General features: G+C 30.2%; 7 protein-coding genes and 1 non-coding gene across 8 annotated transcripts; all 8 read left to right on the top strand.

Moving 5' to 3' along the window:
* Nucleotides 1-3,785: 3,785 nt before the first annotated feature.
* Nucleotides 3,786-6,609, top strand: LOC112805217 (uncharacterized). The gene is made up of 3 exons (XM_025847645.1): nucleotides 3,786-3,930; nucleotides 4,687-5,679; nucleotides 5,780-6,609. The coding sequence occupies exons 1-3, from the start codon at nucleotides 3,786-3,788 to the stop codon at nucleotides 6,607-6,609; spliced, it is 1,968 nt and encodes a 655-aa protein (XP_025703430.1).
* Nucleotides 6,610-21,081: 14,472 nt separating this feature from the next.
* LOC112805096 (uncharacterized) lies at nucleotides 21,082-22,002 on the top strand. Its single transcript, XM_025847587.1, has one exon. It carries the CDS (start codon nucleotides 21,082-21,084, stop codon nucleotides 22,000-22,002), a length of 921 nt encoding a protein of 306 aa, XP_025703372.1.
* A 2,638-nt stretch (nucleotides 22,003-24,640) lies between these two features.
* On the top strand, nucleotides 24,641-24,721 carry TRNAL-AAG (transfer RNA leucine (anticodon AAG)). The gene has a single exon. It is a non-coding gene; the product is annotated as a tRNA-Leu (tRNA).
* Nucleotides 24,722-26,259: 1,538 nt separating this feature from the next.
* LOC112728133 (uncharacterized) lies at nucleotides 26,260-27,258 on the top strand. The gene has a single exon (XM_025778491.3). It carries the CDS (start codon nucleotides 26,314-26,316, stop codon nucleotides 27,205-27,207), a length of 894 nt encoding a protein of 297 aa, XP_025634276.1. The 5' UTR covers nucleotides 26,260-26,313; the 3' UTR covers nucleotides 27,208-27,258.
* Nucleotides 27,259-31,062: 3,804 nt separating this feature from the next.
* LOC112797018 (uncharacterized) lies at nucleotides 31,063-32,330 on the top strand. The gene has a single exon (XM_025839748.3). It carries the CDS (start codon nucleotides 31,204-31,206, stop codon nucleotides 32,149-32,151), a length of 948 nt encoding a protein of 315 aa, XP_025695533.1. The 5' UTR covers nucleotides 31,063-31,203; the 3' UTR covers nucleotides 32,152-32,330.
* A 2,567-nt stretch (nucleotides 32,331-34,897) lies between these two features.
* LOC112797010 (uncharacterized) lies at nucleotides 34,898-37,376 on the top strand. Its single transcript, XM_025839737.3, has 6 exons — nucleotides 34,898-35,362; nucleotides 35,738-35,841; nucleotides 35,940-36,111; nucleotides 36,211-36,351; nucleotides 36,446-36,537; nucleotides 36,633-37,376. Exons 1-6 carry the CDS (start codon nucleotides 35,132-35,134, stop codon nucleotides 37,183-37,185), a joined length of 1,293 nt encoding a protein of 430 aa, XP_025695522.1. The 5' UTR covers nucleotides 34,898-35,131; the 3' UTR covers nucleotides 37,186-37,376.
* Nucleotides 37,377-40,561: 3,185 nt separating this feature from the next.
* Nucleotides 40,562-41,719, top strand: LOC112804937 (GDSL esterase/lipase At5g37690-like). Its single transcript, XM_029297149.1, has 2 exons — nucleotides 40,562-40,841; nucleotides 41,541-41,719. The coding sequence occupies exons 1-2, from the start codon at nucleotides 40,562-40,564 to the stop codon at nucleotides 41,717-41,719; spliced, it is 459 nt and encodes a 152-aa protein (XP_029152982.1).
* A 10,928-nt stretch (nucleotides 41,720-52,647) lies between these two features.
* LOC140179662 (uncharacterized) lies at nucleotides 52,648-53,683 on the top strand. The gene is made up of 2 exons (XM_072219144.1): nucleotides 52,648-52,849; nucleotides 53,346-53,683. The coding sequence occupies exons 1-2, from the start codon at nucleotides 52,648-52,650 to the stop codon at nucleotides 53,681-53,683; spliced, it is 540 nt and encodes a 179-aa protein (XP_072075245.1).
* The last annotated feature ends 2,003 nt before the right edge of the window (nucleotides 53,684-55,686 follow it).

Genomic DNA, 55,686 nt, shown 5'->3' with positions numbered 1-55,686 from the left:
TTATTTTTCCTAATTTGCGTTGTTCTTGGAAACCTACTTTCTTCTTCATGTTCTTTCTCTATTTATATGTTCTTTTTTTTCAGGTATTCTTTTCTTTTTATAGAATTTTTTATTGGGTTGGATAATTCATTCCTTCTTATCATTCTTACTTCAATATCATTTTAACATTGTATTATATTATTTAATTTGTAATAAAATAATGACAAAAATAATTAGTCTTAAAATTTTTGAAAGATAAATATTATCAAAAGTAAAATTGATCTTTTAAAATACTAAAAAATAATTTATAAGTTGTAATTGATTTTATATAATTTAAAAAAAATCAGTTTTTTGAAAAGAAAAATTAATTTTTAGATAAAAAAATTTGGTTTTCTAAATAAAAATAAATTTTTATGTGCAAAAGCTATTTTTTAATGTAAAAATGAATTCTTTTTTAAAATTGATTTTTTATTTAAAATTAATTTAACTTATTAACCTAAACGAAATTTTTTATTAATCGAACTCATATTTATTTTTTTGTTAATCTTACCTATATGTATTCCTACATATTAATAATAATTTAAAAATAAAATAATTATATTTATAAATTTATTTTAATATATTATTATATAATTTTTTATTAAAATTTTTTGCTCCTTCAAATATTTTTTCTTCAAGTTTTACTCTTATTTTCTATTAAATTAATTTGTACTTAATACAGAAAATTTAGAATCACATGACTATTTTAGTCATTTCATATAATATTTTAATTTTGTTCATGTATATCCAAACATAACACATTACATTAATGTTTTGTACATCGTATCCAAACATAATACATAAATAATAATTTTTAATGTCTTCATCTTATTATCTGTATCTCAGTGTCATGTTCTATTCTATCTTTAAAAATAAACGCTACTAAAGACTTGAATCATTCTACATTCTGTCCTTAATAAAATAAAATAAAAAGAAAAAAAAGGTTGTTGGAAAAATTGGAAAAAGCAACACATCTTCGTCCATTCCTAGTCTTTCGCCCCAGTTACCACTAAATTAGTGGAAACAATTTTATCGCAAGTATGTAGTGAAGTGAAGTCAACTGTGATAAATATCTCGTATATTCCACAAAGAAAAGATGGTGCATTTACTTTGAAAGCAATTGGTCATCAGCGTTAGTGGCTTGGAATTGTTGAAGCTCCACAAATATATATAATATATCAAAACAAAAAAGTACAAAACTTACCTTTTAATGGATATATTTATTTAGTAGTAAAAACTTATCAAGCCTATTTAAATTTTACCCCACTTTATGTGTATAGTGAATATAGCGGTTACGAAAATATAGTAGTTAAAATTAAGGACAAATTATCAAAATAAATCATTTGTATTTTAATTTTATTGAAATACAATATTTAAAAATTACATATGCAAATTCAATTTTCATATTATTATTATAGAAATCGCGATAAGAAATTAGCGGATTAGGAATACACATAAACCGCTAAAAGGTCCAACGATTTACATTCAAACACAATTAAAAAAAAATTGCAACACCCCTCCAGCGATTTAGGTATAGCAGTATGCTTGATTATAATTTTAGCTCTCCATCTTGTTAGTTGTAAACCTGTTCATTCCGAGAAACTTTTGCATTAACCTTTAGCAATTTGTTCATGCATACAGGCTATCTGGTTAGAATGCATGCAAGAAGCAAGTGAAATTATATTTGTTCTCAGTGAATGTACTCTCAAGTTCATAGTTTGATATGCCGTAACTTCTTATGTTTATCGATGTTATACACTTATACCTTCTTGTTTTTGAAATTGTTTCCTACAATTCGTTGAAAGTTGGAATTTTTTATGGACCAAATAAAGTAATGCTTCCGTTGGGATCATTTATCTCACATTGTTTATTCTCGTGTGTGAAAAAGATGTTGATTCCATTAGATGATAGAGGTTGTGATATAGCTAGCTAGCTTCTGAAAGATGAAGTTTTGATGCATATTCAAGGATCAATATGATTTCTTTTTAGCTTTTTTTTTTCAGTTTTTTCAATTTTCAAAGTTTGTGACGAAGAAAAATGCAATCTTGCTGCTAACACAGGTATTAATGGCATCGCATAATCAGTTATCATTCAAAGATTGATTTATTTCATTGAAAAAGAAATTTTTAATAATTCAATTACGGAAAAAGGGACACATATTTTATGATTAATAGTAGTGGTGTTGTTATTATTATTTGAAACACGGATGAACTTTTATGACTTCTTTGCTTTGTTATATAAATAGAAGACATGGAAATATCACTCAAATTTCATCAACAATAGCTTATCATTTATTGATGAATCTTGGATCCATAAGAAAGGTTGCATCAGAGATAGACATGTTCTAAAAGTATAAATCGTTATATCCCTCAGACGATTTATGCATTGTTAGACTTCGTGAAGAAACTGCTGTAGCCGCGGTTTTTTTTTATTGTGTTTGAACGTAAACCGTTATGCTTTTTTAGTGGTTTACATGTATTTCTTATCCGTTGATCTTCTGTCGTAATTTCTATAATAATGTAAAAGTTGCATTTTGTAATCTTTAAAAGTTGTAATTCGGTATAATTAAAATGTAAATGATTTATTTTGATAATTTGCCCTAAAATTAAGATACAATTTTTTTTATTTAGTAATACCTTTTAATTCAATCACATTTTCTATTTTGTTTTGAAGTTAAAAAATATTGTCAAATAGAAAAAAAAATCTAATTTTAGCTACAATCTTTAAATATTGTGAAAGTTATATATTTACTATAATGATCTCAAATAGGTACCATAGAATTCAAGTCGTATAAATGTCTTATTACAATTAATTATTAAACATAATTATAAGATTTTTTTAGATAGTTCAATATAAATTCGATCCAAACAGAGAAAAATAAATCAAAATGAAAAGATATTCTGTCAGATTATTTTCGCACGGTATTATCATCGGCTGAGTTTTTTAAATATTGGGAAAAGGTGTGTGTTTCTCTTTAATATTTTTTTTGGGTGAGTTTAACATTGCTATGGGAGAGAAATGGTTTTTTGTCAGAAGATACAAAACGTTGGAGACGTTTTGTATATGATTTAAATTTTTGTAATAAATAAAATCAAAACGGCACTACCGTTTTGTTAGAATAAATAATTTAAAAAATAAGCATAGCTGAAAACGGCATTGCCGTTTTGTGTAGGAGGCAAAAATTTTTTAATTTAAAAATAGAAAACGGCGGTGCCGTTTTGTATAGAAGCAAATTTTACCGTTAGAAATGATCAAAACGGTGGTGACGTTTAGTACAAGTATGAATAAAAAAATTTAAAATTAGCTATATAAGGCATGCTAGTGTTGTGCGGAAAACATCTTGAATAGAGTAGAAAGTGAATAAAACAAAGTTATTTGTCTTCAAATTTCCAGAAAACTTAGAGTTCTTTCTTCTTTAGCAGTTGAATTTGTTCTTACTTCTTTAGCTGTTCTTCATTCTTTAGCAGTTAAAGTTGTTCTGCATGTTGAGTGAAATAAGTTGTGGGTAAATGTAATAAGTGTATAAAATGGAGAGTTATGTTAGTTTAAAAATATATTTCAATGGTCAGATTTTGTATGATACACATGAAGGTGTGAGTTTTTTGTGTGAGAATCCATGAGTTATTATTGTTCCTTTTTCAATAACATATGAAGGACTTAAGAGTGTACTCTGTCAGAGTGTAGGTCAGCAAGGCCGGAAGAGAGTGACCAATATTTTATATAGGCAGCCTGTGTTAGTATTTGGTGGTTTCGTTCAATTTCAAGTAATGCACGTGGCGGATGAAGCTAGTATACAAGGAATGTTTTTGACCTACCATCAAACTAGAGCACGAGCCTCACTCATCGAGTTATATGTTGAGTTTGAAGAAATTGAAGATATTGATTTTCCGGAACCTAATATAGACTGGATGGGTTAAAATACCGAAAGTGATGAAGAGTTTGAAGGTAATTATGAAGTTGTTGGTCCAACTGAAGATGTGGAAGAAGATGATATATCAGTTGAGGGAAATGTAGCAGATGTTGCTAATGCACTAGTGGATCAACATCTATCAGGAGAGCCATCGTTTATGCATATTTTGAATCTTGATGCCATGCATGTTCCAGAATTTCCTGAAAATATGTCAATAGAGGTAAATTTATTATTATTATTATTATTATTATTGTTGTTGTTGTTGTTGTTGTTGTTGTTGTTGTTAGGAATATTTGAATTATTATTAGTATTGTTACGTTGTTATTATTATTATTATTACTAATTATTATTAGTTTTTTTATGAAACTGAAGTTACTATTATTATTATTATTATTGTTGTTGTTGTTAGGAATATTTGAATTATTATTAGTATTGTTACGTTGTTATTATTATTATTATTACTAATTATTATTAGTCTTTTTATGAAACTGAAGTTATTATTATTATTATTATTATTATTATTATTATTATTATTATTATTATTATGCAACGGTAATTATATAAATTATTTTTATTATTATTAGTATTATTGTTATTATTGTTATTATGCGTTAGAAGAATTATTTGAGTTATTATTAGTATTGGTACGTTATTGTTATTATAATTAACACTAATTATTATAAATATTATTATTAGTATTATTATCTAACGGAAGTTATAGAAATTATTATTCTTATTTTGTTTTATCATTCGTGCAGTTCCTACTGTTGTTGTAGATGGTGAATTCGTCGTTGGAATGGAGTTTAACTCTAGAGAAGCTGTGATTGCAGCAGTTAAAGAGTATACCATTCAGAGGGGCGTCGATTATAGGGTGTATGAATCTGAACCGACAACATTTTATGCTAAATGCGTACATTACGGAACAAGTTGTGATTGGCTTATCAGAGTTAGTCTTATAAAAAGACAGTATTGTTGGGTGATAAGGAGGTATAACGGTAGTCACACGTGCATCAGATCTACTATCTCTCAAGATCATGCCAAACTGGACTCTGGTACAATTGCAGAAGCGATAAAATCATTGGTTGAAGCCGACCCATCTCTAAAGGTGAAATCTGTAATTGCTGAAGTGCAGTCGAAGTTCAACTATACAATAAGTTATCGCAAAGCATGGTTGGCCAAACAAAAAGCAGTTGAGAAAATATTGGGTGGGTGGGAAGCTTCTTATGAAGCTTTGCCGACATGGTTTGAAGCAATGGTTGCAAAAGAACCATCAGCAGCTGTTGAGTACGAAACTGCATATGCTTACCGAGGGGATGAGTTGGTTGAGGATCTCAAGATTTTGACGCGAGTCTTTTGGGCTTTCTATCCTTGTATTAAAGCATTTAGAAGCTGCAAGCCACTGGTACAGGTAGACGGCACACACTTGTATGGAAAATATAAAGGGGCTCTTTTGGTTGCAGTATCACAAGATGGAAATGGGAATATCGTGCCTCTTGCATTTGCCATAGTCGAGGGTGAGACCGCCGATGTTTGGCACTTTTTTCTTAACCATCTACGAACGCATGTAGTAAATCGAGATGGTGTTGGTCTTATCTCTGATCGACACGAGTCCATTATCTCAGCTGTAGGTCGTAGTGATGGAGCATGGCAATATCCGAGGGCTATTCACATGTTTTGCATCAGGCACATCGCTTCTAACTTCTTGAGAAGGTTCAAAGTGCCAGGAATGCAGAAGCTGATTGTCAACATAGGTAAATAAATTATTTACATTTTATGCAGTTTGTGGCCGACGGTGAAAAGTTAACAATAAACTTATGGTATTATCTGGATTCCGTTGTTCTCTTATGGCAGGCTATTCTAGAACAGTCCGTGAATTCAACATGCGTTACGAGAGATATTGTGAGAGGGGTGTGGCTTACAAGCAGTGGCTCGACAATATTCCTCGATCACAATATGCCTTGGCATATGATGAGGGACATCGCTGGGGACACATGACCACTAACCTAGTGGAGTGCATTAACAGAGTTTTGAAAGGAGCACGTAATCTTCCTGTGACAGCCCTTGTCAAGGCAACTTTTTACAGACTTAATGCCTTGTTCACAAGGAAGAGGGCCGAGGCTGAGGCTTGTATAAGTGCAGGTCATTTATTCTCTGAGTATGCAACTGAGAAAATCCAGTCTAATCAAACGGCATCAGGAAATATCCAAGTTAATTTATTTGACAGGCAAAATGAAGTTTTTGAAGTACGAGAGATGCCCAGTGGTTTAGAGTTTGCAGTAAATCTGCGTCTAAGACATTGCGATTGTGGTGAGTTTCAGGTCGATCGAATTCCTTGTCGCCATGTATTTGCCTGTTGTGCAAACCAGCACCTAGATTGGAAGCAGTATGTGCATGAGGTATATACAATGGCAGAGATCCGAAAGGTGTATAGAACCCGATTCAGGCCACTAGGAAATCCAACAACATGGCCTGTGTATCAAGGACCACGACTAGTACCAAATCCTCACCTTAGGCGAGTGGCCAAAGGTCGTCCTAAAAAAACACGCTTCTTGAATGAGATGGATGTGCGTGATTTACGTGGTCCTAGGCGTTGTAGACTTTGTGGTGGTGAGGGTCACAGCCGAAGTAGATGCCCGCATCGTGGAGCAGCTAGTGCTAGTGGTTCGGCCCCGAATGAGTAGTTGTCAAGTTAGCTAATTTTTTATTGTCCCATTTATGTTATTTACTCTTGTATTCAGTTGTATCCGTGTAACTCAGTTGATCTTATCTTTAGTTGTATCCATGTAATTGATTTAATCTCTTTTTTAGTGTTGTCCATTTAACTTGTTTAGGTGATATTCAGTTGAAGTTTGGTTCTTTCAAGTCACATTTCACACAATTCAATAGTTAAAGTCTTACATTTTTAAGAAAATTCGGACATAACCTCTTCTAAAAATGAACTTAACCACCCTTTAGGGTTCTTTCAATCTCAACAATTCATCAACTATGTTCACAACTCTCTAAACCCTAGTGTACACTATTATTAAACACTAGTCTCTCTATATATGCATAATAAATATTAGTACAATGGTTCATTTAGAGAAAATTTTCTTCATGTTTCTTGCCATTTTGGAACATCCTTTCTTCACCCTCTTTTTAATGGTTGACGGAGACCATCTAGAGGCACTTTTACGAGCTGGGTCAATCCTAAGGTCATATCCCTTATCCTGGGCACCTGAATGATAACAAAAATTAGCACTGGTCAATACTAATGTATCGATAATATGATTACCAACCCTAATCAAGAAACAATGGGGTGAATAGCAAACCTAAATCAACAGCCAAAAATAATTTAACACAATACTATTACTATATCACTAAATAATATCTCATAAACATAAATATCAATCACATTCAATGCATAACAATCAAATTACCTGCACCAGCTTCGTCAACCATTTCATCACTTGTACCGCCCTCATCAACCGCATCAGGAACTAAACCAACCTGATCGACTTCATGCTCCCCTAAACTAGTCTCCTCAACCGCATTGTCAATCTCCTCCTCATCCTCTTCGGGCATAGAAATCCGTGTCGGAGTCTGCCGACATCCAATCCCCCTATGGACACTCCTACCAGAATCAACAGAGCTCCTCGACATAGAGTACTCAGAAAAGGACCGCGGTGGACGGCTCGCATCCAAAGATAATCGACCAGGACCCTCTTGAGGCACCGGCACCTGTACAGGGTCCTGGGTAGAGAATAAATTATCTACCCATTGAGATGACTCAGGACCCTGAACCCAATCAATAATATGCCTATACTGTTCCTCATCATGTGTCGATGTCCCTAGTATTTGTGTCAACGAATAGTGCGGTGTCTGGGATGGTATGTATTCCTCGTGCATCGTAGAGGGCTGTGTGTATGGCTGTATGGTAGGCTGAGTGAAATGTTGTGCATATTCCTGTGAGTATGGTGGATATGATATAACAGGCTGAGTGAAAGGTTGTGAATATGATGGTGCGTATGGTGGGTATGCATATGCTTGTGGATGTGGTAGGTATGGATATGGTGGGTATGTATATGGCTGTGAATAAGGTTGTTGATCTTGCAGTGGTGGGTGTTGTTGCTGAGTTGGTTGCTCTTCTTGATGTGATTGCTCTTGCTGTGGTTGTTGTTCTTCATTGGCATGCTCGAAGAGACGCAGGTGATGACCGAAACTACGAATATACCAGTCCATGTACTGCTCAGAAGGTTGATAATGGTCACCATGTGCACCGGTCAATACGGATGCAGGACTGTTTAACCACTGTGAGATCCATTTTTCGTGTTCTACGCCCCAGTTCTTGTTTCTGGGTCCCGTCAGCACTATGTTGTGGGACGCGCCGAGTTTCGTTGGTTCAACTGGCGGGTCTTGATGAAAGCCAAATTGTCTTCTGACCCTATCAGTGGGATGCCACTCCACAGTCTCAAAGTATATTAAAGGCACAGTCGCACTCCAGAGCTCTGCACCATCGTTGATCTCAAATGGAATAAGATGTGGCGCAATCCGATTGGGACTGTATGCATCCCACACAAACTGTAAAAAACACATTAAATCTCAAAGTTATAAATGAGCAATCAATTTTTAACATCAAATCTAAATGATGAAACACATACCCCGTCCGGAGAAAGATTGTCCAACCTTCTCCTGACATCAGCAGTTGTCCAATTTTTATACTGCTCTACAGCTGATTGATAATCATTCCACCTGGCATATTGCAATAACTCATATTTTTATAAAAATTTGGACATAACCTCCCCTAAAACTGGACTTAACCACCCTTAAGGGTTCCCTCAATTCATAAATCATTTCAACCATCAACCACTCACCACATCAAATTAAATCATAAGTCATTCATAATATCAGTTACTACAGTAAAAATCACTAAATCCATATCTTAGCTAAATTTTACCTGCGAGCAAGTGGAAAGCTAGTATCCATCGGCAGTGGTCCTATTGATGGCATTCGTAACCATGCCCATACAAGGAGCAATGGCATAGGACCATCAATGTCCTTGCAATCATACCTAGATGCCCGACATAAGGATCGATACATGTGTGCAAGGCAAGCTGAACCCCAACTAAACTTGTGAATCTGAGAAAAGTCACGAAGCAACGGCAAATACTTCCAGTGCACACTGATTCCAGACTTGTCACTAAATAAAGTTGTTCCAAATAGACACATTATGTGACATTTTACATAAATTTCTCTACTTACTGCGTCAGTCAAATGTTGGCGCCGCTTTAGGGTGTGGAACCATGCTAGCTTGACTCCGCTTCCTCTATGGTCGTTCGGGCCAGGAGCAATACCAAATTGGGTCATGCACTCATTTTCTAACCCACTTGTGCTGTGGTCAGTTGATCCAGTAACTGGCAAGCCGTGAGTTCGGAGTCCAAAAATCATGGCAACGTCCTCCAACGTAATCGTGCACTCGCCATGTGGAAGATGGAATGTGTGCGTCTCAAGCCGCCACCTTTCAACTAGTGCGTCTATAGTTGGACCGTGAGACATGATCCTTCCAATCTGAGATATACGATAGAATCTGCTCTCTCTGAGTTGTTCTTCCACCCTAGCATCATATGAGTCTATTTGGTGTAAGTGTCTAGTGTGCAAATTTCTTGAACCCTGATAACAAAAATAATAACTAACTATCAATAACCAGAACTAGTCAATATTACTAAACTAATACTCGGTTTAGTAACAAATATAATTAATAATTACTAAAAATTCAAATAATTTATAAATACTAATTGAATTATTCATTATTAAGCATAACAGTACATACAAAAATTACTTACATATATAGGATATTGAAGATATTCTGATATATGCTCGTCAGCACGTGTGATGTCACGTTTTCCCATTTTTGTCTTTAACGCTACACTAAATTAATATAGAAAGAAATTACTTATATACTTTTTTTATTTTTTACCAAAAATAATAATAATAATAACTCTTTATCTATTTACTAAACACATATCCTAAGAATTACTAATTATCCGATCTAAATATGTTTCTATTATTTTTAATATATATTGCAAAAATGTCTAAAATTACTAAACATACTAAAATTTAATAACAATAATTTTGTTTTCCAATAATTAAATAAAATAAAAAAACGTAATGGTATATATATATATATATTAATAATTAATAATAATTCAATTTTATTATTAAAAACTTCACGCGCTACACATATAAATTAACTAAAAATTTAAACTAATAAAAACTAAAACACCTAATATTTTATATAAAAAAATTTAAAAAATAACCCATGCTCATTAGATAATAATTAAGACTATATATTTTAGTTAAATTTTAACCTAAAAACCTAAATCACTAAAAAATTTTATCCGAATTAAATAAATAATTCTGTTTTGAAATCAATTATTTTAAATAAAACTAAAATTATTAATTTTTTTTTGAATAAATTATTTAAAATATAACTGAAATTACTAAAAACCTCTGTTTCTCAAATAAGTAAAAATTAAAACAAAACTAAACAAAAATTCTAAAGCGGCCTTTCCTTTTTTTTCACATAAATTATATAAATTCAAACTAAAATTAATAAAAATTCTGTTTTTTTAAAAAAAATAATTAAACAAAATTAAAATTAAAAAAATCTATACTAACATTCAACGAATAATATATACACTAACGATACGCTAACAATTAATATTATTATTATAATTATAACTATAACAAAGATAATATATTTTTTACAACTCCTAATCAAGAACTAATAATTAATTTATTCATCTACGTAACCAAAAAACTATTTTAAAAATATTATATACTGTTTTTTTTTTTTTTGAGTTCAAAACAATAATACCCTAACTAACTACTAATAATACGTTTAAATTACTAACATTTTTCTATCTTTGACTAATGCCGTTTTTCTTGTTGCGGGAATGTGGGGCTGCTGTTTTTTGTTGTTGTGGGGATGTGGGGTAAATAAATGGTAACTTCCAGCTTCTTCAAACAAAGTGGATAATGGAAGCTATGGCCTGAAGAAGAAAGAATGAAGGAAGAAGAGAGTTGGCGTTTTCATTAATCGTGTGGGAAGAGAGAAGTAATTGCCACGTGTTGATCATGCAAAACAAAACGTCGGTGACGTTTTGATCAAAACGTCAATGACGTTTTCCACATAACGGCGTTGACGTCTTCCTTGCAGTATTTGACGACTCCCATAGCGACGTTAAATTCCCCTGTTTCGTCATTTTGGTGGATAACACCAACTTTGACCCAATATTAAAAAAAAATGTTCTATTATCATCAAGAATAGTATATTCTAATAAGTCTATGATAATCAGAATCTCAAAATAAAACATAAACAAGTATAAAATTTAAATATAGGGTTAACCTCTAAAAATGTCCCTAAATTATTTAAACGCTCACAAAAATACACCCGAATTTTACTATCGACAAAAATGTCTTCAAATAATTTAAAAACACAACAATACTCAACAGTAAATATATATTTTCAAAAAATACCTTAGAGATTGAATTTTGATGCAATTTTTTGCAAGCATAATTATAAAAATAATATATTATTATACATAAAAATTGGTAATTTTTTGTTAGGTATATAATTTTTTTATAATTGTTTTTGTTAATAACCAATAATACTTTTAAAAAATCACAAAATAATATATACTTAACAAAAAATCACCAAATTTTAAGAATAATAATATCTTATTTTTCTAATTATGTTTGCAAAAAATTACATCAAAATTCAATCTCTAATATATTTTTTGATAAATACATATTTAATGTTAGTTTTTTTGCAAGATTATCTAACATTAAATATGTATTTCTCAAAAAATATATTAGAGATTGAATTTTGATACAATTTTTTCCAAGCATGATTAAAAAAATGAGATATTCTTATCCTTAAAATTTGGTAATTTTTCGTTGAGTATATATATTTTTTTGTAATTTTTTTGTTAACAACTAATAATACTTTTAAAAAATCACAAAAAAATATATACTTAGAAAAAAATTATCAAATTTTAAGAATAATAATATCTCATTTTTTTAAATTATTCTTGTAAAAAACCACATCAAAATTCATTCTCTAAGATATTTTTTGAAAATATATATTTATTGTTGGGTATTATTGTTATGTTTTTAAATTATTTAAAGGTATTTTTGTCGATAGTAAAATTTGGATGCATTTCTGTCAGCGTTTGAATAATTCGGAGACGTTTTTGGTGGTTAACCTTTAAAATATATTTGATATATATTTTTGGTGGTTTAGAATTTAAGAAGAGAAACATACAAAAAAAATTATACGCACTAAAGAAAGAGTTAAGTTAGAATTTTTTTTTCCACATCTTACCAAACGATGGTGAGAGTATCTACTTCTTCAACTTAATTTATATATGTCCTAATTACTCCTAACACAATAATAATATTCTCATATGATCAAGCCACCACCACTGGCATTAACAACACAATCTTTAATTTGTTTAACAAGTTGCAATGTTTTTACACATCGAAAGACAAGGTATGAAGACCGTATGAAACATCTCACATGACAATCAAAAAAGGTTCTTCATTATTTCGTCCCCTTGTTGTTGGTATGGTAATTGAGAAGAAGTTATGTCATTTTCACACAAGATTGATTAGAATTGATGCTAATGTTTCAAAGCGACAAGTCTAAAATTAAATGAAGTTGACTAATTAAATTATCCTTAAATTTTTGTTTTACTTACACATGCTCTAATCATTGGAGACAAGTAGACAACAAAAATCATGTCTTATACGAATGTATATTGTATTATTGTACCATTTTACGGAAGCCTACATCACATGGAATGCAAAAAGATTAGGATTATTTAATTTATAGAGTTTAATTCTGATGCACTGACAGTTATGTAATTATATCCGTTCTTTTAGATAATTATTTAAGTGGTTGATGTAAAAAATAATTATTTTTATTGATATAACATTACATAATTAAATATATATACTTTATACTGATATACAATGCATCAAAATTAATTAAATTCTTATTTATAACATGAATGCAATGTACCTACCTACATTATATTATAATAGAGTAATGTATATAATGTTTGTGTATAAAATAGGAAGTAGTAGTAATCATTATTTCTTGTTCTTTTAGTATCTTTATGCACACTCTAACGAGTCTCAACATAATTTAAGCAATCTTATTTATTGGGGAGTTACTTAGATAAAGACATCTAAAACATTTCTTTTAAGATGTTTTTTAGTAATTTAAAATATAAAACATATAATCGATTAAATCGTGTTATTTTTATCAAAATTAGGTTAGACAAATTAATTTGACCAAAATAATAGTGTATCAAATCTTGAACCGACCTAAATTAATATTTTTTTATAAAAAATGACTGCAATACCTTTATTATAGAAAAAGACTAAAATACTCCTGTTATATATATATATATATATATATATATATATATATATATATATATATATATATATATATTATTATTAATTTTGAAAATTCTAAATCCTAACCCTATGATCCCAGAAAAGTAACAGACTAAAATTTAGGATACTCAAAATTAATATATATAATAGAAGTATTTTAGTCATTTTTTATAATAAGAATGTTGTAGTCATTTTTTATAAAAAAATAATATTAATTTAAACCAGTTCAAGATTTAATTCACCATTTTTTCGGTCAAATTAATTTGTCTGGTCAAATTTTGACAAAAATAACACCGTTTAATCGATTATATGTGTTAAATTTTAATTACTAAAAAATATTTTAAAAAAAAAGACGTTTTAGACTCTTTATCTATGTGACTCCCTATTTATTTATATTGCCAAAACACAAAGAATTTTGCTAGGAAATCAAGAGGGGTATAGCCAACAACAAGCCAACAAAGATTTTTGAATTGCATTCCATATTCATTAATTGTCATTAATTAATAATTATTTAAATTTTAATTTTTAAAAGATACAAAATTAATGATTATTAATTATTTCTTCTTACTCTAATTTACTTTTTACTATTTATCACGTAAATTCTAATTTATCTTTCTAAAAAAAACGTCCAAACTCTAAAAAAAATACCAAAATATAAGATAAAGAATCATCTAAATCTTAAGAAAAAAAACATACAAAACATAAGAAAAAAACATCCAAAACTAATAAAAAAGAATCATTCAAATTCTAAGAAAAAAACGTACAAAACATAAGGAAAAAAACATCCAAAATTAATAAAAAGAATCTTCCAAATCCTAATAAGAGTTATAGAAAAACCTCATCATTAGACACTCAAATAACAACAATACCATTACAGAAACATCCAATCAAATAGAAAAAAAATATCTACTTAGTATAGAAAAAAAAGCATTCACACGAGACTAACCAAATACAATTTACTTACATGAAAAAAAAAAACGAAACAAAAGAAGAGTGAATTATTGCACCGTTTTCGGAAAGCACTTGCACCACGATCAATCGCAGCACCGCTAATAACGTTAACGACCGAGAGTAACCGACAAAGGAGCGCTATATATGAGAATGTCTTGGATGAAGAAGGTTGGTGCTTGCTGTTTGGATGAGAGCAAAAGATTTATCGAAGGTTGACGAGAGGGAGAGTGATTGAAGACTAGGAAGGTATATCATGATTCTCGTTGAGAGTTAAGGAACGTATCCTTTTAAACTTGATTTTGGCGTTAAAACTCATTAATAACAAATATTTTAAATTATAAATGAATAAAATTAAATAAAATAATTATAAATAATTGAATATATAGTTTAATTTTTGGATGGTTAGGAGTTGGTTTCATATACTTTTTTAAACAGAAAAATTTTGCTATTTAACAATTAACACTGCTATGGATACATTACAACATGAGCTATTTGTGTATTTCACTTAAATTTTATAAAAATAAAAAAAATATTGTGTATAAGTATAATATCTGAAAGGTACTAGTTCTCAGAGTGAATTCAGAGAAAGGGAAGAAAGAAAAATGGGGCTGAAAGCATGTGTGTATTGATGCTTGAGCGAAAAACTGTCTCAGTACACATGAGTATTGGCATTTATAGACACAGCTGAACTTTCTAGCAACTGACTTGATCTATGATAGCTGGCAACTAACTATAACTAACTGAATAACTAAGCACTGGCCTAGAAGCTTCTGCTGAGTCAGCAGGAGCCCACTAATTCTAACAAAAAAATTGAATCACAGCCTACTAGTCTAACAAACTAACTGAACAATGCTAACAACATCTCTAAACAGTAGAGCAGGCAGCAGAGAAAGCTCTTTGCTCAACCTCTAACATCATCTCTAATTTCCTTCTCTTAGAGCTTCTGTCAACCTCTAACATTATCTCTAATTTCTTTTTCTTACAGCTTCCTTTTGCCTGACAACATCATCTCTGGCTTCCACTTTCTGAGGAACACTTGCAACTTGTTGTTGGTCACTGACATTGAGCTTGCTTCTGAAGTGTAGGAAGGCTTCAGATGAAACAGCCTTTGTGAATACATCAGCTATTTGCATAGCTCCTGGGATATGACTCATCCTGATTTCTTTTCCATTAACATGATCTCTAATAAAATGGAGATCTATTTCAAAAGGTTTAGATTTGGAATGCAAAATAAGATTTGCTGCTAATAACAGCACTTAAATTGTTACAGTACAACATTGGTTCCTCAGGAATAGGGAGTTTTAACTCAACCATCAAGTTCCTTATCCAAATCAACTCTGCTACTATATCTGCCATGCTTCTGTACTCAGCCTCAGTGCTTGATCTGACCACGACTGTCTGTTTCTTCGAAGACCATGAAATCAGGTTAGAGCCAAGAAATATACAGTATCCACTAGTTGATTTTCGATGTTCTGGATCACCAGCCCAGTCAGAGTCACTGTAGGCAGTATTCCTCAGAGCAGTGTCTTTCTTTATATGGAGACCGTGACTTGCAGTTTCACTTAAATATCTCAGCACACGTTTCACCATCTTCCAAAGTGAATCTCGAAGAGATTGAACAAATTGAGCAAGTTTATTGACAGTATAGCAAATTTCAGGCCTGGTAATAGTCAAGTACTGCAGACTACCTATTACAAAGCGGTAAAGGCTTGGGTCATTAAAGCTTGACCCACCAAGAGCTGTGATTTTGGTTGTAGAGGGAAGAGGCGTGTGACACCTTTGCACCCTACCATGCTAGCCTTCTTCATCAATTCTTCAATGTATTTTTGCTGTGTGAATACTAGACCTACAACTTTAGTTTTGGTGACTTGAATTTCAAGAAAGTAATGCAAATCCCCCAAGTCTTTTAGAGCAAACTTCAAATTTAGCTGCTGAATGACTTTCTTGACCAAACTGGCTGACTCACCTATTACAATTATGTCATCTACATACACAAGAACATAAGTTTTTAAATTGTTGCTGTCACGAACAAACACTGCTATGTCTGACTTGGTTGCTGCAAAACGAAGATCTTTTAACCCACATGCCAGCTTATGGTATCACTCCCTAGGAGCCTGCTTAAGTCCGTAGAGAGCTTTAGTTAACTTGCACACTAATGAAGGATCCTCTTGCTCATACTCTTGGGGCTGTCTCATGTACACTTCTTCAATGAAGTCCCCATATAAGAAGGCATTGTTCACGTCTAATTGCCTAATTGTCCAGGATCTTGACAAGGCAATTGAGAGTAGCAGTCTTATGGATGTAGGCTTGACTACTGGCTATAGGTTTCTGTAAAGTCAGAGCCTGGCTTTTGAGCAAAGCCTTGAGCAACCAACCTGGCCTTGTACTTTTGCAAAGAGTCGTCTGCTACTTGATTTGAAAAACCCACTTGCTTCCAACTGCATCTTTATTAGGAGGAAGTTTCACCAGCTTCCATGTATTATTTTTTATCAAAGCCTTATATTCTGTGTCCATTGCTGCCTTCCATTCAGGGACCTTGAGTGCTTGCTGAACATTTCTTGGTTCTACACTTGCCAAGAAGAGCTTAGGCTTAACTATTCTAGCTTTACCTCTGGTTACCATTGGGTGAAGGTTCTGGGTAGGTACTAGTTGTACAGGTTGAGGGTCAGTGATAGGTAGGACAATATCAATGTCATTGATGGGGATAGGAATTAGGGCTGACGAGGATGCTGTAGGGGCTTGTTGAGTGACTTGAGGATTACTTGACTGCAGGGTATTGATATTGTTACTTATTGCAGGCTCTTGTTGGCTATTTGAAGGGTTGGAGCTGGTTTGAGGCTGATTGTTGACAGGGTTAAGATTTGGGAGTTTGCGGAATGTTGGAGTTGAATTTTGAAGTTCTAAGACTGCTGGTTGATTGTTTTTGGAAAATTGTTTGTAAGGAAACTAGTCTTCAAAAAACACTACATTTGGTGAGATAATAACCTTTCCTTGCTGGGTGAGACACTTGTACCCTTTGTGTGAAGTTCCATAGCCAATGAATGTACATGGAGAAGATCTGAACTCCAGTTTGTGCTTATTGTAAGGCCTTTGGTGTGGGAAACACAAGCAACCAAACACTTTGAGATTTTCATACGAGGGTGGCTTTCCAAACAGCTTCTCAGCTGGGGATAAACCATTCAAAACAGGTGTTGGTAGTATATTGATGAGTTTGACGGCAGTAGTGAACGCTTCCCCCCAGAACTTTATAGGCAATGATGCTGCTGCCAGTAGAGTGAGTCCAATTTCTACCACATGCCTATGCTTCCTTTTAGCTGAGTCGTTTTGTTGGTGAACATGAGGACAGGAGAACCTATGCACCACTCCTTTATCCTGCAAACTTTTTGATAGGCTAATATACTCAGCAGCATTATCACTTTGTATTGACTTTAGTTTAGTGTTAAGTTACAATTCAACCATTTGTTGGAAATTATTAAACACTGTTTTTAACTGAGCTCTAGTCTTGATTAGGTACAGCCAGGTAAACTTTGAAAAGGCATCAATAAAATTCACAAAATACCAATTTTTATTTCTATCTGGGAGGGGATCAGGCCTCTAAATATCCGAATACACAAGCTGCAAAGGATGTGTGTACATTATTTGTGAAGAGGGAAAAGGCAATTGGTGTGATTTTTCTATACAACAAGCTGAGTAACTTATCTTTTCGGGTGAGACAGGGATTTTGTAGGCTTTTAATGATTTTGAGAGTACATTATGGTTTGGATGGCCTAATCTAGCATGCCAAAGTAAAGACTCATCCTTATTTCTTACTGTAGAGACATAAGCAGTTGGTGTTTGTGTGTTGTGAAGATTAGCAAACTTATAGAGGCCTCTCTCTACTGTGCCTTGAAGCACAATCTCCTTTGTGTCTTTAGTATTTATACAGCACCTATCATCATGGAATTCAAAAAAGATCTTGTTGTCACAGCAAAATTGGTGGACATTCATCAAGTTCTTAGTAATTTCAGGAACACATAGCAATTTCCTCATATGCAATAACCTAGAGCTTAGATTTGTTTTAAAACAAGAATTTCCAATAAATGAGATTTGCAAACCTATTCCATTGCCGATCACAACTTGCTCTTTGCCACAGTATTCTTCTTTTTCCATCAGATTTGTTCCTTATGAGTCATGTGGTATGTAGCACCCGAATCTGGATACCAGTTTGGGTCCTGGACTGTGCTGGTGTTGATAGCATGTTGCAAAAGTTAGATTCAGGCTAAGCAAGCTTATCTGAGCTGCTGTGACTGTATCCTTCTTTTCTATAACTTTCTTCTTCATATTGGTCCTCACTGTATCTGTACCAACAGGTTCTTGCAGTGTGGCCAAACTTGTTGCACAACTGACATTGTGTTCTGTCATTTTCATATCCTTTAGTACTATATGATCTTCCTCTTCCGCTAAACTGACCTCTTTCATTTGTGAATTATGCCCCATTTGCTGAATCTTGTGATGGCCTTCCTTCACCAGAAAAATTTCTACCTCCTCTAAACATTCTGCCTCCTCTTTCTCTGAATCCACCTCTGAAGCCTCATCTTCTTGCTTGTGGATGCTGGTTATAGTTTCTGAACTCTGCTATATTTGCTTGCATAAACGCTTCAGGCTTTCTGAATTTTGCAAGCATGCTTTCATGAGCTAGTAGCAGTGCTTCCAACTCAGCAACAGTTATGCTTTCTGACCTGGCAAGTACTAAAGTGTAAACTGATGAGTACTCTTCTGTTAAGCCATTCAAGATTGCGCTCACATGATCACTTTCTTTCATCATCTCTCCTACAGAGGCCAGTGCATCAATTGTGCCTTTGATCATTAGTATATACTCAGTTACAGATCCTTCAATTTGGAGAGTGCTGAGTTTGTTCTTCAGCTACATCACCTTAGCTTTGATTTGTGAGGAGAAGTGATCTTCTAACCTTTTCTACACCTGTTGTGTATACGTGCATCCTACCATTCTGATGGTGAAAGGCTTGCTCATAGAGGCTAACAACCATGATTTTAGAAGTGCATCTTGTCGTTTCCACTGCTGATATTATGTATTTGCAGTTGTATTTCTTCCATCTTCTGAAGTCACGAACTGTAGAGGAACTCCTTGTCCTGTAATGTGGCTCAGCATATCGTTTCCTTCTATTGTCGAAATTGCTTGATCCTTTCATTGCAAGAAGTTCTCCTCATCCAGTTTCATTGAAATTGGAGTTGCTGTGAATCCTTGAGCCATGACTGTTCTTGGATCTTGGATCATGATGTGTAAAGATGTGAAGCTGAAGGTTCTGATACCATGAAAGGTACCAGGCCTCAGAGTGAATTCAGAAAAAGGGAAGAAAGAAGAATGGGACTGAAAGCATGTGTGTATTGATGCTTGAGCGAAAAACTGTCTCAATACACATGAGTGTTGGCATTTATAGACACAGCTGAACCTTCTAGCAACTAACTTGATCTATGACAGCTGACAACTAACTGAATAACTGAGCACTGGCCTAGAAGCTTCTGCTGAATCAGCAGAGGGCCACTAATTCTAACAGAAAAATTGAATCATAACCTACTAGTCTAACCAACTAACTGAACAATGCTAACAACATCTCTAAGCAGCAGAGCAGGCAGCAGAGCAAACTCTTTGCTCAACCTCTAACAATATCATCGCTTAATAGAATGTAATTGATCATAATTACTTATTTTAATGCACCTTAATTATCCTATCTAACATTATTCTTTAAAGATAAATTACTAAAAAATATTTTTTATATTTAAAACGAAATTCAAACTCCTAATTTCTTAATTAAGAAATAAATCAGGTGATGATGAATTTTTAGGTCACACCCACATAATTAACATTATTATTTTGTGCATGTTGGAAGCTTGACCGAATATATAACCCATATGTAGCCCTATACACCAAATCAAAAAAACCTAGATTTTGAATCTATTATTCCATGCTAGATTCTGCCTCATTTTGTCTTTTTCTTCATTTTACTTATTCACCTCTCTCTTTCATGTACAATGAACTACTTACAAGATTGATATTAAAAACTAGAGAATCAAGCAATGCCAGCGCTTTTGGATTTCATCAAAATGTACACTGCTAATGATTGTGGAGACAATAAGAAAGCATGCCTATAGTACATGTCTGCACTCTCATATATGCTCTCAATAATTGGTATTTAATTTAAATACACAATACATAGATTTTTATTTTAAAATAGAAGTGGAAGTGGTGAAATGCAGGTTTACCAGGGAATTTATGATTTATTTAATTTAATTATATATATATATAATTAAGAGTTTAATTAAAAACTTAATTTTTTCAATCGATATCAGATCTTGAAATAATATTTTTATCTTAATTAAATTTTAATTTTAAAATTTAAGTTCTAAATCTTAAATCTTAAATTCTCAAAAAAAAAAAAAAAAATAGAGTTCATAAATAGCAATAGAACTATATGTTACTATGTATATGTTGGCAACTATAATGGATTTGAAACTAAAGAAAATATTTAGGTATTGGTAGTTGTTGGCCAGAATGATAGGTACTAATTAATTAATAATATTTTTAAATTAAAAGACATATGCATACAATAAATTAAATCAATTTCTTGGCACATGAAGCACCCATGTGTTGGCCGGTTTCTTCTTCCAAGGTTTTTATATATAAAACGTTGTCCATTCAAACCAAAGTTGTTCATTTCATCATTAATAGAATTCCAGCCACTATACCATAGATTAATAAAATGTGTTCTTATTATTTCGTAGCAACTTCAGATCAAGTTCACTACCATGTTAGATCCATTAGCTTGCCTTCTAGATTACACCCTTTATCCAACGACATCGAAATCGAGCTCAAGAATTTCGAATTATTATTAGCATCTTCATCATCATCAATGGATTATTATTCATCAATCACAATTAGTAGTAGTGTTATGAATGCAGATTTATTAACAAGGCTTGTGCATTTGTACAATTGTGTGAATGAACAAATCATTGGTTCTTCACTCTCCCAAAAGGTTCTTCTTCATGATCAAGATCAAGAAAAGTACTTAGATAAAGTGCTCGATATGTCACTTGTTTTTCTTGATGTTTGTGGATCGGCAAGAGAATTGTTGCAACTCGCGAAAGAACACGCGCAAGATCTTCAATCGGCGTTGCGTCGCGGAAAGGGTCAAGATTGTTCCAGCATTAAGAGCCAGATTTGTGATTACTTTTGTTTCAAGAAAAGGGCAAAGAGGGAAATCTCTAAGATCCTTAAATCATTGAAGAAAATGGAAAATAATCATGGCTTTGTTAATAGTAAGACACATTGTTTATCAAATGTGTCTAAAGTTCTAAGAGAACTAAGCATTGTAACCATTTTGGTGTTGAGAAGAGTACTAATTTTTATGTGTCCACAAGTGTTGAAGAAAAAGAATAATATTGGTGAATGGTTATTATTGTTCTCTAGAAAAAAGAGGGTCATCAATAGTAATGAAATTGATGTGTTTCCATGCACAATAGTTAGGAAAACCAATGGTTTTGTTAAGGATGATTTAGAAATAGTTAAGAGAAGATTAGAGGGAGTAGATGAGTGTGTTAGAGAGTTAGAGGCAGGACTAGGTTGCCTCTTTAGGTGCTTAATTAGACATAGAGTGTCACTCCTTAATCTTCTTACTCCCTAAAAATTTATTAGAAATTTTGTACATTTTTATTAGCATAACTTCATAATGTGATTTATGTAATATTAATATGAATCTACATCCCACCATCATCTTTTCTTAATTTTAATGGTATGAAATTCATTAACGATGGACATATAAAAACATCAAACAAATCTTTTTTTTTTTCTTTCACAATATTGTTGTTATGAATTCTATATTTCACTTTCTGAACTTAACCTATGATTCAAATCAAGTTGCCACTTTATTTATCATCTTAAATAAGTATTAGAATTTAAATTTCGTTTTATGCATGCGACAATCTATTAACTAGTGATAACCTTTTAAAATAAAGCTAAAATTTACTATACACTAATTTTTAACCTGTCAAATTACGAATATTGTAGATGAAAAAAAAAACTTACAAATACGATGACCAATTAAAGATCGACAAGTTTGCTTGGATTTTTTAGTTTATCAAAAGTGTGATATAGTATTGTCTAAATTAGGTTTTGCGGTTGATTTTAAAAACAAAGTATAGTTGGATAAATTGCATCCATTGCAAAAGACATATATAAAATTACTAATTACTCCCATAATCATCTCTATTCCTTTTGGCATTACTATTATAGAGGGGTAGTACGGTTTTCATATATAATCATTTTAAGTTATACACTCTTGCATACAAAATTACAAACGTGTGATCAAGTCTAGCAGGTATTATCATAACAAAAATTTTTGGGAATAATAATTTTTAGTAATTTTGGTTAGTAGTTAGTCAGTATATATGTTAAATTATCTTTAATAAATAATTTTTTTAATTTATATATGTAAATTTTAATAAATATAAAAATAAATTATATTAATTTATGTATATAAATTCTAATAAATATATATATAATATATATTTTTTATATATAAATTTCTATAATTATGAATATAAATTATTATTACTGATTAAATATTGACCTAAAATAATAATATTTACTCGTTACCTAACATTATTGTTATCAAAATATCCTTAAAAAAAAAATTAAAGATCTATATATACACACATGCAATAATATAATATGCAACGATTATATTAGAAGGCCAACTTGCTAAGCCATTCGCTGCCACTTTTTGTCTCTTAACTACTTTTTTTTATGAGGTGGCAGCATATATATAAGACAATACCCTATTTGTTGGAGCACATGGAAATTAAATGACAATTTTGATTTATTATTATTATTATTATTGTTATTATTATTATTATTATTTGAGATTCTGATAAGATCAGTTAACATTTATGCTTTTCCAATCATCTAAAATTTGGTCCGGACATGCATGCATGAACATGACTACACATTTCGCAAAGTACACAAGGACAAATGAATAAAAAATGTAATAATTCAACTAATAAATTAAAATTATAAAATTTAATTCAGACAACTATATATACAAATAAAATATATATCTATCTTATATATGATCGAATTTGTAGTTGTTAATTCAATTAATTGAAGGTACAGCAGGGAACAATGCAGATTGCTTTTATTCTAAGTTCCTAACTCCGAATATTGTGCTTAGGTACATTGCTCTAAACATAATTTTGTTTAAGACGTAGATGCATGCCCAATAATAATAAAACACACGAAAACAAAGAATAAGCATCTTACTTTTAATTAAAACGTGATTCTTATGCACACCCGCTTTATGCTTTCAAAATAAATCTCTTTCGGTCTTTCCACTACTTTTTAATAGGACATAGCTTAATTAATAATTATGATGTTTTAATTTTGATAACATTTTAATTTCCAATGTTAGAAAGACAAAAACATTATTGTTGATGATGGAAACTACTTTTGGATACTGTTTTTCGCTGTTAAGAATCCGTTCAAGGTATAGTTTGTCGTAAAAGAGGATACGTCATCCTATCTTCTCTAATGATAAAGTATATGTTGGATTTCAAAAAATACGATAGATATCTGCAAAGAATACTCTAACATTAAAGTCAGTAATAACTCAGAAAAAAGAAAAAAGTGAGAGTAATTTAAATAAGTATTAAATTTTCACAAGTTCTAACGTTTAGCTCACATAGACTTATTTATGGAGAAATGACTATTTTTTTTTGTTATAGCGCGAGGTTCCTATCCACTATTTGGTCGTGCCAATGTTTGAATTCGAATGTAATATTTTTTTCAGTTGTGTATGATATTTCTCGTTCCAACAAACTAAGGACTAACCTATCGCGGCGGATCAGAGCTCAATTTAAGAATTTGCTACTAGTTAATAGGTTACTACATATACAAAATGAAATTTAAACCCCGATATTTATTTAAACAAACTAATAAACTAACCACTAAAATAACTCTTCTCCTACAGTATTTTAAAAAACATGTTAATGTGTCATCTTAACTAGGCCTGCGATTCTTTACTTCCAAATTTGAAATCTATTTCCCTTGTGGGCCTTTTCTCATTTATATTTTGGTATACGGGCCTTCCTTATTGGGTTTTACTAATAAAAGTATCCTCATATTAAATAATGAATGGCCCTTAAAAAATGTGGTCCATTAAAATATTCTGCTTATGTGATGAATCAAATAAAAAGCAAAATGAGCGACCAAAAATACAAAAAAATGACAAAATTAATTAAAAATTGAAAGACTACTTGACCATCAAAGTTGAGATGGCCGAGTTGGTCTAAGGCGCCAGATTAAGGTTCTGGTCCGAAAGGGCGTGGGTTCAAATCCCACTCTCAGCATTTATTTTATGTAGTTACAAATAGCCAAGAACTAATGGCAATTGCGATGATTTATTTATTCTTTATAGTGTTATTCTCGTGTAGCATATTCAATGTAAGGGGGAAAAGAAAAACACATTTCTTTCGAGAGTTATAAACTAACACACCAAAAGACTAGTTATCTACATTTTGCTATCATATTGCCAACATAATATCTAATGTTGTAATAATAATAAAAATATAGATTATATACACAATTAGGTGAATGACTTAGCAACACAGCGTAGCCACATGCCATAAACCTACTGAATCAAATCTTTCACAAAATATCAACTAGTTATTTTTGCAAACACGCGTCAATATATATTACCAATAATTAAGAGATCAGAAAGGGGGAAAAATTATGAAAGATTCTTTCCCTATTAGCACGTCATTTATACAAAGCATTCTTAGTAACTTAGTATCATATTTAACGGTAACATATACATACATAAACATTATATATTAGTATTAATACATGCCACTCGTGCACATATTAATTTAATCTTTGTTTAAATATAATTGACCCTTGGTTCTCGGGATTCTAAGTAGCTTATCTATAACTCAAATAATTGTGGATCTCAACCTATGCAAATAACATTTCTTTAATAATCCATGTTTGCGGTTGAAGCTCCTTCAATTTGAGACAAATCAAACAAAGGAAATTAAGGGCACCCCATTTTATAATGAATTTAATTTTTGTGTATTTTCGGTATAAAATAGTTTTATACATATATTTAATTACATAACATTACATTAGTAAAAATAATTACCTTTTATATTGATCATGTGAATAATTATACAAAAAACGAATGTAATTATACAACTGTATGAAATACTTTACACTGTCAGTGCATCAAAATTAAACTATTTTATAATTTGAAATGAATAGGGTAATGTGGCAACATAGGAGGCAAGCTTAGGGGATGAGTAATGAGTTGTGTTTACCAACACACGGAGAAGAAGCCAAGTATACAACCTAAGGTTCAAAAACATTAATTTAACACTTGCTATGAGTTGTAATTTGTAACTATATACCCTTGTGGCCTATCTATGATTGTGTTACATCACCTATAATAGAGCACAATGTTGGGAAAGATGTGACAAATAAACCAAAATTGTAGGGAGACCCATGCGGGTATCACATGCTCCCCACTTAGATTAAATTGGGTGATATTTAATTTTGCTATAGCTAACTTTTTTTTTTTCAAAAAAGAAAAAACTTTACTTATATGATGAGATATGATATTTACTATTTGAACACTTAGGAAAATGGCATTATTAATTTTAAATTTATTAAATAGTTAAAAGAATTGTATATGTTGGTGTGTAAATGAATAAAGATTTTCCTTTTAGTGTTGGCAAATTGTGAAAATTTAAGTGTTAAAATTTCTGTTTTTTTAATTATTTGTTATTTAATTTAACCTTGTGGGAGTTGAATGGGAAATGGATAATGTTTAATACCTATATAAATAAGAAGACTCAAGGATTGGTAATAGCACACCAAAGTTGAGCTTCCATTACAATATTAGAGGGAAACTAAAAAAAAGAACAAAAGAGAGGAACAAAAAACCATGGCAAGCAAGTATCAACTTCGTTCCATTAGTTTGCCATCAAGATCTCATCCAAGCACTATTAGAGTTGATGAAGAACTCATCAAGCTCAAGACATGGGAAGCAACATCAACATCAACATCTAAGTCAATTGCCATTGGCTTTTCCTTGCTTCAAGATTTGTACCTCTCATTGGATGCATTTCTCAACATGGCATCAACACAACATGTGATTTCTCAAAACCAAGGTGGTGATGAGAAATATTTTGAAGAGGTCTTGGATGGTTCAATGAGGGTTTTGGACATTTGTGGCATCACAAGGGACATTATGCTACAAATTAAGGAGAATGTTCAATCCCTTCATTCTTCTCTAAGAAGAAGAAAAGGAGACTCAAGTGTTGAGAAAAGTGTGCTTGAGTACAATTTATTCACCAAGAAGATGAAGAAGAATGCCAAGAAGGTAATCACAAATTTGAAGCATATGGATAGCAAATTTGGGGTGTCACCAATTTTGAATCTTGGTGACCACTTTGGTGCTGTGGTTAGGGTTCTTAGGGAAGTGATACTAATGAACTTGTTTGTGTTCCAATTACTATTGTCTTTCTTCAACATGTCAAAGTCAAAGTCAAAGTCAAAGTCAAAGTCAACCAAATGGTTGATGGTGGCAAAACTTGTGCACAAAGGGGTCATAGCTTGTGAAGATAACTCAGAAAATGTCAATGAGTTGCAATGTGTGGAAGCATCTCTAAGTACCCTTTTAATTGAAGGGATTAATAATGGTGAGAAGATGCATATAGCACATGAAAAGTTGGAGGCTTTGGAGAATGTTCTAGAAAGCCTTGATAATAATTTGGATAGCACATTTAGGAACTTGATTAAGACTAGAGCCTCCCTTTTGAATATGATCTCTCAATAGAGTTTTCTTATTAGTTAGCAATGTAATTTTGTCTCTAAATCCTATTAGACATCCAAGTTTTAGGGATATGCTGAGGATTTGAAATTTTCTTACCTTAGTTTTTTGTAAATTTGTATAATTCAAAGGTTAGAAATCGAATTTTCTTACCTTAGTTTTTTGTAAATTTGTATAATTCAAAGGTTAGAAATCGAATGCAAAGAAGAAGCTTATTGTTATATTCTATGTTGTGGTTTCAAAATGCCATATACTTAATTTTATTATTTTTTTCATATACATCTAATAAAATATTTTTTTACACCAAAATTAACTATTAAAATTAATTATTAATATATATTTATGTATAAATACGTTTATAATTTAATTTATCTTCGATATATATTTATATTTCAATATGTATTATGGCTGATTTTAGTACACGTAGCATAATTGTACATCTAATTTTCTAAAACCATTTAGTACATGATGTTCAATGGTAATAAGCACAAGCTAATAATTAATTTTAAATTTTAAGCTTTTCAAAAGTGGCTATTAAAATAGAAAAAGTCTAAGTAATTAGCATGTTTTTAGTCTCTGTAATAAACAATTTTATTTTGTCACTAAAAGAAAAAATATATATATTCATTAATTAATTTTCTTATTTTTTATATTGGTTATAAAATTATTAGTCATGTAATTTGATTAATTGTAAATTAACACTTCTTAGACATACTTTCTTTTCATTTTTTTATTTACAAGGGTGCATTCATGTGTGATTATTAGTATACCAAACTTTTTAAATAGTTGCCTTAGTTTTGCTTTACATTAACTAATCAAATCTTGTATTTATGTTCACCTTCTAATTATTTATGAACATTTTGTTAGGAGTCATCAATCATAATAGGATTCATTTTATTTATTCGTTTACCTATTTTTATTTTTTAATTGTTTATGGTATCTCCTAATTCGACAAGTCAATAAGTAATTTATCGCAAATTTAAATTTTATTTAAGAATTTGTTATTAATCAATATTTGCTCCATATATAAAACAAAATTCAAACTTCTGATACTTTTTCAAACAAATGAATAAGCTGATTATTCGATCAACTCGGATTGGTTATTTTTATTTTTTAATTTAGTTGGTTGCAAAAATGACAAATTTATAGTTCTGCCTTCAAGACATAGTCATCAAAAGTGATGCAAAGGAGTATGGTCTGAACTACACGTGTTGACATATGATTGAACTATGCCATGACCTTGAATATCAAGAAAGATAAAGGTTTTAAAAACTTAAATATGAATAAATATAAATATATATGATGACAAAAAGATAAAGGCTTAATTATGTATATTGTTCCACCGTTCGGTGCAAGAAAAGAATTCCTTGATTAATGGGAACTTCACATGTCTTTTTTCATGTGTATAATTTCAACAATGTACCACTCCTACTTTTCTTTATAGAAAAGCATATTGTATATATGGGCATATGGCTTATATTTCTGTCCATAAGAAATGAAAGAAGAAAAATACTTTATCAACAAATGCTAAATGCGTTCATGTATGCGTTCATGTATGTTCCTAGGTTATTTAATTTGTTTTGCAAGTTAAATGCGTTTATGTTCCTACTTCCTAGGTTTTGTTCAGTAAGTCAAAGTATTATATGTATCTTTAATAATCATGTTATTAGTTACTTGTATAAAAAAATAGCTATTAATTATTATACAAAATACATTATAATTAGCTATTAATTATTATATAAAAATACATTATAATTCATTTTTAATGACAAATTTTTAGTGGTAATAATATATGTCTTAATTTATGTTTTTGCGACAATTATATATTTGTCGTTATTATTATATATTATAACAACAATTATATATTTTTTGCAACCACTAAAAATATTTTTGTCAATAATTATATAATTATCATTAAAACCTTTTAGCAACAAGGCATAAGACAGTTATTGTCTAATTACCTATAAATATACTAGCAGCTATTGTTATTAAAAACAAAATAAATAAATACTAAAAATAATTTTTCTATTAATAATATATATTTTGTCCCTATAATTTTTTTCCATCATACTACTAGAAAAATATTTAATTATTTTAATAAATTTAATTATTTAAATAACTAATTATATAATTAAAAAATGTATAAATTAATACATACATATATAAATATAGATAATAATTAATTTAATAGCTGATTATTAATATACATACAACATTTTTCTTTGATATAATGCATCTTAGTAGTTCATGGATATACTCATAGAGGTTTCAATTTCTCTAGAATTATTTTAAAATTATAATTTGATGTGTTTCAAAGCAGGCCTGCCTCCTGATTAAATAATGCTTTATATATGGCATCCCTATATAGTATATATATTTTAGAAGTCATGCTATTTCTTTAGGAAACACAGAGAATAATATGGTATTAATATGACAAATCATATATATGTATGTGTCAGTCTTCTTTCTTTGGTAAAATAACCACGCCCCTTGTGATGAAATAATTTATCAATATTATTCCACATAAATACTATTCAATTAAATAGAAAATAGGTATGATAGATATTATACCAATCATATATATAAATTTCATTTTTATAATCTATTTTTTAGGCCGGCAGAGTTTGGACTTTGGACCATTCAAGATTGGTAGCTATCTTTCTTAATTATTTTTAAAGAATGAATTGTGATATACTCATGATATTAAATTTTTGTGGTGTGACACAATTTATATTAAAAATATTGGTTAGGAGTTTAGATAAAAGAGAATATTTGGTTAGGAATTGGTTTTATTCATTCACACACGGCGAGATCTATTGTAAAGGATCTCATTCAAAGAAAACAATTAATATTAAAAAATAATTCTCTAAAAACAAAAATTATATGATACATACTATTCGTGCAATAATATAAAAAATTAATAATTTGTGTTCACTATATATATATATTAATTAACTTCATTCTTGAACCAACCTCTACATTAGATTTAATAAAGAATACAGTATATATATATATATATATATATATATATATATATATATATATATATATATATATATATATAATCATGAATTATTATTTGTTCATATCCATCAATTATGATTAAGTGCAGAGAACATTGGAACAGAATCCTTAAATGGTAAATTGGTAACCGACCTTCATGAACAAAAACCATAGGCACCATAAATTGTTGCTTAGATTCATTGAAGTTATACAGATACAAAGGCATGGACAGAGGAATTGGTGTTTTTAAATGTCTCCTTTCTTGTTCTATAAAACACGGAGGGAAAAAATTTGTAAGGTACACCTTCCCCATATGTAACAACAAAAATTGAGGTATTTCAATTTTATTTTATATATATTGGGGTGATGCTTGCTTCTATAGTTCTATTGCTGGTGGAAGACGTGACAAGTGACAACATAACCCACGTCACAGGAAAAAAAAAAAAACAAACACTGCCTAATACCTACATATGTCACATGTTTAATAAATTATATATCAAATATTAGATATGTTTAATTTTTAACATTTTTATTTTTTATTTTATAATATATATGTGTGTGTGTGTGTGTGGTTTTAATTTTGGTCCAATTTTTAATTGATTTTGACCTTTTATTTTTTGTTATTGATAATTTTTTGTCTTTATCATCTAAATTTAATAGTACAAAGTTGCAATATATAGAGATCTAAAAAAAGTTTAAAAATTTGCAACTACAAAAGATGATGAAGTTTTTTTATATTTATAATGATAAGGGCTGAAAAAGAAGAAAATAATAAATATATTTAAGAGAAAAATTTTAAAAGAATTACGATTAAAACGGCCTACATTTAGAAAGAATAAAAAATATATATTTAGATCAAAATTAAATGAGCATCAATTGCCAGAAAGATACCCTTGGCTTTCTCTCCTTTCCCCACTTGAGATGTCTATAGGTATAAATAGAAGAGGATTATTATTATTATAGCATTGAGTCCATCACAAAATTTGGTTACCCTTTATCATGAAAAGGGCAACCATGGCTACCTTTAAACATTCTAGCAAATATGGTGTTAGATCTATTAGTTTACCAACTAGATCACATCCAAGCACAATTCAAGTAGAAGAAGAGCTCAACAAGCTTAAATCATGGGATTCATCATCATCATCATCATCTTTGTCAAAGGTTGAAACAATTTGCTATGGTCTATTAGGCCTTGGTAAATTGTATAAGTGCATAGAAGATCTCTTGAAATTGCCATTGACCCAACAAGCATTAGGTCAACATAAAGATGAGAAATGGGTGAATGAGTTCTTGGATTGCCCCTTAAGGTTCCTTGATCTATTGGGAAAAACAAGGGATTTCATCATGTTGATGAAATCAAGTGTTGAAGATCTTCAATCTTCGCTTAGGAGGAGAAAGATTGGAAATCTTGACATTGAAGGATACATCTCTTCATATTGGAGCCTTAGAAGAAACATTAGAAAAGAATGCACAAAAAGTTTGCTTTTTTTGAAGCAAATTGATGATGGGCCATTTCCTCCTCCTCCTTTGGATCTTGATGATAACCATCTTTGTGCATTGGTAAGAGTTCTTAGAGAATCAAGTTTGATCACAAGCTCAATTTTCCAATCACTTTTTGTGTTCCTTTCTTCATCAATCTTGAAATCAAAGCCTACTAAATGGGCATTTGTGTCAAGATTGGTGCATAAGGGTGTTCTTATTTCTTGCAACAACAATCAACAAGAGAATGTTAATGCTCTTGAAAAAGTGGATCTATCACTTTGCAACTTGGAACTTACTATTATGGAGAATTTGAACAAAGAAGAAGTGGGTTTGAGGATTCAATCTACAAATAGAAGCCTTGAAGCTTTGGTATTAGGAATTCAAGGGATTGAAGAAGGGTTAGAGTGCTTGTTTAAGCATTTGATTAATACTAGGGTGTCTTTTCTTAATATAATTTCTCCTTGAGCATAATATATTTTTAATTTTAGGCATGTATAGTATATAGTTATGCATATTTGGAGGTTTGCTTGAACATATTATTATATTTTTCCAGATGTATAGATACATATGTAGTTGTTAGGTGCCATTAATGATGAAGCGATATTGTACACTCTGCTTGTTAATCAAAGTTTTGTTCACTCAAATATTGTGATCTTTCCTATCCCTTTTTTCCATGTATGTAAACCAAATAATAATAATAATTTGAAAAAGAAATTTACAAGTGCTTTTCACTTTACTTTATAAAGCGCCTTTCACTTTACTTGAATATTTTGGCTAATGAATCTTTAATAATACATTTGGTAAAAGTGTCTTAAACTAATAACAATGTACTACACATAACAGAGTGTGTCATATTCTGACCTGCCACAAAGTTTATGGGCTATAATAAATTAAATTAAAGAAAAACGGGCAATAGGTCATTGGCTATTTTATTTTGGCAAAAAATATGTAATGATTAAAATTAAATATTCATAGATTTCTTATGTGTTTCATTCTTTTAATAATAAAAAATTATAATTATTTAATTTTAATTAAAGACTTATTATATCTTCAAACAAAAAATGATTAAAGATCTATTTTATATTTTCTCTAATAAAAATGCTGTAGAAAACTATGATTTATATGAGTCATGGGCATTACCCAAAGTTGGTGAGGTAGCGATACTGGTCACTTAACCATAGTTCACAGACTTATTATTATTATTATTATTATTATTATTATTATTATTATTATTATTATTATTATTATTATTATTATTATTATTATTATTATTATTATTAATTGATCAATTAATAATTATCAGTAGTCTGGTAACTCGTGTTGAATAATTTACAAAAACATATTGGAATGAAAGTGATGAGAGTTAATATCAGAATGTGATAGCAGAATATCATATTTATTGTGTGTAACTGTGTATCATCTCTTAACTGTAAACAGATAATTTCAACTACGTCTAAAGCCTAACTGGCAAGAACATGAATCTGATACAAAAATTATAAATATGTGATTTAATAAGTTGGTGCCGGATGCAGTATGGATCTTTATTTTTTAACGGTACAAGAGTATGCTATATATTATTATTTTATTTTTTGTTCTTTGTATCACACATGGTATTCCCCACAAAATCTACTGTATACAATGACAATTTAGAGATATTTGATATATAACTTATAATCTTAACTAATTTTAAATTTGTTATTGTTATAAGTATTTATTAAATAAAAATATGAAATAATAAAGCAAATAGGATTTGTGGGTGGTTAAATTTATTTTTTTTGTTTTATACGGTATCCTCAAGTCGAGTAGATTCGTCGCGAATCAGAGCTTTATTTAAGAATTTGCTATTTGTCAATGAGTTGCTGTGTGCACAAGGCGGAGTTCAAACTTTCGACATTTATTTAAGTGAACTAGTGAACTAACTAATAAACTATCCCAACTTGATTCTGTGGTTAATTATTTTTTTTCTATGGTATCCTCTTATCCAGTAGATCAAAAATTAATATGTCTTCTGATCTAAATTTTATTTAAAGTTTGTTACTGACAAATAAATTGTTAGATGGACATGATTAATTCGTGGTTTGTTAATTTGGATTCCATAGATAGTATATTTGGGCCTTAGGCTTTGTACTAACCTGTCGAGAATCATCAGCTATTAAGTTACTGCCCAAGAAATATTTTGGATCAAGCTCAGCCCAAATATAATTAATATTAAATATCTTTTATATCGTGGTAAATAAATATCTTTTATATTCATATAATATATATATATATATATATATATATATATATATATATATCAAAGAGAAATATTATTTCATTTTCGTTGCCAAAAAAATATGTATTTTCTAAAAAAATTTCCATGGTTGTTCATTTTGTAAATTAATTTATTATTGATACATATTTTTTTCAATCAAATTCTTAAATTAACACATACAAGAATAAATAGTTGTAAAATAATGAAAGAGAATAATTATTACTATAAAGTAATTTTGTGATTTACTATTTAAACAATTCTAATATATTTTACTTTTAAATTATTTTTTTCATTCACATAAATATTTATCTAAGCAACAATTATAGATTATCATATTTGATGGTGAAGTACAAGCTTAGTAGAATTAAGTCTCAGTTTAATATTTGTGAGATTGACAACTTCCACATTTGTTTATAAACACTTTGTAACAAGCAAAATGTCATCACAAATACTCAATTAAAGAATACAAAAATTTCATATTATTTTTTTAGTGACTAAATTTCATATTATTTTAAAGTACCAAATCACGTACTCTTTTACTTGTTTGATTTATAGAAGAGATTTGTGTGTGTAAAGCTTAATAGAGAAGATGAATTAATAAAAAAAAGCGATGTAATGTTTACAGACTTTATTTAGTATCAAAATACGTATAACGTGATTTGACTGTGTCTAACATAACAAAAGTTAGGTCACAAGTTTTGAGTTTGAACGACAAAAAAATACACAAAAGACATGGTGTATTATAGCCATTAATATCTCAGAGATTAAATCAATATAATTTCTAGATCTTAGAAGGAGCTTAACTCAAGCTTAATCAACAAGGTTCACGAATCCCTAAATAGAAAACGTGGCACATAGATAGAGACTCATTGAGTGATTCCACAAATTTACACGGTGGGTAGCATCAGCATAGGATTCCATCCTACATAGAAACTAGCCAGTAACACAATCATCAATAATCCAATCCATTCTTTCCGTATTCCCATAACGGCTACATTTTCCCACAAAAACAAACAAACAATTTCACATATTTTCTCTTTATTAATTTAACATAAGTTTCTATCTTTAAAAATTTTTATCGCATAAAAAAATAAAAAAGACTATTTCAGCGTACCGTTACATTTCTCATTGCTCACTTCCTTCTCCTTAAACCTCCAAAGCATAGCTCGCATTGAGTCTTGAGCAGTTACCATGACGACTACTGGGATAACAGGTGCAGCCTCACGCGCCAAAAGGGCCATGAAGCTCACGCTCGCCCTCCTTGGCTTAGGCTTCAACACCTCCAAATGCAAGACGGCGGCCAAGATGGCGGTCGCCAGAATCAAGCTCCTCCGTAACAAGCGGGAGGTTGTCGTCAGGCAGATGAGGCGCGACATTGCCATGCTCCTCCACTCCGGTCAAGATGCCACTGCTCGCATTAGAGTACATTCAATTCTTGCTTCCTCTGTTTTTTTTTTTAATTTTAGATAGCGATTAGGTTTTAGTGCAATTGTTATGTGATTAGAGAAATTAATTATATTCAGTAATTGTGTGACTCTTACCATGAGAAATTTAAGATTTAGTGAAAATTTTTCAATCTTGAAGATGCTTTGATCCATAATTAGACAGTAACTAGCTTAGATACTTTGTTTTGATTCATTTCCAACGATACACAGTTATTAACAGTTAGCATCTAGCTGCCACTTATGGATTGCATTACTTATTAATGAAAGTAGTTTTGATGTTTCTTGTTGAATTTGCATTCTCAGATGGCATTATTTAAGTTAGGGTTCTAATGTCGTTGTTGTGAATTTGTAGGTTGAGCATGTGATGAGAGAGCAAAATATTTTGGCTGCAAATGAGTTCATTGAGCTCTTCTGTGAATTAGTAGTTTCCAGACTCTCAATCATTTCAAAGCAAAGGTGAAGAATATATATGAGTACCTTTTTTTATTATCTTCTTAATAGTATTAACCTACTTGAATGTCGAAATCGTAATGCCAGTTCGGAATTATTTTCAGGGACTGTCCAGCAGATTTGAAAGAAGGAATTGCTAGTTTAATATTTGCAGCCCCAAGGTGCTCCGAAATTCCGGAACTTGTCTCACTCAAGAATATCTTTGAGAAGAAATACGGTAAGGATTTCGTATCGGCAGCTACTGATCTTAGACCTAGCTGTGGCGTAAATCGTCAGGTAGAACTTTACTTGCTGCATTCATCTGTATTCTTCGGATAACTTATATATATTAATTCATTACTGACCTTTGTGCTTTTGAATTGCTGTATCTTTTAGTTAATCGACAAGCTCTCAGTGCGAACACCTCCCGGCGAATTAAAGTTGAAAGTATTAAAGGAAATAGCTAAAGAGCATCAAGTAGAATGGGATACTGCAGAGTCTGAAAAGGAACTTCTAAAGCCTCCAGAAGAGCTCATAGTAATAAGCTCTGTCTCTTGATTTTTCATTTGTCTGAGTTATGTTTATCAAATCAAATTTTCATCGCCAATTTGACTACTTTTTGTGTCTATAGGAAGGGCCAAAAACTTTTGTTAGTGCAAGCAGCTTTCCAGCAGTCATAACTACAACAAATGTGTCATCTGAATCAAACAAGCCAATTACTAGGTGAAAACCGAACTATATCCTGCCATTTATATTTATAAGATCATTTTTTTATCATATTGTTTTCTAATAAGATTTTCTGCTATGTTTTCTAATAGTGGTGAAAAAGGCAGTGGTGACATGCATTTTGAGGATTCTAAGGCTGCTGCTGAGGCAGCTGCTGAATCAGCTAAGAAAGCAATTGCCGCGGCCGAAGTTGCTGCTTACATGGCTATGAAAGACCATAACAATGAAGCTCCTCAACCATATGTTTACAATAACAAGTTGGATAACTCAAATAACATTGTTCATCAATCAACAATTGAGGAGAAAATGTATAGGTCAAGGAGCTTACCGAGGTCTGAACAGAAGAAAGATGAAGATTATTCATCGCCTACTGAAATGTATGGTGGTGGAAATGATTATAGGAGGCACAGCTACCATCCAACTTCTGCACGACATTCAGATATTAAGTTTGATGAATCCGACTGTGATGAAGAGATTGAAGTGGAAGAACCTCCTTCAACTCTGCCACCTAAGAGGCCGCCACCATCTGTTCCTTCATCTTTCCTTAAACAGGAAAGCAGTGTCCGTGTCCATCCTAAATTGCCAGATTACGATGAACTTGCGGCTCGCTTTGATGCACTGAAATTCAAGAAGTCACAGTCCTAAACCAAAAAACCTTGAGAGCAATCTAGCTTTTTATTAATTATTTTTGTATACATAATGATATATTTTGTCTTACAGAAAGAGATACTGAGAAGTGAGAATGTCATATAGACATATAGTACTTTGTATGTTTAGTTCTACTACCTTTTGTCATACTTGTTTCTAATAAAAAAAAAATATGTTTAACCAAATAATACTCGGATATGCTTTTCTAACTTGCGTTGTGACAACCAAAGAAAAAGAAAATGGTAATGTGTGCCAAAAGAGAAAAATAACGTAACAAAGAAGTTAAACCATAAGAGTACAGGTACCCAAATGGAAATTCTAAATGTTCCACAATATAAACATTATTTTTCTCTTGTCTCTCATGTCTCTAGTATTAGCATTTTGCTACAATACTTTGTGCTGATAGAGTTCCGCAGACGAATTTGTCAAACTAATGCAATAAACAATAATGATAGAGACAACAAGAAAGATACATTACAAAAATAATAATATTTTTTTTAATTCTATTTATCTTTGGAATGGATCAAACAAACATATAATATTGTATAAAGAACATGCTCTATAAAAAAAACGTCATCCTCTAGTTTATTCAAAACCAAATCATCATATTATCAATACTTAATTAAAACAATTTTTTATTATTTTCTTTTTCATAAAATTATAAAAAATAAAAATATTATAAATACATAAATCAATTAATGGATTGCATGCATATTTGTCCTTTTCTTGTGTAATATAAATTGGAAGTTTAGTGACCAACCGAAGCAGATTCAATGTTATTCCAGTCATAATTATTAAGCCTGTGAGCTAAGATGCATATATGCATGAGATTATTGATGATGAGTATGAGTACGTTAGTTATATTCATGGTCATGGACCTAAGCATGAATCATATCCTTACTTCGTTACGAATCCAAATTATATTTAAAGATTTATCGTTAATTAATAAATTACTGTACACATAAAATAGAATTAGAATCCTCAGACAACTATTTAAATAAACGAGCTAACTAACGACTAGCCTAAATTAATTGATTTCATTGTCAGCTAACATTACTTTTAATTTAACTATGCACGCCATCAGGTCACCACCATGCTTCATATATAGGCCATAAAAAAATTGATTATAATGTTATAAAGCCTTTTGATTATTTTAGTTGCTGATGACTTCATGTTTATAAATATATTCTTGGTTGATATATTAAAAATATATTTATTTTAATTGTATTCAAATAAAATATTCTGCAGAATATTGAATCAATAAATTTTTAGTGTTTGTGAATGTTAAGTGTGAATTACAGAATATTCACAGCATATGCCTTACTTACTTTATATATTAGTAATTATATTAAATGTATATTTAAATCAATCATCAAAATTAATTATTAATATAAAATATATATTAAAATATAAATTTATATTAAAAATAAATTAAATAATATATATTAATTTATATATAAATATATTAATGACTAATTTTAATATATAAATAATATAATACCAATAGTAAAAATAACAAGAAAACTAAATTACTAAACAGTTTTTTTTGAAATCTATTCTTGGGTTGCACAAAGTACTAAACTAAAGTACTAAACAGAAAGAAAGGATGACGTCACTTCTTTTTCTTCTTCTATTTCCTGTGTTTTTTATTAAGGATAAACTAAATATCTTTTTTTTATTATAAAAATATATAAATTTATTTGATTTTTATTAAAGATTAAATTAATTTAATAAAATTATTCAAAATATTTAATAAAATTATCCAACAGATGAATTACTCATTTTAAATAATTTTATTATCAAACTAATTCAATTTTTAATAATTGTCGAATTAGTTTAATAGTTTTTACTTGTTTTATAATTACTATGGTGCTTGCTGGATTTGTTATTATATCACATAAAGGATGTTAAAAAATATCTAGGAGGAATCTTATGTGAATATAACCTTCAAGAAATGGTTTGCCGCAACCATCATTCCTTGTTTAAAATGTTACACAAATAATTATACTTGATTAGGTGAATTATATGGTAAATATGTAAGTTTACAGATCTTTTTTTTTTATGGAATGACAGAGAATTAAAAAAAGTAGGATCCACACTTTGAATAATAATAAAATAATAAAAAATAACTATAAAAAGAATTTATTTTTTCTTTATATCACTTTAATCTGTACAACAAAATGTCTCACTTGATTATCATGTAAAATTAAGTTCAATTATGTTAGGTGTATATTAAAATTAATTATTAATATAAAATATATATTAAAATAAATTAAATATTATATATATAAATATATTAATAGTTAATTTTAGTATATAAATAATATTTTTGAGTTAAGTTATATATATGTATTATAATTTATAAATTTTTTGCATAACAATTTCAAAAAATATTTTTTTTCTACCTTTAGTATATATAATAATTATCAAGGCTAGTTATTTATCTAAAATTTCTTTTCTTTACTTTATTAAATTTTGCTTAGAAACTAGCCAGCTTGCCTCTTCTTTCTGATAACCACTTTTATTAGTTTATTTGTAAAATTATTATTTTTGTTTTAGCCACTAATATCCAACGATATCATCGTTAGGAGTTTTAATCCAAGTCAAGAAAAAACAATGACGGCATTTATCTCTTGGATTATTTTTGCAGAGCACAAACCAACAAAAAGGGAAAGAAGTTTATCTATATCATCGGAGTTAGTAAATTTTATGCAGGTTTGCATTCGATAAAAGTGCTAATGTCAAACAAAAATTTAATTAAATTAGATTCGTATCTCATGTATTATATGTGTTTAGTATTTGAGATAATACAATATAAATATATTTTAGCTAGCATAATTTTTATTATATTTGCATTAAAAAATCTTGTGAAACCAGTCCTTTTTAATATTTTTTATTATTATTTGATCAGTATAAATATTAAATTATTTTTAATAAATAAATTTTACTAATTATATGTGTAACTCTAAAAAATATGAAAACAAACTATATTGATTCGTATGTATAAGATTTGAGTAAATATAAACGTAAACTATATACTTTTTATGTACAGAACTCTTGTATTATTCTTTGCATTATTAGTAATTAAATTATTTAAATTCATGAATGAACCGAATGAATGAATAAACTTAACAATAACACAAAAAATTGAAGCACCAACCAAATGGATTACTTTGGAATATTTACGGCTAGAAATGTTCGCACTAAAAGCCAGTGGTGACATAACTTGCATGTTTGTCAAAATCTAGTTATTATATTTCGGAGCCGAATTACCAAACCTATCCATTAATTAATTTACAATCACATAAACATATCATAAAGCATATATATACATATACATTTTCAAAATTAAAGTTTTATATATATGGCGATCATGAGAAGAATAATGAAGAATATGTTAATTATTATTTTCCTAGCTGCTGAAGGCATGGTTGTTGGGTCGAGATTATTATTGAATGTGGTGGGGTATAGAGATCCAGCAGTGCCTGCAGTTTACATATTTGGGGACTCAACTTTTGATGTTGGTACCAACAATTTCTTGAATGATACAAAGTCAAAGGCTGATATGCCATTTTATGGGATTGATTATTCTCCTTCTCAATCCAAGCCTACTGGAAGGTTTAGCAATGGTTATAACACTGCTGATTGCATTGGTAAACTTATTATTATTAGTAATTAAGAATAATCATGCTACTTATTATTATCATTATTTAATTTGTTTGAATAACATTTGTGTATTAACACTGATTAAAAATAATTTTATGATTATTCAAGCTAAAATATATTACATATATACTCTTTAATTTGCGTTATACTTACATTTTAATTTACTTTCGTATTTAAAACTACAAAGTAAAATCACAACAGTTCAAAAGCTGCAACATTTTTTGAATGTTTATTAAATATTAACTCTTCATATTGTGGGGGTTATAAGCCGTCAAAGAAAGACCAGGGAACAACAGCTGCATGCATATGTATATAATTGCCATCATGCATCCATGTTTTAGTTGTAGTGATTATTCAAATCCGATGAAACCAATAATATTGAGTTAGATAATTTAATGGATAATCTAACGCAATATACTGAATTAGTACGATTATACCAGCGGTTATTAGAAATCGCTACAAAAACTAATCCTCACATCCTAAAGGACCAGATTAATAAACCATTGCTGGTCAATTTTTTATACAATTTCTAAATAAATCGCTGTTATTTGGCATTTTTTTGTAGTGCAATTCAAGCATTAATATTTTAATGCATGATATGATATATAGATGGATCGTAATAATATACATGTTATTCTAATAATTAATTAATCTATAATAGTGTTTGTTTTCTGGGTCATGGTCAGTGCAATTACTAGGATTCAAGGAGAGTCCACCGCCATTTCTGTATCTTGTAGAAAATGATACAGAAGATTTCAACACCCAAATCCTTAAGGGAGTCAATTTTGCTGGAGGAGGAGCAGGGATTCTCCACCACACTGGAAAAAAACGCTTTGTATATCTCTCTCTATCTCCCTCCGTTTAACTTAGACAATTTAATTCCTTAATAGGTTGCATTAGGTAAGTAGTTAAAAAGTTTAATATTTTGTCAATGTGTCATGTTAAATAAAATATGACATGCTATATGAAGTACTATACACACATTATTTAACAAGATATTCTTTTCTCAAGTTCATTTACACTTCAAACACGACTTAGATATAATGTTAATATATATAGTTCACTAATATTGGTTATTTGAACATGAAAAAATATAGGTAGATAATGAAAATATTAAACAACGTGAACAATAAATATATCGAATGTTTATTTTACTAGGTATACGGATGATTATTTTAATATTAAAATTTAGATGATTAATTTAGAGATGTAGTATGTTTTTATTTTATTAGTCGTTATTCATATTGTTCAAGATGGCTATTGTTTACCTAGTACTCTCCTTTGAACATTGGTAGTTTAATAAATAATAAAAAATAAATCTTAATTGGTTGATTAACATGTAATACGATTTTGATATCAGTATTTCCTTAATGACTAAACATACATTTTTTGTCAATTAAAAAATAATTTAAATACACAATTAATTAGTAATGTATTTTTACACAGATGCTAAGAGTATTTGGTGTATGAATAATGTTTTTCGAAAACTAAAACATGAGTATATGGATGGAAACATGCAGGGGAGGGTTATATCCATGGAAGAACAAATTGAACAATTCTCAAGAGTTGGCGACAATATGACACGGTATCTAAATGAAAGTGCCGCAAAAGGTATAATCAACAAATCTCTAATCCTTATAAGTGTGGGAAGCAATGACATAAATGAATTCTTGATGTTCAATGTAAGCAACTCCAGCAGCCTCATCCAACAACTGCAACAATTCTTGCCGGACTTGATCGCTAGCTACCAAGCTCATCTCACGGTCTTCTTCTTTCATTCCCATTACATACTTTCCTTTTTTATTTATTTATTTACTTTTTTATTAAAAATAAATAAATTTTTATTCATGAAAGACATTAAACGGCATATAATAAGTAGTAGAGACACGTTAGATTTAGCTCTAAAAGTGAAAAATAAATATTCTTACTATGCTGAATTATAGACTAAAAGTGAATATATATTTCGATTACAAAGAATCTTAGATAACAAAAGTGAAGACAAATATATGTCTCGTTAATTAATTTATAGATTCATATAGTACATATTATAATATAGTGAAATATCTTTTCCTCTTTTTTGAACTATTTTGAATCTATTCTGATGGTTTCAGTGGCTAAGAGAAGGGGGTTGAATCTTAGCCCCCTTTTTCTGACGTTAGCACTTGCTGACCTTTAGAGGAGACTTTTCTGTTTTTGCTCGTCACTAGACACGAGCAACTTTGTTTTGTCTCGTCCCTTGCCACGAGAATTTTTGTTTTGTCTCGTCACTTGGCACGAGATAATTCTGGCTTTTGCTCCTGTGTAGTAGAAAATAGAAATGGAGTAGAAAGAGAAGAAGATTGCACCCAGATATATCCTGGTTCGGCTGCTAAGTGCAGTGCAGCCTACATCCAGTCTCCATCACAAACATGATGGAATTTCACTATACTCAATCTGATTACAACTTGTAAAGTGCTAACCCAACTTACAAGGGGATTCCCACAGAATCATGATACACAACATAGATGAACAAAGGAACGCTAAGACATCTATGGCTTTTTCTTTTAATTTTGCACTCTCTGCCTTTTTCCGCTCTATGGCTTTTTTATACAAACCTCACTTGTTTGCCTTTTTCCATGAGACTCAAGACATGACAAAATTAAACAGAAAAATTACAAAACAGAGAACATTGAAGGAGAAGAGAAAACTGTTAGCTCAGGTAGCTCTGAGAACTCTGTGCCTTGCACATTCAAATTTTCTCCTTGCTTCAAACAGTGGTTGTTCCCCCTTTTTAAAGAAGAGGAAAGCCTCCACACTTGAAGCCAAAACCGAACCAACTTCTTCCTCCTTCAACAAACACAGAACCGGTTCGGCCACACAGAGAGAGAAGAGATAACCATGCATTAACCAACATGCAATTACCTCTAGTCCTTTCTTGATCATCACCCTTCATCAATCCGGGCTCTCCATCCTTGGCTTCCTCTCCAAGATGGATTTCTGGCCCTTGATGCCTCATGATGATGATGACTTCATCTGCTTCAATCTCTGCCTTCAACCATCACTTCGCCACTCTAACTACTCCCTGTGGTGGTTGAGCAGAATCAAAGACAAGCCATGCTTCAAGAATCTCCTCTAGCTGGCCGAATCTTCTTCTTCCTTTTTGAGCATGAAAGGCTCAAGATAGCTTCACCAAATCTAACCACATTTGGTAAGCATCTTAGCCACAGCTCACTTTTATTTTAGTGTGTTTTCTTGTCATCATTAGCTTGATGGTCTTGATGCATGCAACTCTTTCTTTTTCTTTGTTGATGATCACGGCGTCCATGGTTTACTGGACAAAGACCAAAGAGAGAAGAAGAAAGAGATGAGAGAGAATGTGAAATTAAAGTAAAAGCAATTAAATGACATATAGCATATTGATGGCTAGCTTTTACTTCCCATGCTTTGAGTGGAGTGTTGCATTGGTCATAATGATTCCCATCAAATCAAAGTCAAGTTCTCTCTCATGTTTCCAATGCTAGCTTATTTAAATTTGAAATCCATTCTTAGCAAGCAATGGAATCCGTTGGAGAGTATGAAGCTTTATTTCTTTGCTTCATGGATTCGGTCAAGCATGAGGAACTCTCCTTTCAAATAGAATTGGGCTTGGTTGCAATGATAATTAAATCAGGCCCAAGAATAACATTTGCTTTCCTGATAAATCTTGGATCAAGCATAGAACACACAAGAAAGCATCTGTTTGGGCTTGCATCAATAATATTTATTCTGGCCCATTAATATAAAATTTCAGCCTCATAATATAAAGCATGCAACAAGGCTTAATTATTGGGCTTAAGTCAGAAACTCATTTCTCGGCCCATCATAAAATCTGCACAACAAAATTATTAATTAAGCATATATGAATTAGGATTAAATTAATAATTTTGTATTTAAATATTTCAATAATGTTTGTTTATCATCAAAATTAAATAAGAGTTTTCCAAACTCATCATATTCTCGATATGAATTTTTTTCAGCTAATTTGATCTTAAAAGATAGAGTCTTTATGGGGTCAAAGCTCATCCTTAAAGCTTAGGGCTAATTAAATTGACACCTCTACTTTTCATTACTTCGAAGGATTGGTAGTAGTGGTGTCCCTAGTATATACAAAATTTATCTAAGATAATAAAGTATTTATATTTTCATATATTTTTTTATTAGTTTAAATTATTTAAAAAAATAATTTTATAATATAATATTAAAATTTTTTTGACTTAAAAATTTAGAGTAATTCAATTGTTGTTAAATAAAAAGAAAAAGACAATCTAAAAAAAACTTATACAAATTTAACAAAAAATTTTGTACGAAAAGTGTATTAAAAATATAATCATTCATGTGTTTTTTTTATTAGTTTAAGTTTTTAAAATAAGCGGTATTGTAAAAGAATGTATCAAGACTATAACAAAAATCATTTTTAATGGTAAATTTTTAGTGACAATAACATAATGGCCACTATATGTCTTATTTGGTAATTATATATTTGTCATTATTACTATATGTTACAATGACAATGGTATATTTTTTACTATCATTAAAAAGGTCTTTCACACAATTATACAATTACTATTAAAACTTTTTAACAACAAAATATAAAATAAGTAATGTCTAATTGTTGATAAATATATTAATAGCTATTTTTACTGTAGCTAAAAATAAAATAAATAATTACTAATTAAAAAAATGATTTTTATAGTAGTTTAGTTTCCCCCTCTCTCACATATTTTTAAATAGGAATGACTAATACTATCAACAGTTCTATTTATTTTAATATTTAATAATTATTTAACAATATTTTTAGAATGGTTGTGGTGAAGATTTTATTTTGTTATTCTCTTTTAATTATTTTTCCTTCATAGATCACTATCAATATTAATAACTAAAATTATAAATTATTTATACGAATGAACTAACTTTTAATCAATTCGGATTAATTGTGCTAGCCTTATTTCCAATAATAATAATATTAAGGAGAAGTATAGGATACTAATATATTATCTGGGGTTAAGTATGATTTTGGTCCTTAACGTAGGAGCTAAAAATTTTTTTCGTTCCTCGCCTTTTTTTTGTTCCAAAATGGTCCCCAAAATTTTAGTTTGTTTTAAAACCGTCCTTCGGACCAAAATGCCCCTATCCCTTCTTCCCCAAAATTCTCCCTTCTTCCCCAAAATTATGCAAAGCACCAGCACCATCACAACCACCACCACCCACCACCTACCACCTACCACCACCACCACCACCACCATTATCAGAACTCAGAATCAGAACAACAACAACAACCACCACCACCACCACCACCACCACCACTACCATCATCATCATCATTATAATTCAGAATCAGAACAACCACCACCACTGCACCCCCCATCCACTGCCACTCCATCACCAGCATCCATCACACCAAAACATCAAAAATCCAGAAAAATCAACATCAGAAAATCAGAAAAATCAAAACATCAGAAAATCAACATCATCATCGTCATCCTCATCAAAACCCAGAATTTAGAAAATCCAGAAAAATCAAACAACAATGTTACTCAGAACCAGAAAATCATCATCATCATCAAGAACCCAGAATCAACATGAAGAAGAAGAAGAAGAAGTGGCGGGCGGCGGACAACGGCTCGGCGGTGGTGTCGGCGGGAAGAAGAAGAAAAAGAAGAAGAAGAAGAGGCGGACAGCGGGCGGCGGTGCGGCGGTGGAGTCGGCGGGCGGCGGTGCGGCAGCATGGCGTCCCTCTTCTCTCCACCCTCCCCCCCACACCTTTCTCGCCCCTCCTCCTCCCCCCCCCCGCTTTTCTTTCTTTCTCGCCCCCCTCTCCCACCCTGCTTCTGTATCCCCTTTTCTTTCTTTTTTTTCTTTTTTTATTTATTTTATATTTATTTTATTTTATAATTTTTTTAATAAAGGGTAATTTGGTAAATAAAAAAATATAATTGGTAAAAATGACGATTTTAAAACAAACTGAAACTTTAGGGACCATTTTAGAGCGAAAAAAAGGCGAGGGACGAAATAAATTTTCATCCCCTACGTTGGGGACCAAAATCATACTTAACTCTATTATCTGCCAACTTATTGTCAACAATAATTAATTATTATATTTTAAACACATGTATAAAAAGGCACATCCAGAAAATATATTTATAAAGACACTTCCATTAGATACGATCATAAAAAAGATATTTTTATTAGATACATCCATAAAGACACTTCCATAAAATATCGTTATAAACAAGAGTCGACAGAAATTGACAAAAATACTGTTGGTAATATAGCAGGATTGTAATAATAATATTAATAATAATAATATCTAACAATTATTGTCCTTTGATCATTACAGAATTTAATAAACCTGGGAGGCAGAAAATTTGGCATACTAGGTCTTGCTCCTCTTGGTTCTGTCCCAGATGTGCGTGGAAGTTATGGTGGTAACTCTTCGAATGAAATCAATGCTGTTGCTCAACTCTTCAACTATGGATTGTATTATATGCTGCTAGATTTGAACTCATCAAAGTTTCCTGAATTTAATTTCTCCTTTGGAAACACATATTCAATTACCACTGAAATGATCAACAATCCTGCATCACTTGGTAAACATGCATCTGACTCTAGCTAATTCAATTACCTTTGTTTCAAGGGTTTTATGTGTCAGGAAATTTGCTAAGATTATTGTTATAATGGAAATTAAAGTTTCAAAGTTTATTATCTACCTATTTCAAAAAATTGTAAATAATCACAAATTAAAAAAGAAAGTAATAAATGAATTTTGAATAATGTTTATAATGTATAAATACAGTAAATTCCACTTAAATAAATTTACATATATATATATATGTATAACTAATTTTTATTCAATTATCACAATTAAATTAAGAGTGTTATTGGAAAAAGGACAATAATTATCTTAAGATATTAACTTTTTAATTTTTGAATAATTATTTTAATTTAAAATACAGAGCATATGGAAATCTTAAATGTTTAAGGATGCATTTTCATTTTTACTGTGTCCTGTTTTTAGAATTTTGTGGAAAAAAAAATAAAATTTTATTTTCTATTTTTATCTCTTAATCTTTTTTTATAAAATTATAAAAATAAAAAATACTAGAAATAAAAACACAAACTAAATACATCCTAAGTTTTTAAATATAATTTTTTTGTGTATATATGTTAGAGACCTTAAGAAATCAACGATATATAATGCTAGCAAAATTCTTTTCTGAAAATAATATAAATTTCTATTAATACTAGACTTATTTTCTTTAATTAAGTATAATCATGGAAGGGTTATAACTTTTATGGTAAGTTGTTCATCATGATAGATTGCACAAAATAAAACAAGTTGAGTTCATTTCTTGGCAAAAATTAATAAAAATTTTGTGGCAAAATCACTTTTCCTAAAAATTTAAGTTTATTCAAAAACATATGTAAATGCTTATATCTCTAAGAGATTTGATTATATTTAATGAAGGTCTGAGTGACGTAGCAACTGCTTGCTGCGGAAATCAAACTCTCACCGGTGGAATCCCATGTAGCCCAAATGCGACAGTATGCGAATTCCGCCACAAATTCTTGTTTTGGGATAGGCACCATCCAACTGAATATGGCTCTCAGCTTGCTGCCAATGATCTTTTCAATGGCGGATCTGAATTTGTGTCACCCTTCAATTTAAGTACATTGGTTCAAACTTCATGATTCTCATAAGTCATATCTCCTACATGCTTTAATAGGATTTTCAATAAATGAAAAATAACAATCAAAGATATGACGAGTAGAAAAAAAAATAACAATCAAATATATGAGGGGTAGAAAATTAGAATAATGTAATATGTATCCTAAAGACTCAATTTATTTTCTTTAATTTGTTTCTTTTGGGGTTATTCTTTTTATTATTTCTCTTTTTCCTCCTAGCTATTTCAGAATCAAAGTTGATCTAATTATCGAGAAAAAGAAAAAAATTGGTGGAAAGTCTTTGACAAACTATGAAACACTTGTTTGATATAGAGTTATATAATTTCAATGCAATATTTTAATCCATCTTGATCTGTGTGGTTGTTATTCGAAATTCGGAAAATATGTATTTGGACTTTTTTGAATTTTCTAAAACTTTTTTTGGACCTTGAATTTCAATTTAATAATTTTTTTATGCAACCTAAGTTAGGGTTGGCAATTAAGCACAAGGCTTGCAACCTAAATTCATATCTATTCAATTTGCTTATCTTTCTCGAATAAAACCGGATAATAGATTTAGAGATAACATATGTGACAAATAGTAAAGGTTTAAGGTAATGCATAGATAATGATTTATAAGTTGCTCTAATCTAACATATATATAGGTATCTCTTAAATAGTATAAATCAATTTAGTTCCTAATTTTTTAATATAATAAATTACGTTCACTACCATCTTTATAAATGTGACCCTTATTAGTTTTTGAACAAATTTCTGCCTCAATTATTTGTGTAGTTCTTATATAGGCAGTAAAATGAATATTATCAACTAATTGAAGTAAATACTTTTTAATTATAGTCAATATAATGACAGAAATGAAGTCATGTGACTTAATTGGTATTTATTAATTTTTTTTATAAAGTCTTATGAACCAATTGAAAATACTATATACCTAAGTAAAAATTGCTCACATCCAGTAGTAGTCGTTACAGTACCAATGCAAGGATTTAATATGACTATGCTAATATGAGAATGTTTAGAGTGAGGTGAAAATTCAGGTGGAATCGACTTTACGTGAAATTGATATCTGAGAGTCGTTAAATAAAAATTTAGTCAAATCAGTCAAATTATCTATCTAACGACTCTCAGGCAAGGTAGCAAAAATCGCGTCTTTAATCGTAGAAACGGACGATTCTACGTTCCTGTAAGTGTTTTGCGTGTCCGTTTCTACTTCCGTTCCTGATAAAACTCAGAAACATAGAATTGCCGTGGAAGATCGTGGGATCGTAAAATCGTCTTCGTCTCCCCCGCGTCAAAAGCAAGACAATTTGGAAGATGAATAATAGTGGGTTTGGAATGACCCGCTTGGTCCAACCCGGATCTAACCAAAAAACCCTTCAATTTTTTCACCGTCTTAATTCAATCTTTTCAATTTCAGTTTTAATTTAAAATACTGTAACCTCCTGTCACTCTCCTACTCTTCCTGACTGGCTGACTCCCACTTCCTTAACCTATCGCATTCCAGTTCTGCACTTTTATAGTTTTTATTTTGGGACTCTGCACTTCTGCAGTTTTGTCATTGTTGCCTTCTCCACGACAAATTAGCATCTTCAACTCTGCTTTGTGCATGTAAGATCCTCGACTCCTTCTCATACTTCTTGATTTTAATTTCTTTACCATCATTATATTCAACAAATTAGCAAATAAATTATAGTTGGCTCGTTGCCAATATAATATGAATCATATGATACACTTATAAATATTGGAAATTTGGGAATCGGGATTAGGACATCAGGATTTAGGTGCATATGCTTTACCTGTTATTGTTATTTACAATTCACAAAAATCAAAGAGTGATATATTTCTATTGCTACAGGATAAAGCCTAAATGCTTACATTACATAATAACATAGTTAATTATATATTCATTTATATACTTTACTTATGAATGTTTAAACTTTATTTTAAGTTTTAACTATATGCTCTATTTAATTTCAATACTTCAATTTAGTTGTTATTGGATATGAATAAGAATTGTGGTATCAATTTTATTTGTTCTTTATTTTTAATTATGAAAAATACTTTTGCTAATATCACTTTGTGGATATGTGAGAAAAATTGCAGCTGTTGGCCTGTTGCTTCTCAAAGTTAATAAATTCAGTGAAGTATCTCAAGTTTTTAAGTCTCAAATTTAAAGACTCTGAGGTAAGCTTCTCAAATAATTAAAATAGAGTTTAAGCTTGCTACTACAAATCAAATAAAGAATATAATTTACTCTCAATTGTGAACTTGTTGACATCAAATTAGAGTTTCTTATACCAACTATATTATTAGATAGTAGATAATAGAACAAAGTTATTGATTAAAATAAAGATCATTTATGTTAGTATTTAGATAATAGTGGCATGTATGTTTATTTGTTGAATTGACTAGCATTAGTAGATATATATGATTTTGTATATAAGTTTGTTCTAGAAGAAAATTTATAATTTCATCTTGTTAAAGATTGTTAACTATTTACTGAAACTAGTGACAATATCCGATATTTATATAGGCCTTTGTGTAATTGTGTATTAATATTTAGCATATTTAGTTCTTGTGCTGTAATTGGTAATTAGTTGCTCCAATTGATGTGTTTGAGAGTATAAATAAAAATTTATGTTACAGGGAACACGTTCATATCTTTGGTAATGTTCAATATGATTTTTTTTTTTTTAATGCTAGCTAGTTAAGCACGGATGAAACAAATATTTTGGGGTTCATATTCATGATCTATTCAAGAAGTGGCTATGAAATTTTCTTGATAAGTTATCTTTGGTTATGATATTTCATAAATACTGAAATTTATTGGACCATATAAGGCTTTGTGTAGAGAATTTGATATATAGTGCACCATTTTCTTTTGAAAATTATGTGAATTTATTGCATTTTTTATAGTAATATTTAAATATTCTCACTTGATAATGCATTCATTAGTTTGCTGTATATCAAATTGTTCAAATTTTATTAATGTATTGTATTATTTGTTTATTACTACTATATTTGGGGCTTTAAGCCCCTCCCTCGAAAAAAAATTAATACTATATTATCACTTCAAAAGTCATAGTTTAGTCTTAAGGAATTAATTGTTTTGTTCTATTTATTTAGGTTTGAAATGGCTTCAAATGCGAATAATGGTGAAAATAATACTGGGGCTGAAATTATTGGTGGTGGTGCATCTGAGAAGATCGCTAAAAATACTCTAGAAAATAGGAGTGACAAAGCTTGGAAGCATGGAATTTCTATTGATGAAGATGCCAAGAAAATAAAATGTAAGTATTGTGATAAGGTTGTGACAGGAGGAGTGTATAGGTTGAAATATCATTTGGCAGGAACAAAAAAATATGTTGAACCTTGTATGAGTGTTTCTGATGAGGTTAAAAAGGAGATGTTTGATATTGTTGTTGGTTTGCAAAAAAAAATTTGGTTAAGAAGACAAGAGACTTTGAGAGAATGATACAAAGTAAAGATGAAGGAGTAGAAGAAGAAGGGGATGCTTTAGTTGGTGAGAAAAAAAAAGGGAAAAGAAATAGAGATACCAGCAAGTCTCTTTAAGAAAAGGGGTGTGAACACTCAAACAACAATCAACTCTATTTTTAAAAAGGGTCTAAGGGAAGAGGCGTGTGATGAAATTGCTTCGTTCATCTACAATAATGATATTCCCTTTAATGTTGCAAGATCTGAATAATAGCATAGCATGTTTGAGAAGGTTGCCCGCCATGGATTAGGATTCAAGCCACCCTCTTATGATGAGTTAAGAGGAAAATTATTGAAGAAGAAGGTAGAGTCAACCAAACTAATATTAGAACATAAAGCTGAATGGAAAAAAGTGGATGCACTATTATAACAGATGGTTGGATAGATGAAAGAAGGAGAACTATTCTCAACTTCCTTGTGAATAATCCTAAAGAAACTATTTTCTTGAAATCGATTAATGCTTCTGATATATGCAAAACAGCTGAAAAGATATTCAAGATGATTGATGAAGTTGTAGAGGAAGTGGGGGAAGAGAATGTGGTTCAAATTGTAACTGATAATGCAGCTAACTACAAAAAGGCAGGATAAATGTTAATGGAAAAGAGAAAGAATCTTTATTGGACTCCTTGTGCCGCTCCTTGCATTGATTTGATGCTTGAAGATTTTGAGAAGAAGCTAGCTCTTCACAAAGACACCATTGCCAAAGGAAGAAGACTTACCACTTACATATATTCTAGGACTTCTCTAATTTTTCTTTTGCAACAATACACCAAAGGAAGAGATTTGGTGAGATCAGGTATGACACGATTTGCTACTTCCTACCTTACTTTGGGTAGTCTTAATGAGAAAAAGAATCTAATAATTAGAATGTTCATCTCAGATGAGTGGAAGACAAGCAAGTGTTCAAAGACAAGGGATGAAAAAAAAAACATTGAAAATATTGTTTTGGATAAAACATTTTGAAAAAACATTATCCATTACTTGAGAGGTGTTTATCCTCTTCTTCACGTGCTCCGTATAGTGGATTCAGAGAAAAACCCAGCTATAAAATACATGTATTCTGAAATTGATCGTGTTAAAGAAAAGATTAAAAATGTTTTTCAAAGTGTTGAAGCAAGATAATAAAACTAGTAATAAGTAAACATTTTTCTTTCAGTATTACCATTTAATTATTTACTAATTAGGTAATTGTCTAATTCATTATTTTCATGTTCTTTTTAGTTATAAGCCTTTGTAGAATATTATTGATGAAAGATGGAACAAGCAACTCTTTAAGCATTTGCATGCTGTAGGCTATTATTTGAATCCACAAATTCAATATAGTCCTAATTTTAAGGTTGAGTATGATGTTAAGAAAAGACTTTATGATTGTTTGGATATACTTGTAGTAGATCCTGCACTCATTATAATTATTGATAGTCAACTTGAAGATTTCAAGAATAAGGCTAAATTTTTTAGTACAGATGTAGTCAAGAATGCTCTCAAAACCAAAACACCTTCACAATGGTGGGATTCTTATGGGGATGAACATCCAGAACTTCAAAAGTTTACTATCCGTGTCTTGAGCTTGACTTGTAGTTCATCGGGATGTGAGTGTAATTGGAGTGCTTTTGAGATGATAAACTTTTAATTTGATACTAGTTTAGGGATTTATTTTCTAAATTATAGAATTAGTTAATTATTCAATTCTATTACTTTCTAATTAGTATATGTATTTATTTTAAATAAATGTTAATAAATTTTGATATTATTAGGTTCACACGAAAAGGAGAAATCGTTTGAAAATAAGTACAATGAATGACGTTGTTTTTGTGATGACCAATTTAAGATTGGCAAGGAAAAAACCATCAAGAAATACTGCTGACTATAGTCTTGAAGACTTGAATTTAGATGAAGAATGGATTGTGAAAGATGAAAATATAATGAAAAATTTGGAAGAGTTTGACACACAAAATGATGTAAACTTAGCCCCTCAGAAAGATGGAGGTAAAGATGAGAATCCTTTGATTGATTTGGAAATTCCTCTTCTTTATGATGATGCTTTCAATGAGCTTCTCAACTTTCCTCCTAATGAAAATCAAAATGTTGGAGAACATAATGATTATGACGTTAATAAATTGTTCTAGTTTTTATATTTTTTAGGATGATGTTATGTTATCTTCTTTATATTTGTGATGTTGCACATTAAACTTGTGACTAGTTTATATTTTTATTTTTAAACTTTACAAATGTTACATTTTGTTATATATTTATGTTACTTTAGTTTTATTTTATCATCGTGTTATTATTTATGATTTTTTTGTCAAATTTAAATTTTTGTTTTTATTTAAATTACTTAATTTTATCATATTATATTGCTCTAATAATTAATATTAATAAATTTATATATTTAATAAAATCTTACGTTATGTTTTATGATTTTACGTTCTACGATTTTTAATTATCTTTTCAATTTTATGTAAAATCTCGATTTTCGTTACCTTGCTCTCAGATATCAATTTCACGTAAAGTCGATTGCACTTGAGTTTTCACCTTAAAATAATCTTGATCTGAAGATCATAATAACTAATTAAGCACTGTTATTAAATAGTTTGACATGTGTAATTAAACTGTTTGATAACATGTACATGTTCACATTTCATAAATAATTTTTACATGAAAATTGAAAAATTATATGGAACCAACTAATAATCAGCTAGGAATGGGATAACATAATTAATTATAATTAGTTTTATTAATTTATAATTTAATTTGTTTGTTAAATTATTGTTGATCACGTTTAAAACATGAGGGAAGATACGCTAATGTTAGGAGAGAATCACGGAACAGATGCTTTGATCATTTATTAGTTGGTTCCATATAATTAATTATGTTTTATTAATGCGTAACACATGAAACATAGAAATCATATCCAAAACCATCCAATTTACAAGAAAAAGAAACATCCGTATGCCTATCAGTAGCAACATTCGGTTAAAGTCACCGGTACCTCTAATTTACCAATTGGCTGATTCTTGACTTATATAGAGTTGGTTCCTAGTATTGTTGATGAAAATTTATTCTAACCATCTTTGACATGTGAATAATTAGAGATAATGGTGTAAAACCGTTGCCAAATCGATTACAGTGTGAAGTTATTGTATTAAAAATGCAACCGTAAAAATCGTTTTTTAAAAATTGTTCTCTAAAAAGTTACTAACCTAATACTTATTACGGATTAAATTAGTTTGACTAAAATATTGAAAATGTTTGTTAAAATTATCAAACAAACGATTTATTTTAAATAATTTTATTGAATCAACAAACTTTTAATAGGTGCTAAATTGATTTATTTTTTAAATTAAAATTGTTAATTCTTAAACAAAGAAGAAGATGAATATTAATATGGAAAAACAATGCAAGAAATATAAGGCGCCAATGGCCACCCTGTGATGTCGTAAACAAGAAGAAGATTCTGACGATCACATTTTGAAATTGCCGATATTGACAAAATATTGTTGTTGTAATAGTCGATAATAAATCACACACGTTGCATATGTTTTTTGTGCAATTTTTTTTTTAATTTGTATTATAAATTATCATCTTTACGATTGCAGCTTCAATTCAAATAAAATAAGCCATGCATGCATATTA

The sequence above is a fragment of the Arachis hypogaea genome, chromosome 1, assembly GCF_003086295.3.
Source record: "Arachis hypogaea cultivar Tifrunner chromosome 1, arahy.Tifrunner.gnm2.J5K5, whole genome shotgun sequence".
Taxonomy (NCBI): domain Eukaryota; kingdom Viridiplantae; phylum Streptophyta; class Magnoliopsida; order Fabales; family Fabaceae; genus Arachis; species Arachis hypogaea.
The sequence above is the reverse complement of the archived record's forward strand: the minus strand, read 5'-3'. Positions and strand labels throughout refer to the sequence as shown.

Coding starts and splice junctions, on each gene's coding strand:
- LOC112805217 (XM_025847645.1), top strand. CDS start 3,786: ATGCACGTGGCGGATGAAGCTAGTATACAAGGAATGTTTTTGACCTAC. Junction 3,931..4,686: donor ACCTAATATAGACTGGATGG/GTTAAAATACCG, acceptor TCATTCGTGCAG/TTCCTACTGTTGTTGTAGAT. Junction 5,680..5,779: donor GAAGCTGATTGTCAACATAG/GTAAATAAATTA, acceptor CTCTTATGGCAG/GCTATTCTAGAACAGTCCGT.
- LOC112805096 (XM_025847587.1), top strand. CDS start 21,082: ATGTGTTCTTATTATTTCGTAGCAACTTCAGATCAAGTTCACTACCAT.
- LOC112728133 (XM_025778491.3), top strand. CDS start 26,314: ATGGCAAGCAAGTATCAACTTCGTTCCATTAGTTTGCCATCAAGATCT.
- LOC112797018 (XM_025839748.3), top strand. CDS start 31,204: ATGAAAAGGGCAACCATGGCTACCTTTAAACATTCTAGCAAATATGGT.
- LOC112797010 (XM_025839737.3), top strand. CDS start 35,132: ATGACGACTACTGGGATAACAGGTGCAGCCTCACGCGCCAAAAGGGCC. Junction 36,112..36,210: donor GCTGTGGCGTAAATCGTCAG/GTAGAACTTTAC, acceptor TGTATCTTTTAG/TTAATCGACAAGCTCTCAGT. Junction 36,538..36,632: donor TCAAACAAGCCAATTACTAG/GTGAAAACCGAA, acceptor GTTTTCTAATAG/TGGTGAAAAAGGCAGTGGTG.
- LOC112804937 (XM_029297149.1), top strand. CDS start 40,562: ATGAGAAGAATAATGAAGAATATGTTAATTATTATTTTCCTAGCTGCT. Junction 40,842..41,540: donor TAACACTGCTGATTGCATTG/GTAAACTTATTA, acceptor GGTCATGGTCAG/TGCAATTACTAGGATTCAAG.
- LOC140179662 (XM_072219144.1), top strand. CDS start 52,648: ATGGAAAAGAGAAAGAATCTTTATTGGACTCCTTGTGCCGCTCCTTGC. Junction 52,850..53,345: donor AAGAGATTTGGTGAGATCAG/GTATGACACGAT, acceptor TGCATGCTGTAG/GCTATTATTTGAATCCACAA.